Source organism: Notolepis coatsorum (genome assembly GCF_963971535.1).
Source record: "Notolepis coatsorum genome assembly, chromosome: 11".
Classification (NCBI taxonomy): Eukaryota; Metazoa; Chordata; class Actinopteri; order Aulopiformes; family Paralepididae; genus Notolepis; species Notolepis coatsorum.
This window is the reverse complement of record NC_140175.1, coordinates 51,646,191-51,718,279: the sequence shown is the minus strand read 5'-3', so window position 1 is coordinate 51,718,279 and position 72,089 is coordinate 51,646,191. Positions and strand designations below refer to the sequence as shown.

General features: G+C 44.3%; 2 protein-coding genes across 2 annotated transcripts in view; one reads left to right on the top strand and one right to left on the bottom strand.

Moving 5' to 3' along the window:
• The window catches only part of LOC311237120 (AP2-associated protein kinase 1-like), a gene marked incomplete at its 3' end in the record, with an annotated part of 173,044 nt that extends 166,431 nt beyond the window's left edge, over positions 1–6,613 (bottom strand). Inside the window, exon 1 of the mRNA XM_084324926.1 lies at positions 5,659–6,613. Coding sequence (XP_084181052.1) covers positions 5,659–5,824 — 166 coding nt within the window. The 5' untranslated portion in view covers positions 5,825–6,613. The remainder of the gene's footprint in view (positions 1–5,658) is intronic.
• A 7,823-nt stretch (positions 6,614–14,436) lies between these two features.
• anxa4 (annexin A4) lies at positions 14,437–48,725 on the top strand. The gene is made up of 13 exons (XM_084324309.1): positions 14,437–14,561; positions 21,837–21,884; positions 22,175–22,262; positions 30,499–30,593; positions 35,788–35,901; positions 36,279–36,369; positions 38,289–38,368; positions 40,450–40,506; positions 40,806–40,899; positions 42,889–42,984; positions 44,236–44,294; positions 47,118–47,240; positions 47,581–48,725. Exons 2-13 carry the CDS (start codon positions 21,876–21,878, stop codon positions 47,638–47,640), a joined length of 966 nt encoding a protein of 321 aa, XP_084180435.1. The 5' UTR covers positions 14,437–14,561; positions 21,837–21,875; the 3' UTR covers positions 47,641–48,725.
• Positions 48,726–72,089: the final 23,364 nt, after the last annotated feature.

The window sequence follows — 72,089 nt, the reverse complement described above, 5'->3', positions numbered from 1 at the left end:
CTGATGAACCATTTCCAGCTTGTATAATATTATATACGTCCAAATCATGTTGTTTATCGAGTTATTGGCAATGGATCGCTATATATTGTGACGAGCCAGAGTGCCGGCAGCCAAACCGAGTGCCCGGAAGTAATATGGCCGACCAGCACAACCTCCACAGCACTTCCTGTTTGGCGATTGTGCCGATCGGCCACCAGATGGCGCTCCTGAACCGCCAGAGAGCTCAGTGGGTCCTCCTGGTGGATCTCAGGCCAGCGGAGGGGAAATATGAATCCGATCACAGATTTTTGAAATATTGATATTAAAGACGCTGTAAAGCGTCCTTCGGCAACTTGAGCATGGCCGGGAATGACGCTGTAAAGCGTTTTCCGGCACACAAAGTGTTAATTTGAGTTGATTTTGTGGGGATTAAAGGGGATCTATTTTACTATTTGGACACTTTTACACAATTCCTGTGAGTCTTAAGGTTCTTTTAAAAAAAAATGCATTGTTTTGTATTTCTAATCAAGTACTCAAAAACAGCATTTTTCTACCTCAAGATCTTAAGGCGTTTTGAGGCTGGGCTCCAACCACTGTGGCCTGGTGCCAACTGCCACATCAACTGCCACATATTATGCAGCTGAGAAACCTCTGACATCACAGATATGCACATTTTCAGATGACTCAGTTCAGTGAGGGTGAATAAATATTGTGAGAGGAGAATTGGAAGAATGCGCCAATATGAGAATTAGAGACATAGATCCTATTAATATAAGTCCACATAGCTAGGAAACAATGCTAAAGACTGAAAAAGGCCATTTATAAGATAGTTCCCCTTTAACATTAGTTTGCTCTCCAGTTCCAATAGTGAGGAATGGGAGGGGCTGAGCCTGAAACACTCCTCTCCCTCTGTCTCTCTCGCCCCCTCTCTCTCTGTACATTCAATGGTTTTACGTAGCCAAAGGTAACACTATAGAAACGAACTGGATAGTTGATGATAATAAATATTTCACTCCATTGGCTGAAATATTCTAAAATCATTAAGTCTGCTATAAGCCATTCTTCTTGTGTGTGTGTGTGTGTGTGTGTGTGTGTGTGTGTGTGTGTGTGTGTGTGCGTGTGTGTGTGTGTGTGTGTGTGTGTGTGTATGTGTGTGTGTGTGTGAGATCAGGAAATAAGAGATTTGATTTTTCAGCTCGCTTCTATAGCGTGCATAAGTACACATGTACTATTGATAATCTAGCGTTTATTTGAAAACGATTCATAAATAATATGAGAGCGCTATCATTGAAGTGGGTGGTGGCACGCAACAAGGTTTTGAGACGGGGAGGCGTGGCATCCAAAGTGTTAATAAACTACCCTTCCACTCAGGGCATTTTGTGGTAGAACACATCCTAGCCTACTACAAAAACCTAGGGGTCCGCAAAGATGACTTCAAACTTGAAATGGTAACAACAGTTGAGGTACTCAAAAAACTGAGCACCCTCCAACCTAACAAGGCCACTGGCCATGACAATGTCCACTCCAAATTCCTCAGAGACTCAGCAGCCGCCATCACCCCAGTCATCACACACATAATAAACCTCTCCATAAAACAGAGACACGTCCCCAAAGACTTCAAAATTGCGAGTGACCCCCCCTGCACAAAAAAGGCAGCAAATTAAACCCAGGCAACTACTGCCCTGTTTCTATTCTTACCTCCATCTCGAACGTCATGGAAAAAATAGTCTACGAACAGGTCAAAAAGTACCTCGCGGAAAAAAAGAGAATCTACGAATTCCAATCTGGCTTCAGAACGATTCCCAATCCACTGACACATGCCTTCTCTATTTGAACGACCACATGGTCATGCTGGACCTCCAAAAGGCTTTCGACACTGTAAATCACTCCATTCTGATTGACAAGCTAAAAGCAATTGGTTTAAACTTTTGATAGTTAATCAGTGAGCTGGATGCAATCCTACCTGGAGGGGAGAGAACAGATGGTGGAGGTAAATGGTACAATACCCCCCCCCCTCCCAGTGAGCTGTGGGGTTCCACAAGGGAGCATACTAGGACCGTTACTGTTCCTAATTTATGCAAATTACATGTCATCAGCTTGTGACTGCAATGTGTTCCTGTTTGCGGACGACTCAGCCCTGCTGGTCTCTGACAGGGACAAGTTGCAGGTTGAAAAATCCCTCAGCTCTGAACTCGGCAGAATCTGCACCTGGCTCGCTGATAACAAACTATCATCATTACACCTGGGTAAAACAGAGTCCATTCTCTTCGGTTCAAATAACAAACTCAGCAAGGCCGATGGCTTCTCAGTTACAGTGGGTGACAAATAATATTGTATTATTGTCACAAGGAAAGATGGAACCCATGTAATTTCATCTTTCCTTGTGACAGTAATACAATATTATTTGTAGAGGCAAATCTTTCCTGTGACAAAATGGCAACCAATGTAATAAAAAAAATCTTGTACCGGATCTCCTCTCTGGTAAACAAGAATACACTGAAGACTCTGGCAGGAGTACTCATTGGGTACTACGACTATGCTTGCACCTCATGGTACCAAAGCACCTCAAAGCACGCTAAAAACAAGATTACAAACATCACAAAACAAACTGGTCAGCCTACTGCTTGACCTTACTCCTAGAGCCCACCTCACCCCTGCCCATTTTGACAACGTAGGATGGCTTAGAGTAGACGACAGAGTACAGCAACTTGCAATGGGCCTGGTCTAAAAGATACACTACACCACTAAGGTACCCATGTACATAGTACATAAAGTACATAAGTACATAAATACTTCCCAAAGGTCAGTGAATACCACGACCACAACACCAGAGGGAGTTCCACAAATCATGTGCAACCCAGATTCGGCACAAACAAGGGACTAAACACATTTCGCAATTATGCCACAACAATGTGGAATGCCCCGCCCACAGCCGTAAAAATATGTAAATCCCTACCCACATTCAAAACCGCTCTCAAAGAGCCTACGGGAGGCTACAATTTGAAACTGGCCACCGTAAAGGTCCCCCCCCCCCCCCCCCCAAATTATAGACAGTCTCCTCCCCACCGTATGTATATATTTTCTCCCCACCGTGTATATTTTTTCTCCCTCCCACCCACCCCTCCTAATGTAGTCTCCTCCCCATAATATATAAGCTCTGTTAGGATCTATAGGTAACAGTACTGTATATTTGCATATCGTATATGTCACAAATGTAACAGTACTATATACCTGTATGTCATGTATGTCCCTATGCCATAAATGTCATGATGTCATGTATGTCATAAATGTCACTATGAATTGAAAATGGGGGAGCCTGATGTAAACAAGATAAACATCTTTCTTTGGTCTGCATCCCCTTAACAATTGTGTGTATTGAGGCGTACTGTATTGTACCCATTCTGCAATCTGTTAAATAAAGTTTTCATTCATTCACATATTATGAAAAACTCACTTTTTTTGTGCTTGTGCACATACATTTGGGTCACTGATGAGCCGACTAACACACAAAGTGTGAAATGAGACAACCCAGTCAGATTCAGTTCTATGGATTTTGAACACAGCCTGTATTCAGAAATGGTGCTTTTAAAAAAGGTTCAGCCACTAGATGTCACTAGAGCACCAGCATTTCAGACCAAAACATGCTTTGATCACCCCCCCCCCCCCCCCCTCCCTTTGCATTCAAAGCAATAATTATTTCTTGAATATTTCAAGGAAGTATTCCTAAGAAAGAATTTATTGCATACAATTTTGTCAGAAACATACTGAACCATTTAGGTGGGAAAAGAGAGACTTCTGAGCGAGCCATCATGTATTCCTGCTTCCCACAACCAAGCATCAGGGCTTAACGCCAACATTAAGGTGCTTAACGCTGTCATCATGGCTGTATCATCCACAGACGAAGGAAGTGGGGCAAGTAGCAAACAGTCCGGTCGACAAACATACCCTGTATTACCACTTTTCTGAAATTACAAAACAACTCTGAAAGGCATTTATTTTTTATTTTGAATAGAATCGTGACTCCTGCCTGAGTCCCAAGTATCCAAATTAAATCATGAGATTTCCCGAATCGTGCACCCCTATTGCATAAAATTTTGTCAAAAAGGAGGTAGGGACCGCACTCAGAATATCGTTGTTTTTATTTTCTAGTTGTTATAGCGCACAAAACGTTTTCAGCCATCCGGCCTTCATCAGTGTGCCTGATGAAGGCCGGATGGCTGAAAACGTTTTGTGCGCTATAACAAATCATAAAATGTTGTCAGAAACATATTTTACTGAACCATTTAGGTGGAAAAAGAGACTTCTGAGCGAGCCATCATGTATTCCTGCTTCCCACAACCAAGCATCAGGGCTTAACGCCAACATTAAGGTGCTTAACGATGTCATCATGGCTATCATCCACAGACGAAGGAAGTGGGGCAAGTAGCAAACAGTCCGGTCGACAAACATGTATTACCACTTTTTTTTTTTTTTTTTCACTTTTTCTCCGATCCCAATTTCGCCTCGCCAATTCTCCCTTCAATTCTCCCCTCCCCTGTCTCGAACGTTGCTAGACTATGCCTCCCACTGGTCGGCTGCAGTGAGGACCAAGCCTTGCATCACGTGTCCCCTCCGGTACACAAGGAGGCAGCTGTCGCATCTTTTCACCTGAACAGCACGATCTCTCAGTGGCGAAGAGTAACGCGTGGGAGGCTCACGCTGCCCCCGATACTTCCTGATTCTGCTGCACAGGCGCACCAACCGACCTGTAGGAGTCGCTGTCCACAACGTCCAATCCCCACCCACCGGCTTTCCCACCCTCTAATACTGCCAATTGTATTAGTATGAACGACCGGCCAAGCCGGTAGCAACGCAGAGAGCTGGGCTCGATACCAGCATCTCCTGTGGCGCCTTGCCCACTGCGCCACTCAGCCGCCGTATTACCACTTTTCTGAACTTCCAAAACAACTCTGAACGGCATTTATTTGTATAGAATCGTGACGCCAGTCCCAAAATTAAATCATGAGATTTCCCGAATCGTGCACCCCTATTGACCACTAGGAGCTGTGCATTACAACCACAGTCTGACACTGTTGACCACTAGGAGCTGCCCATTTGATCAAGCCCTTTGATCACTATACCGTCCACAGCAACTGTGATAATGATAATGTATTTATCACTTGCTAACACAGTCAGCCAATGTTAATCTCCCATCAATCGATCACACTGGTCCCATGAATTTGTTTACATTTGAAAGCTTAGTGTATTATGATACTAACTTGACAGCTCCTTTCAATTAGCAGAGGGCCACACCCCCTCATCATACTGAGAGTTGGCTGTGCTCAGAGGATGCACTACAGGTATAATAAGGTTGAACAAATGACACTCGTGACATTAACATTCCACAATAAGCTTTTTCTGACCAAGTGGTACTGAGTCTTTAAATTCACCCCTATGCCATTCAAGACATTTGCCCAATTAAGAATGGCTGCTCTGTTGTTCTGTTCGTGGCTTTAATTATCTCCACTGTTATCTCTCAAACCACAGGTGTAGACCGTTATGGAATAGGCTAATAATGAACACCATTCTTCTCATATAAGGGGTTTCTGGGCCAAGGGCTAATGAAATGGGACCAGTGGCCTAAAGCTTGAGCCTTTAATTGGGGATGGTTTGACATTAAAAGGTTTAGGCAACCCTCACCTTCGGCAACCGTCTCTTCGACAGTGACTTGGTACCGCCCGATGGTGAATGCCCGTCCGATGAAGTTTCCACCTGAATGGCTGCTGGACCCACTGCTCCCAGCGGCTCCTCCAGAGCCAGGCCCGGAGTTCACCAGCTCCCGACGGGAATCGAAGAACTTCCTCATGTTGAGTCAAAAATGATAATGAGGATAATGTGGCTTCACTTCCACACAGATGAGGAATGATACAAAAAAATTGTTCTCGTTTTTCCAGCTCAGGGAAATGCACTAATGGGCTTTACTCCAGGAGGACAGTATGTTGTCACCCAGCGGGCCTGACACTGCAAGTATGTCTGAAGATTCAAAACATCCAGTGTTATCTTTGTTGTCACTTAGGATGCTGCTGAGACAAGACAGAATAGGTGGTGAATTTCCCATTTGCCTTGACAGACACGGCTAGTTAGTGGTAGAACAAAGGCGATAACATTGTAATAGAAGTGATTTAATTCGACTACTAGCGAGTTAACATATCTGGGGGGGGAGACTGTCTTCATCAATCCAGCTGTTTTAGTGTCTGGTTGCTACAGCTGAGACCGTTAGCTCCTTCTCCATCTCTCACACCACAGCCAGCTAGCGAGGCTAACTGCGAGCCAGATGAGCGCTATGACATTTCGTGTAGGTTATCCAGGTTATCCTCAGAAGATAACGTCGTTGGTCGCAGTGTATCCGTTGTGCAACGCGTCAAATGCCAGATAAAACTCTTCCATTCTTCTCAGAAGAAAACATTTGCTAGCCCTCCTAGCTAGCTGATTTGTTTGAATTTATAAAGCGGTCATTTAAACTCTCTAACGTTAGCAAGTAACGGCATTAGCTCAAGCTACCTGCTCGTAACAGGAGAAGCCTACCTAATCGACGGGACACGGTAGCCTGATTCTGTTGCAATTAAGGCTGCAAATATGAAGGTATATAAGTTGACAGCTACCAACATACATTACTAGCTATCAGCTAACATAATCTGTGCAACCACGGCGATGTTTGGCTGCCAGAAGTATCGCAGCATCCTAGATGCTGCTGCTGTTGCTGCTAACGTTCCTGTGGAATCATGGGTGTTGTAGTTCACTCACGCAGAGCTGCCTCTCTACGCCTGTACGCCACACAAGCCTGCAAAACATTTGAAATATAATAATGTAATGCTATATTTGAGTCAGATACGATTTAAAATAACATGCTGTATATCATACAACAATTATTGTTTTGGGAAAATTCCAAATGCATAAGAAAAAGGGTCAGGAGGAACCAAGCAGACTTTCCTGCACGTTATTAATTAATTTAAACAACATAGCACCATTGTAACTAATGTATTAATACCTTTCAATTATTAAGCGAAAAATAAAATGCTGCATATGAGAGATATGGCATACAGATATCATCTGCACCTTTGTTTATACTGTTTAATTTTCTCATATTTTATATTCATATTTTATTGTATTGCCTTATGACTTTCTTCTACTACCCTGCCCCCTAATAATTTATTATTATTATTTTATTTCATTGTTTTTTTTTAGCCTAGTTGCACTTTTGTTGCAACCCCAGTTATCCCATTAGTTCCCCCAAACTTAGGTATGTTATGTTAAGCTAAGAAATCTGCTAAGAAGCATATTATTTATTATTATTTTATTTCATTGGGTTTTTAGCCCTAGTTGCACTTTTGTTGCAACTCCATGGCAGTTATCCCATCAGTTCCCCAAAACGTAGACCTGTTATATTATCATACTGTCATCGCGTCTCGCTCTTGCCATTATGAGATAACTCTTATCTTCTAGTACCTACTGTGCTCATGAACAAACAATTTGCACCCATGCACGTGACCAGGCCACGCCCCGGCTTCCTCCTATAAGACGCCGGACATGGTCATACTCTACCTTCCTCTTTTTTTGTTTCCAACATGGACGCTGCAGTGCACTCCATGAACTAGTTGTTATGAAATGCAGAGAGAAATTACACAATGTTGGGTTTTCGCCGGAGATTCGCCAGCCCCTGGAATCTTCTCGGCACATCCGGGCCTGGCCTGGGGTTTCCTCGTCTCGTGACAGCGGATCGAGGGACGTCACGCCGCGGCTAGCTGTCGGGCTAGGCCGCGCACAGGTAGGGCCTGCGCTGCCAGGCATCAATGCTAGCGTTTGTGATACTGCTCGTTGTCCCATGAGACAACCGAGTTGTGTATTGGCGCAAGGGGCAGGATATCTGGGTAAACATGGTCGTCATGACTCTGAGTTGGATGTTTTCCCGGTTATCCTGGAGTGCGCGGCTAATGCTAATGCTACGATGCTGGGTCACTGTTCCTTTGTTCCCCGCCGTGGGCTGTCACCTCTCTTCCCTCCTCTTAACCGGTTCATTGCTGAAGGTCAATCGGTATCTAATGTGGGGGGTTTTGCTGAGGCTTATTTACCCCTTTTATGGGTGAATGGGCTGACAACAGGGCGCAAGGCAGGTGTGCCCTGGCTTGAGAGCCAGGTAGCATCGATCCTTTGCCCTGGCATGGTTGAACGGTGTCCCACCCGAAAGCCGACGCCTGAGGGCGAGTCGGCCCGGCAGGTGGCTGTATGGGCTGATGAAGTTTATACCGCCACAGGATGGAATTTAGCGGTGACCAGTGTCATTGCTCAGTTGACTGTTTTTCTGTCCACATTGATGTCGGGTAGTGGGGCTGTAGGACCAGCCGACGCCGAAAACATTGCGCATGTTTTTGGGGTTATAGAACTTTTAACTCAGTCGCAGGCTATAACCGCAGGGAGGATCAGGATGCTGTCAACTCTTATTCACAGGCATCTCTGGTTGGAGCAGTCTTCCCTTGAGGAGGAGAAAAGGTTTCTTCTCCTTAGGGCTCCCCTCTCCGCAGAGGGACTCTTTGGTCTTTCCGCAGGAGCGTGGGCGGTATTTGACCTGGGCCCCACACCACCTCGCACCACGCAGCCAGAGGTGAGAGCGCGGCCTCGTCAACGACTGTGGCGAGGCCCTCAACCAGCGGCCATGTTTCCCCCGCCTGAGGTACCCTGGACACAATGAAAACACGTGATCGCAAGGCCGACAGCCTTGGCGGCCGAGGGATCGGCTACATTAGATGAGCATGCCCTAAAAAAACTTCGCCGTCTAGCTGTGTCTAGCTCGCTCTCCGCCGGTCACTCCCCCCCCCCCCCCCCCCCCCAACACCAGCGGGATAAGGGCTCTGATTTGTTTCCTTTGGTTGCGGGCCGCGTGCCTTCAATGAAGCGCAAGCGGCCCCACGTTTCGCTTCTCATGGGGACAGGGGCTGACACCCAGTTGATGGCTATGCCTGGGTCTGTCCGTGAGAATGTTGTGCTGTCAAGCGGCTCCCACGCCACACGTTCTGCGTCTGTGTTTGGTGAGCCTGGTGTTATGTCTGTCAACAACAAAGGTTGTCAGCGGGGGAGCTCGAGGCCTTTTGGGGCGCAGCGCGGGTTCCCCCAACCCCGCCCTTGCCAGGCCGGGTATCACGTTAGTGCCTCCCACGGCCGGAAGACCGGCAGTGGTCAGGCAGGCGCGCGTGATTTGGGTGGTAGTGATATCACTCCAGGGCTACGGTGTGTAGGAACCCACCCTATCGGGCAGTGTGGGGACCTCGCACCTTGCATATCCAGCTGTAGAACAGTTCCTCAGCAATCCATGCTGGGGAGGTGTTCAGTGGGGGAGCTTTTGTCACCCAGTGTGACGTCAGCTTCCCCCGTATCAAACCGGCCCTTTCTGTCGGGGTCCCCCCTTGGGTGCGATTGCCTCGTGGGTAGTGTCAGGGTCTGATATCCCGACTCCACGAGACACCCTGCTCTCGCGGTTGGCGGGTCCAGGGTTGGCAACGCACAGCTGGTGGGACCGGGCCTCCTATCTACGGTTCCTGGCGGACCAGCGCCAAGTGGCGGCGGGTGCGCTTTGGGATTATCATCACATATAGCTACAGCAGTGCCATATGTCGAGGTGGATGGAGAGAACGCTGAGGCGGGGGCTTGTGTTGCAGTTTGCGCTACCCCACCCTCCGTTTTCAGGTTTCGTGCAGACCTTGTTGTCAGGGTCAGCAGCAGTGACAGCTCTGGCCGACGAGATCCAATCTCTGTTAGCGAAGCAAGCCATTGTCGTGGTCCCAAGGGAGGACACGATGTGTGGCGTTTACTCCCGGTATTTTCTGGTGCCCAAGAAATCGGGGGGTGTCAGATCTATTCTGGATCTGTCTGCGTTCAATCGGCTGATTGTGACGTGGCGGTTCAGGATGTTGACGTCAAACACCTGATAAGCTCCGTACTTTCACATCCCGATCTTCCCTCCTCACAGGAAATTCCTTCGCTTCCTTTTTCAGGGTGTAGCGTACGAATACCAGAGGCTGCCGTTCGGCTATTCTCTGGCCCCCCGCACATTCACCAAGTGCGTAGAGACCGTGCTGGAGCCTCTACGTCGTCAGGGGATACGAGTTATTTTCTATCTCGACGACATTCTGCTCCTCAGCCGGTCGGAGGAGGTCGCCAGGTCTCATACCAGGCTGGTGGTGGGATTCCTCACCAGTCTGGGTTTTGCTGTGAACTGGAAGAAGAATACTCCTCTTCCCAGTCAACAGGTGGAGTATTTGGGCTTGGTTCTAAGCTCAAGGCCCATTAGGGCAACCCTCTCTGGCAGGACGGTTACGGCGCTATCCGTGATGCGCCTACTCGGTATGATGGCATCTGCTCACTCTGTGGTCCCTCTTGGCCTCCTCTTTATGAGGAGGATACAGAGGTGGTTTTCCAGTATGAAAATAGACCTGGTGAGAGGCAAGTGGAAACGACTGAAGGTTCCCATGTCAATACTGGGGGATCTCGACCACTGGGGGAGGACTGGTACCCTCACCAGCGGGATCTCCATGGGCAGCAGGCTATCACACGTCACGGTCTTCACCAACGCCTCCCTCACGGGATGGGGGGGACGTGTCGGACCAACGCAGTAGGGGGCAGCTGGACGTGCCATGCTACCTGGTCTGCACTGCATATCAATGTGTAGGAATTGAAGGCGGTCCTTCTGGTCCTCAAGCGGCTCGGCCACCTGGTGGTGGGTGAGCACGTGTTGGTCAGGACGGACAACACAACGACAGCGTCGTATATCAACAGACAGGGTGGAGTACGCTCCATCCGTCTGCACTGGGCGGCGGTCGAGCTCTGGCTATGGGCGTCTCTCAATCTGCGCAGCCTGAGGGCGCTCCACATCCCTGGCAAGGAGAATGTGGGCGCGGATGTGATGTCGCGGGGCGGTCCTCATTCCGACGAATGGGGACTACGTCCAGACATAGTCAGGCAAGTCTGGGACCGGTTCGGGGAAGCCACTGTGGATCTGTTTGCGAGCAGACAGTCTCACCAGTGCCCCTTATGGTTCAGGGGGGAAAATCCTCCCTTGGGGGTGGATGCCTTCTCGATGTATCCATGGCCGCCCGGGATTCTGTACGCGTTCCCCCCCATACACCTGATAGCTCAGCTGTTGGAGCGGATACGTCGGGAGCACATGACTTTGATCCTGATCGCGCCGGACCGGGGCACGGCTGTGTGGTTCCCGGTCCTGATCCAGCTCTTGATAGCCCAGCTGTGGCCTGTTCCTTGGTCATCGCGGGCCCTCTCTCAGGCACACGGATCTCTGTGGCTGTTCCCTGTTCTGGGACAGCCACTGATGGTTTGGCTGCTGAGGGGGTGAGTCTGGAGGGGATGGGTCTTGACCAGGGCCGCGGGAAGTCCGCGGGAAGTGGGGGTGCTGAGATATTGATCGTTTTTGATTACATTTTTTCTTTTTTTATATAATTCTTTTTTAATAAAATATATATATTATATAATTATACTTGTAGTTGTATTGTCTGCGAGACATCGCCACCACGCACCAAGTCAAAATGCTCGCTATCTGCAAACAGCTCCACTGTCTGTGTGTATACTCTGCTTTGGTCAAATCAGATTCACATTCAGCGTGCGTGGGGCCTGAGAGTGCTGGGGCTGACGTTCTGCAGATGGATACTGAGTCAGAGGCTAGAGCGATAGTTCAACAGGGTCTGAAATGTGAAACGTGTTATGACTTATGAGGGGGTGCTGAGATAAGTGATATAATAATAACGTCATAGGTTTACCACTCTGGTAAACCAACACTCTCGTTCACTAGAGACCGCGCTCTCACGCTCAGCTCTGCGGAGCGTGCGAGACAAACATGTAATCGTTTTGATGCACACATCACAGCCCAGCTTACCCCACCTGTTGCGCGGCACCCTCCCTCTGCAATTCGTTCCCCGCATACATGATCGCCGACATGCAAAAGGTCTTCGACCACCCTCCCGGGGGCTCGGATAGTTCTGCTGGCTTGTTCACGCCAGGGAAACCGCAGATATATTCCTTTACTGTGAATTCAGCGTCCCAAAACGTCCAGGCTGAGTATATTTTTTTTACCAATGGATGTCCAGTTCCGCGTTGACGCTTCCAGGCCGCGTCTATTTGAATCCCAACCGGTTCATGCGTCGGCTACACGCTGTTAACAACACTGCATTATCGAGACAGCGCCCCTATGACGATCTGGCAATGCATTCCAAGAGTAGGGTAAATCTGCAGTGCCGCTCCGCTCTGTGACATTGAGTAGCCTCGGTTACAATGGAATAAATAAAGCCAAAACAACCTTGCAGTTGCAGTTACACTCCCCGCCAGCAGGGGGTGCTGCAGCCCCTGCCGCACCCCTAGTTCCCGCATCCTTGGTCTTGACCCTTCTGTGGTCGACACCATCCGAAACGCGTGTCCTCCCTCCACTATCGTGGTTTACGCGGGTAAGTGGCGTACTTTTCAAGAGTGGTGTAAGGTGGGGGGGCTGGGACCCGGTGTCCTGCCCCCTGGACGCTGTCCTTTCCTTCCTTCAGTCTATTTTGGGTAGACTGTCGGCCTCGACGGTGGGGGTATACGCCGCAGCTATATCCTCTTGTCATGTGGGGTTTGAGGGCGTTACATTGTTCAGCCACCCTCTTCTCTGTCTCCGAGTTGGGACCTCCAACTGGTCCTTGGCCGGTTGTCGGAGGCCCCGTTTGAGCCTCTTGAGCAGGCGCCGTTGGAGCAGCTGTCTTTCAAGACTGCGTTCCTGCTGGCCATCAGCTCCACTAAGCGCGTGGGTGAGCTGTGTGCTCTCTCGTGCGGCCTGAGTGCCTGTCTATTCGTGCCAATAGCGGTACGACTCTGAGGCCTAATCCAGTCTTCGTGCCAAAGAATATCCGGAGCTCTTTTTGCCCAGGGATATTGTGATTCAGGCGTTTCATCCGCCTCCTCACGCTAGTGGGTTAGAGGCGAGCCTTCATCTGTCGTGTCCTGTCCGTGCTTTGGGGGTTTACCTTAGTCGGACACAGGATCTCAGGGCTGCCGATCAACTATTTGTTTGTTACGGTGGCCCTCGCGCTGGTAAGACACTGTCCAAGCAGCGCCTGTCACATTGGTTGTGCGAGGGCATTGCCCTTTGCTACACGTTGGCTGGACAGGTCCCCCCTGGGGGTGTCAGGGCGCACTCCACTCGTGGAGTGGCGGCCTCTGCTGCCTTGTTAGGGGGGGCCTCGGTGGAGGACATCTGTGCTGCGGCCTCCTGGTCCTCCCCGGGTCCCTTCGTTAAGTTTTACCTCATGGACATGACTGGGGGTTCTGTCTCCCAGGCGGTTCTGAGGTCTGGGACCTCCCCTGCATCCCGCCAGTCGGTGGGTTAGCAGGGGTGTGTGGGTGTGTGCCACGCCGCCACGGGGTGATGTGTCACACATGGTCCCGCCTGTACTGTGCGCTTTTAGGGGTTTCTGGTTCCCTTTTTTTCACACTTTGGTTGAGTTGACTGCCTCCCCCCCTTCGCTAGGACGGGCGGGTGGACGGGACTCTCCTCCCACCTGGTAGTAGGGCTTATGGGCCCTCAGGGGGTACACTTGTCGAGTCACGCGTCTGCTCTGCCCCATATCTCATAATGGCAAGAGCGAGACGCGATGACAGTATGATAATGTAACGAAAGGTTATCCTATAACCTAGTTATATGAATACTGGCAGAGCGTCTCACTCTAAACGCCCTGAGGTCCCTTGGTTGGGTTTTCAATTAGGGAAACTTTTTTCCAGAGGAAGGTAGAGTATGACCATGTCCGGCGTCTTATAGGAGGACGCCGGGGCGTGGCCTGGTCACATGCATGGGTGCAAATTGTTTGTTCATGAGCACAGTAGGTGCTAGGAGATAAGTTATCTCATAATGGCAAGAGCGAGACGCTCTGCCAGTATTCATTTAACTAGGTTATAGGATAACCTTTCGTTATGTTAAGCTGGACTCTTTTTGTATCACAAACAGTACTGTATTTGCAAATCTGGTATGTCATAAATGTATAGATGTAGCAGTACTGTCTATCTGTATGTCGTGTATGTCATATATGTTATGATGAATTGAAAATGGGGGACCCTGATGTAAACAAGACGAAAGTCTTTCTCTGGTCTGCATCCCCTTAACAATTATATGTATTGAGCTGTACTGTACTGTACCCATTCTGCAATCTGTTAATAAACTTTTCAATCAATCAATCAATTAGACCCGGAAATGGGCAAAGACACAGCCCATAGGCGTATATATAGAACACAGCTCGTCACGCGATTGGGCGCACATGTCAGGGGCCAATCAGAGAGCGTCAGTAATTGGCCAATCAGAGAGCGTCTCCGCAAAATGCGGCTACGGAAAAAAATACCGCAGCAGCGCGAGCCTCTTAGCTCGCTCCCGCTAGTTACGCGCGCGTGAGAGGCTGGACCACCGACAGTACATTTGCAAAGGGGTGGGACGTCTGTCTGTCGTTATAACCTCAGTTTCCTGGTCTTCTCGCCACTTGCTTTACACCGTGAGGTTCCTCCACACCCGTCTGTCACATAGGAAGGTAAGATCGAACTATTTGTTCTTTTAAGAGCCGTTATCGTTAACGTTATAGATGTGTTATTGGTTGGAAAGATTTTATCAACCTGATGGCGCTATTGCTCCACGTCTTGAAGGGTGTTGCCCTCTGACACACGTTGCATGCCAGTTTAGTACTGACAATACTCCCGAATGGCTTTTTATCACTTTGTACATGTTTTCCCGTTTTCATAGGCTCCTAAACGCATCTTGAAATATGAGGCGATAACTTATAGACCTAATTGTCACAGTCACAGCTTGTAAACTTATGACTTGTTTTCAATAGGCTACATTTATGACCACTGTTTGAAACAATACAGCCGTTTTTAACCAGACTGGCAATGTCACTAACTCACTCACTCGCCCGTTCATTCATTCACTCACACTTCCACTTATGTCCCTAGTCACGTGCATTGTTTCAACTCTTGTAATGAAACAAATGCTGTACTTTTAGTTTTATGCCGATTCTGTACGAATAGCCATTGGAAATTTGCAATGTTCCTTTGGCGTTCTGCAAGGTGCATTTATTTGCCATAATGTATCTTAAACACAAATAAAATAAAGTTAATGTCCTTGACTCCTATAGAGCCATTAATTAAGAGTCATAGAATATTATGTCTAGAGACGTTTATTTTAATAGTCTTAAATAATATATGCATTGACAGGGTCTGGTTTGATGAAAAATTTACTTTTCATTTTCATGTAGATAATCTTGTTAGTAAACCGAGGCAGAACATTGGCATCTTGTACAGAAACAGAAACATAGTCCTATGCATAGCAGGAGGAGAGGGACTGTTGATGTGATTTTCCTGTCCGTTTTGGGTTATGGTGATGTTCTGTATAATTATCATTCCGCCCTCAGATGTATCACTGTATCCTGTACAACAAGGTTACTGTAGGTGGTCCTCTCTGGGCTGGCAGAGATACGTGATACATACTGGCATCTGAGATCCTCCACCATACTCCTTCCGACTCATGGCTTACACTTCACATCCCAAGAGTTTGCACTGAACTTGGGAAATCAGCTTTTAACTTCTGTGCCCCAGACACACGTCTAAGCATTAATGAAGATGAAATAAAGGTTGAATGAATTACTTGATTCCTTACACCTGAGGGCACATTCTCCTCTCAGTTAGCCTACATTTCAATGGAAATACTATTTCCATATTAACACTTTAACTGCCGAAAACGCCGGAACTCGTCATTCCCCGCCATGCTCAAGTTGCCGCGGACGCCGGAACTCGTCTTTGATATCAATATTTCAAAAATCTGTGATCGGAATCATATTTTCCATCCGGAGCCCTTGACACACAGTTCTGATCTCCTCTCAATCCTCTAGCGGTTCAAGAGCGCCATCTGGTGGCCGATCGGCAGATCGAAACCGGATGTCAACCTTTAACCCGGTAGGACTCACTCCATATGGGCTCCGGGCACCCGCTAATGCTAGAGAGACTCCGTCTTCACACAGTGAACATCGATCGGTGGAAATAACTCGAAAAAACAACATGATTTGGACGTATATACTATTATACAACCTGGAAATAGATCGGGTATTTCTACATCCCATAATAGAAAAAAAATCTGTTCCACGCTCATCTGCCAGCGGCGCGAGGAAGCCACGGTAAGATTCAGCGTTATATTCTAACGTGTTCTTTACTAACTGCTCTGATGAACATATGACCCACTCTGGATGAATCATCTAACGCTGCCCACGGAATTATAAACGATCCCCCGCCCATCCGGTCATCATCAGATGATACGTAGAAACTTCTAGAAGTACGTCCAATTGAAATTTTTTATCTCGCACAGATTCCTACCAAACAATATAATGCATTTGGGGCTATAAATCACGTTCTGGAGAAAGCTGCAGAAAGAGATGAAAACATACTTATACTTTAGACCATATTTTAGTATGAATATGTGAATGAAAAAGTTTAATGTTGCTACACCATGAACAATACATATAGGACCTTGAATGGGCCCTAATAATGGCAATCTAGCAATATAATTTAAAAAGTTATAGCCCTGCAAAGAAGGGGAACTTCTCCATGTTAAATAGAGCTGGCAACGGATGGTATATCATGAATTTAACCTTAGGCAATCAAAGTGTTAAATATATATAATAATATTTCAATGGATTTCCATAAAGCTGCCGTGATGTCGGTGGGTCATGTGAGGAGTCCACAATGCAACGTAGCCAGCTGTAATGTGGATGCTTTCTAGCTATTTACAGTCCTGTCTTGGGCAACACTAACGCCAGTAACGTACCTGCAACCAACTAACGTCAGCTAGCTAGCGACATCCCAGCGATATGGCAGCCCTTACTGTACATCAGCATTTTCCTTGTTGGCGGCTTTTAGCCACTTGATGTGCAATTTATATGCCCCCCTTGATATGCTGCTTGATATGTGTGGTCCAGCTAGGGCTGGGCAATTAATCAAGTTTCAATTTAAATTATGGCTTTTGGCTTCCCACATTCATGAAAACAAGATAATCGAGATAAAACGATTATTGTGCCATGTTGCTCTTATTTTGTCTTCTGTTGTAAGTGCACCACACCCGTCCTTCACAATCACAATGTTAACAAAGTTTCCTGTTGGGGACATTGTAAAAAAAAAGAAGAAAAAAAAGGAATACACCGCAATACATATGGTGATAGTATCGTATTGTGGGGCCTCTGATCCCCCCCCCACCAGCAACTCCTTTTAGAATAGCTTTGAGAGGTTAATGTATTGAGGATGTATTGCCTCCGAGCACTGGAATAGAGAAATGCCAGAAGCGCACTGTCACTTTTGAGACGATTTTGTTTCCCAGCAAATACATTGAATGGTATTTCTGTTTTACTAAAAATAATCTGTGTTCATCCAGTAGTGATCCGTTTGAACAGAAACCCCTGTCGCAGTCTGTGGGGAGCTCCGTCCTCTTATTTACATGTACCTACTTAAAACTACTTTGGCTGTTAATAAATGTAAAAGTGACATGAAATTATATTCTGAAGCCACCTACCACTGTGGCTGGTTGACAAACATTTAGTTTAATGTCCTGCCTATGACCCCAAAAAACACGATTGGAGATAATTTTGATAATTCACATGTCGCATAACAAAGCTAGATGATGTATATATCTTGTACATACTCCCTTTTACAACTTGTGTCACTTCCATGGCCGCAGGTTGCCACATGCACCTTGGTTGGTGACCACGGACCCCCACTCACGACCACGGGTTCAGACCCCCTTTTGGGGCGTGCCAGCACTACATGAGCTTCAACAGCCTCGGGCTGGCGCTACCCTCAGGGTGCGGCAGCCAACATGGGCCGCGACGGCCTCGGGCTGCTGGATCAACCAACCAGATCTCAGGCCGGTGCCTCCCGCAGGGTGAATCGGCCAACTTGATCTTGGGCTGATGCCACCCTGTCATACACATGCCAATATCAGCCTTCATTAAATAAACTAAACTAAACTAAACATCATTTCATAAACCGATCATCATCCTGTTTGCTGTCAGTTGATAACTAAAAGCTGAAACTCGTGAATTAAAAGTGAAGGCCTTCAGCATTTGTTTCCTAACTGAATTTAGATGATGTATTGAGATTATTTCTGGGAGGAAGTTATGTAAGAGCCAACATAAAAACCGATTGCCGGGAGCTCCCGTAGCTCACTGCATATCTCGGCGCTATTTCTGCGTCTGGGAAAACCGTGCTCGTCACGGATCTGGGGGACGTGAGTTCGATTCCCGGACCCGCCGTCATTTCTCAGAATGTTTTCCCCTGCTCTACATCCCATTTCAACCTGTTTCTGTCGGTCATGCTTGACCAGAAAAGCGATAAATGCTAAAAAAAATAAAGCTAAAAAAAAAACGATTGCCCCAACTCATTTTATTTATTCCTCTCCTCTTATCTCCTCTCCTCACCCCTCTCCTCTATCCATACTTACTTTCCTCTCCACACACCCCTCCTGTACTCTCCACACCTCCCTTCTGCTCCTCTGTTCCTCTCCTCTACTAATCCTCTCTCACCCCTCCTGTTCTCTCCATACCTCCTCTCTGTTCCTCTCCTCCACTCATCCTCTCTCACCCCTCCTGTTCTCTCCACACCTCCTCTGTTCCTCTCCTCCACTCATCCTCCCCCCGCCCCTCCTGTTCTCTCCACACCTCCTCTCTGTTCCTCTCCTCCACTCATCCTCTCCCCGCCCCTCCTGTTCTCTCCACACCTCTCTGTTCCTCTCCTCCACTCATCCTCCCCCCCGCCCCTCCTGTTCTCTCCATACCTCCTCTCCTCCACTCATCCTCCCCCCGCCCCTCCTGTACTCTCCATACCTCCTCTCTGTTCCTCTCCTCCACTCATCCTCCCCCCGCCCCTCCTGTACTCTCCATACCTCCCCTCTGCTCCTCTCTGTTCCTCTCCTCCACTCATCCTCCCCCCGCCCCTCCTGTTCTCTCCACACCTCCTCTGTTCCTCTCCTCCACTCATCCTCCCCCCACCCCTCCTGTTCTCTCCATACCTCCTCTCTGTTCCTCTCCTCCACCCATCGTCCCCCCGCCCCTCCTGTTCTCTCCACACCTCCTCTCTGTTCCTCTCCTCCACTCATCCTCCCCCCGCCCCTCCTATACTCTCCTCTGCTCCTCTCTGTTCCTCTCCTCCACCCATCCTCCCCCCGCCCCCCCTGTACTCTCCACACCTCCTCTCTGCTCCTCTCTGTTCCTCTCCTCCACTCATCCTCCCCCCGCCCCTCCTATACTCTCCTCTGCTCCTCTCTGTTCCTCTCCTCCACCCATCCTCCCCCCGCCCCCCCTGTACTCTCCACACCTCCTCTCTGCTCCTCTCTGTTCCTCTCCTCCACTCATCCTCCCCCCGCCCCCCCTGTACTCTCCACACCTCCTCTCTGTTCCTCTCCTCCACTCATCCTCCCCCCACCCCTCCTGTTCTCTCCACACCTCCTCTCTGTTCCTCTCCTCCACTCATCCTCCCCCCGCCCCTCCTGTTCTCTCCATACCTCCTCTCTGCTCCTCTCTGTTCCTCTCCTCCACTCATCCTCCCCCTGCCCCTCCTATACTCTCCACACCTCCTCTCTGCTCCTCTCTGTTCCTCTCCTCCACTCATCCTCCCCCTGCCCCTCCTGTACTCTCCACACCTCCTCTCTGTTCCTCTCCTCCACTCATCCTCCCCCCGCCCCTCCTGTACTCGCCATACCTCCCCTCTGCTCCTCTCTGTTCCTCTCTACTCATCCTCCCCCCACCCCTCCTGTACTCTCCATACCTCCCCTCTGCTCCTCTCTGTTCCTCTCCTCCAGTCATCCTCCCCCCGCCCCTCCTGTACTCTCCATACCTCCCCTCTGTTCCTCTCTGTTCCTCTCCTCCACTCATCCTCCCCCCACCCCTCCTGTACTCTCCATACCTCCCCTCTGCTCCTCTCTGTTCCTCTCCTCCACCCATCCTCCCCCCGCCCCTCTTGTACTCTCTCCACACCTCTCCTGTCCTCTTTGCTCCTCTCCTCTCAGTGGATTTAATTACAGGTGTGTGTTGCATGGTGCAGCTTAATGAGATTCGCTCTGAGTTGACCTCGCCCATTAGGGGGAGCACCAGAGAGGCTATGATGTCAGGGAAACCCTCTTTGAGAGAATAACCTCCACTTCAATATTAATGAGAGGATAATCAGAGTCACGTTTTTACCTGTCAGCATGTTTCCTTCTCCTCAACCTGATGCTTTATGCAGTCCAATCCTCCTGGGGTTTTGGAGTGTGAGGCATGGGTGTCTAATGGATGAATGCTCCTGAATAGCTACTTGTCATAATACCAGTTTTGAAATACAATACCGGTCATTACCATGCCATAGTAGGGATGGAAAGATATGCTTATCTCACGACGATATGATTAAATACTAGGGGTGTAATTGTAACGATAAAAAAAAATTATCCCCAAAAAAATTTGAATACACAAATGTGGCTGGGGGAACTGATTCACTCAGCATGAATGGACTATAGGTCAATAAAAACAATACACACCAAATAATTTTCTATTTTCTTTTTTCAATTAATTTCGATTATAATCGATTCTAACATATTAAAATCGATGCATCGAATCGAACACATCCTATTCACCACCGTTGAACGGAGCGCTTCCATTGTGTGAAAAGTTTGTTTGTGTTAGTGCATCATGTTAAGTCAAGCAATTACTTTCCAACACTGACGACCACTGAGCGTTCACGGCATTATGAAAAGTTTGGTTTGATCCATTTTCATCAGCTGCAGCTGCAGGATACCTGGACATTTAATATTACGCTTATGAATCTCCAAGTGACCTAAAATGAAGAGGTAATGATTTATATCCCCTGTGTTCTGTCCTAAAGTTGTAGTTTATGAACACAAACACAGTCTAATCCCCGTTTATCCCTGAGGTGTTTTCCCCCTCAAAACGTGCGTGAGGCGTGGCGATCAAAACTCAGTGATGGATGATGTATCGCCGGTCTGACGAATACGGGGGTTCATGATTTGATACAACTGCTATACTTTCACGGGAAAGCTAAAGTGCTGCCCCACTGTTCATTTCTGTGTGGATGCAGCACTCACCGTCTCAGGTTCGTCAGGCGTTACAATAGGGCCTGCTGCCATTCTTGAAGGAGTTGACGTTGTAACCTGACCAGAGACCAGTATAATTGCATACAGAATGGGGATTGCACCCCCAGCTGTGCAAACCGGAATAGGCAATGGAGAACTTAAAAAAAGAAAGTGGAAGTCATCTTAATTTGGGATCACTACTATGGCAGAATAAAATCATATCGCCTATACGTTTTTCTACCCCACGATACGTATTATCAGGTTTTTGTATCACGGTATATTGAATTTCAATATATTGTCCCTTCCCTTACCAACTAGTATCATAATAACTCTTACTTGTTTTTGAACGTTTAGACTGTTCAAGTGTGAGAGTCACTGGGTAGCCAACAGGAAACATTTTATGGAGTAAACAAGCTACATTTAACAAAATTATTTTGTCTTTGTCTATTTTATCAAGGCAAGCTGCTTTCACAATAACCTAGAGACCGTAATTACATTGCCATACTTCTTGGCCTACATACATCTTTGGCCTCACAGTTGTATCACAGTTATGTTATGGCTTAACTAGTATCATGAACTACTTACAACAGTATATATGCACAGTGCATTATACACATTATACTACTTAGGTATATTACAGATTGTAATTTAGCAGTTGGGCTTCTGACAGAAAATTGTGTGACTTACTGTAGTTGTCATTTTCTCTTAGATTCCTCCTCCCGAGCTTGAACACGTACTTCTCATCACCATGGCAGCGGTAAGTCTCCAACAAGTATTCTGCATTTCAGGAAGGAAACGTAAGCAATCTTTCAAAACATCTAATGAAAGTACATCACATACAGGCAGATACATGCACAGTTTGACTGCCTAGCTCCTAGTTAATCTCTACTGCCTAGCTCCTAGTTTGTTTCTCTACTGTGATCAGGAATGGTATAATGTTGTGATGCTAAGTTATCTTTCTGTGATCAGGAATGGTATAATGTTGTGATGCTAAGTGATGTTTCTGTGATCAGGAATAGTATAATGTTGTGATGTTTCTGTGATCAGACTGGTAAACGTGGCACTGTGACCGAGGCAGCAGGGTTCGACGCCGACAAGGATGCGACAAAGCTGAGAGAAGCCATGAAGGGAGCAGGTGAGTGGAGATAGTATAGTTAGTGACCAGACACAAACTGGATGGGACCGCCTAAAACTTGGTATATAAACCCATATCTGCATTCACACTTTCAGAGCCGGCTGTGTTTTCCTTTCTACCCCCTTGAATGCCCAGCAACCACTTCAATGTTAACGTTAATATCGCCTAATCTATGTTTTAAATTATGGCTATGTGTCTAATCTGCCCGTCGTATTATCAATGACCCATTTCCAGTCAACATTGTCGAAGCGGATTGTTTTTTTATCGGTTCATTTCCGTTTTATAGCATTTTGAAAAGCCCTCGTTTTCAAGAAGAAGAAAAAAGAATCCCTGATAAACGCTGATGTACTGTAATATTCTAGAACGTTGTCATTGTTCGGCCTATTTATGAATCGTTTTCAAATAAACGCTCGATTATCGATAGTATATGTGTACGTATGCACGCTGGTGCCGCAAGCTGTAAATCGATTCTCTTATTTCCTGATCACTCGCACAGTCAAAACAGCCATATCACATATAGGGGGAAAGCTTATATCTCCGTGAAAAAATTTCTGATTATCCTAAGACTGGTAAAATAGATTCCTTACCTGAGATCAGATGGTATCCAAATGGATTATTCCAATTCCTGATCGACCATTCCAAAAATCGATCCTTTTATTGATCCCACGCGTATACTGTAAAACAGCGTATACACGCTGTGCTGAGGGTCCAGCATGAAGCTGATCGGGTTTTTTTCCCCCATGCATTTTCATTGAGTCCAATCCAAAAGGGTGAATTACCATCTGGGAGACGATAGGGGGCGCTTTTTTCACACCTGAGCGCCTGGGGTGGCTGATTTACCAACGGTAGACTTGGTTGATGAAATATGAATTCAGATCGCTAATAAAAAAAAAAGAGAAAAAACAAATATTCTCGTTATGGGCATTCAATCCGCGGGGGGGTAAACCCGAGAATATTCGTTATGGGCATTCAAAGTGTTAAAGGTGCTATAGATATACAAATACAAATATAATGGATATAATGGACTGCGGTCTATCTCAGAGAAAACAGTCTTATTATTTTATGCTATTGTATTATCATATTATATGGCTAAGGCAGCACACATCGTTGCATTGTTAATTGTAGTTTAGCTAATACTTTATATTGATCTGGCTGGATTGTCATAACTTTCAAACTGCAAGAGAGACTTGGGCTGGAGGAAGTGACTGGCAGAGAGATATAGAGATATAGAGAGAGAGATGTGGTTGAGAGATATTCTCTTTATAGTGATATGAAACTGAGCACTGTTAATTCCGTTGCTAAAAGAAATTATACATTTTTTTTTAAAGATTCCACACGCAAACACCTCCGACTGAATACTATAACGTTACTTGCACATGACCACAGTGGTTATCGGCTCAAAGAAAATAAAACGTAGAGATCACCCCAATAAAAGCCCTGTCTGGATCAATGTGCAGCTTGTTGTTTGGTTGCTTGCACCTTCATTGCTAACTAGCATTAACATTAGCATCCGTAGGTCAGTTCGTTGACTTGACTTCTGTACTAATGTACTGTACGGATGGCCGAAAACCTTTTGTGACGGATGAACAATTAAATCCAGTGAATAATATATTTCTGAGTGCGACCATCTCTTCATAAAATGTTGATGTCTTTTGTACTACTCACTGCTGGCGAGCGCCTTGGTGGCTACTAGTCTTCTGTACTACTCACTGCTGGCGAGCGCCTTGGTGGCTACTAGTCTTCTGTACTACTCACTGCTAGCGAGCGCCTTGGTGGCTACTAGTCTTCTGTACGACTCACTGCTAGCGAGCGCCTTGGTGGCTACTAGTCTTCTGTACTACTCACTGCTAGCGAGTGCCTTGGTGGCTACTAGTCTTCTGTACTACTCACTGCTAGCGAGCGCCTTGGTGGCTACTAGTCTTCTGTACTACTCACTGCTAGCAAGCGCCTTGGTGGCTACTAGTCTTCTGTACTACTCACTGCTAGCGAGCGCCTTGGTGGCTACTAGTCTTCTGTACTACTCACTGCTAGCGAGCGCCTTAGTGGCTACTAGTCTTCTGTACTACTCACTGCTAGCGAGCGCCTTAGTGGCTACTAGTCTTCTGTACTACTCACTGCTAGCGAGCGTCTTAGTGGCTACTAGTCTTCTGTACTACTCACTGCTAGCGAGCGCCTTAGTGGCTACTAGTCTTCTGTACTACTCACTGCTAGCGAGCGCCTTGGTGGCTACTAGTCTTCTGTACTACTCACTGCTAGCAAGCGCCTTAGTGGCTACTAGTCTTCTGTACTACTCACTGCTAGCAAGCGCCTTAGTGGCTACTAGTCTTCTGTACTACTCACTGCTAGCAAGCGCCTTAGTGGCTACTAGCCAATGCTTCAAACATTTTAGTATTGCGATGTAACATGTTACAGATATTGCTACACCCCTAGTATAACCTAATCAAATTAGACTAGGTCTGCACTCACAAAACGTAATTATTTTATTAAAAAATAATTTGTGCAGCAACAGTCAATAAGAGGAATGCAGAGAAGACACTGAGGACAGCCCTTCATTGACTGCTGCTGAAAAAGTTTGTAAATTATTATTGTGAGTAAAACTAAACTAAAGGCTGCAATCTAAATTGTTCAGTACAATCAATGGATTGCATCAGTTCTCTGTATCTGCGATTTTGGTTTTCACAACCCTGCTAGAAAACACAGCATAGACCAGTATAGCTGGTCATCAGCATGACCAGCATAATGAATTCAAATGTAACTTTTTGTGAGTGCAGACATAACCTCTTTTCTTTCATTCTCGATGGGTGGAAAAAAATATTCTATATGCGTCTCTCTGCTGTCCAGGAAAGTTTTGGATCATAGTTTAGTGTTGTTTAGTGGTGTGGTTGCCATGACAACCATACACATGAGAAAGTCTCTGCGTAAGTCTCTGCCCTCCCCCTCCATTCCCTCAAGTCTCTGCCCTCCCCCTCCATTCCCTCAAGTCTCTGCCCTCCCCCTCCATTCACTCAAGTCTCTGCCCTCCCCCTCCATTCACTCAAGTCTCTGCCCTCCCCCTCCATTCACTCAAGTCTCTGCCCTCCCCCTCCATTCAACCAAGTCTCTGCCCTCCCCCTCCATTCAACCAAGTCTGCCCCCACCCACCCAACCCCCTCCAATGTACAGTTTCTTCCCCTTCGAAGATATCTTTCTCTTAAACAGTACTGTATATTGTGTATATGTCTTGTATGTCATAAATGTTCTTGATGAAACAGTACTGTATGTCATAAATGTCTTGATGAATTAAATGGGGGACCCTGATGTAAACAAGACAAAAGTATTTTTCTGGTCTGCATCCTATTAACAATTGTTTGTATTGAGCCGTACTGTATTATACCCATTATGCAATCTGTTAATAAAGTTTTCAATCAATCAATCAAACCACACACACACACACACACACACACACACACACACACACACTGTAGGAGGTCTATTCCTTTAACACCCAAGTAAACATTGGGCACATTCTGATGAACAGCTGATGCTGTTCTCCTGACACTGGTGTGAGATATTAAGAACAGATGGCTTTACATCAGGGCTAACTAACAGCTGTGTGCTGACATCAAGACATCTCCAGGGCCATACGATCACTGATGCTGCTAGCTTCTCTGTAGCTAACATCAATATCAATATCAACATCAATTCCTGATGAATTGAAAATGGGGGACCCTGATGTAAACAAGACGAAAGTCTTTCTCTGGTCTGCATCCCCTTAACAATTGTGTGTATTGAGCTGTACTGTATTGTACCCATTCTACAATCTGTTAATAAAGTTTTCAATCAATCAATCAATCAATCAATACATCTCCAGGGCCAGAAGGTCACTATGATGCTGCTAGCTTCTCTGTAGCTAACATCAAGACATCTCCAGGGCCATACGATCACTATGATGCTGCTAGCTTCTCTGTAGCTAACATCAAGACATCTCCAGGGCCATACGATCACTATGATGCTGCTAGCTTCTCTGTAGCTAACATCAATACATCTCCAGGGCCAGAAGGTCACTATGATGCTGCTAGCTTCTCTGTAGCTAACATTGATTGATTGATTGAAAACTTTATTAACAGATTGCAGAATGGGTACAGTACAGTACAGCTCAAAACATACAATTGTTAAGGGGATGCAGACCAGAGAAAGACTTTCGTCTTGTTTACATCAGGGTCCCCCATTTCCAATTCATCATAACATATTATGACATACATGACATACAGATAGACAGTACTGCTACATCTATACATTTATGACATACCAGATTTGCAAATACAGTACTGTTTGTGATACGAAAAGAGTCCAGAAAAGAGAGTATATACATTTGACGTAGAAACTGTACATTGGAGGAGGTTGGGTAGGTGGGGTGGGGTTGGGGGGGTGGGGGGGACTACATCGGAGGTGGTTGGGTGGGTGGGTGGGCGGTGGGGGACACTGTACAACTGTACAAGCAAAACTGTACATTGGAATATTGACAACCATACTTGGTCATTTACTGTACATTGGAGGGGGTTGTGTTAGGACATTTACAGGGGCCAGTTTCGAATTGCAGTCTCCCGTAGGTGTTCTTTGAGAGTATTTTTGGGTAGTGAATGTGATTCACATTCCTTTACAGCTTTGGGTAGGGCGTTCCACATTGATGTGGCATAATTGCTAAATGTGTTTAGTCCCTTGTTTGAGCCGAATCTGGGTTTAACATGATTTGTGGAGCTCCCTCTGGTGTTGTGATCGTGGTATTCACTGACCTTTGGGAAGTATTTTGACATGTACATGGGTACCTTGGTCGTGTAGTGTATCTTGTAGACCAGGCCCATTGCAAGTTGCTGTACTCTGTCGTCTACTCTAAGCCATCCTAGGTTGTCAAAGTGGGCAGGGGTGAGGTGGGTTCTAGGAGTAAGGTCAAGCAGTAGTCTGACCAGTTTGTTTTGAGATGTTTGTAATTTTGTTTTTAGCGCCTTTGAGGTGCTTTGGTACCATGAGGTGCAAGCATAGTCATAGTACCCTTGAATGAGTGCTCCTGCCAGAGTCTTCAGCGTATTCTTGTTTACCAGTGAGGAGATCCGGTACAAGAATCGAGTTTGTTGGTTGACTTTTTTTATTACATTGGATGCCATTTTGTCACAGGAAAAATTTGCCTCTAGGATGGAACCCAGGTAGGTAATTTCTTCTTTCCATCTCCAGGGCCAGAAGGTCACTATGATGCTGCTAGCTTGTATTACTGTATGTAGTGACAGTGGTGCCTATTCTAAGATGCTTGTCTAAATCCTTGTATGACTGACTTCTTCTTTTGGGAAGATTTTGTTGTTTTATTTAAAGAGGAGTTCACATTGAGATTAGTGCCATTCATACATCTTTAGGTGATGCAACGATGAGTGTCTCGTCTAAGCTGGAAAATGTTATTGTCTTCAATGAACCTACAATTGTGCAGGGAACTGGTGTGATATACAATACTGCAGCAGTGGTTTGTCAACCAGCAGAAGTGGCCCTGCCTGCTAGAGAAGTGTAGAGGCAATTAGGGTCAGGTTCCGCTAGCTTCTAAGTTAGCAAAACACCCAAATTCGTTAAAGGTAGAATCTGTAATGCCATCAAACAGTGATCTCTAGGCAAATGAGTTGTGGGAGGGGTTGTTCTTGTGGCCACCCCTCAAGCTCTGCCAAGAGAGGTCTGGAGAGATAGTTGTATATATTTCAGTCTATTAACACTTTGATTGCCTAAGGCTAAATTCATGATATACCATAGGTTGCCAGCTCTATTTGTCTATGGATAAGTACCCCTTCTTTGCAGGGCTATAACTTTTTAAATTCTATTGCTAAATTGCCATTATTATGGCACATTCAAAGTCCTATATGTATTGTTCATTGTGTAGCAACGTTAAACTTTTTCATTCACATATTCATAGTAAAATATGGTCTAATGTATAAGTATGTTTTCATCTCTTTCTGCAGCTTTCTCCAGAACGTGATCTATAGCCCCAAATGCATTATATTGATGATGAAATACAGTTTGATGGCAATCGGCGCGATATAAAAAATTTCAATTGGACGTACTTCTACAAGTTTCTACGTATCATCTGATGATGACCGGATGGGCGGGGGATCGTTTATAATTCCGTGGGCAGCGTTATATCATTCATCTAGTGTGGGTCATATGTTCATCAGAGCAGTTTATATCGAACACGTTCAAAAATAACGCTGAATCTTACCGTATCTTCCTCGCGCCGTTGGACGATCAGCGTGGTGTAGACCGTTTTCGATTATGGGATGTTTATCCGGATGAACCATTTCCAGGTTGTATAATACTATATACGTCCAAATACCGTTGTTTATTGAGTTAGGGCGAGCGATTGATCATCCAGTGTGTTGAGATGGAGTCCGGCTACCGATCGCGAGTGCCCGGAGCACATAGGATGAGCACTTCCTGTTTGGCGAGCCCCTCCCTCTTTGCCGATCTGCCGATCGGCCATCAGATGGCGCTCTCGAACCGTTAAACAGTTGATGGGAGCTCACCAGTACATCTCAGGGCTCCGGAAAGAAAATATGATTTCGATCACAGATTTTTGAAATATTGATATCAAAGACGAGTTACGGCGTCTTCGGCACCTTGAGCATGGCGGGGAAGGACGCCTAAAAATGTCTTCCGGCACCCAAAGTGTTAAATACATATATTATAGCTATATAGTAACTTACTTATTATTCTCCAGACCTCTCTTGGCAAATCCTGAGGTGTGGCCAGCAATAGCAATCCACCACACAAAACAAAAAGATTTAAACAAAGTGGAATGCCAAGAGGGGCATTTTTGCCCAGAGACTGCTGTTGGCAGTCTCAACTTCAACTTCAAATTACAAATGACAGGGCGGCTAGGTGGTGTAGTGGGCAAGGCGCTCGCCACCAATGCAGGATACGCTGGGTTCGAGCCCAGCTCTCCGCATTGCTATCAGCTTGGCTGGTCGTTCATACTAATACAATTGGCAGTATTAGGGGGTGGGAAGCTGATGGGTGGGGATCGGTCGTTGTGGACAGCGACTCCTACAGGTCAGTTGGTGCGCCTGCGCAGCAGAATCGGGAAGCGACGGGGGCGGCGTGTCCCTCCCACGCAGACCCCCGCCGCTGAGAGATCGCGCTGTGCAGGTGAAAAGATGCGACGGCTGCTTCCTCGAGTACCGGAGGGGACACGTGATGCAAGGCTTCGTCCACATTGCAGCCGGCTTGTGGGAGGCATGGCCTAACAGCGTTCGAGACAGGGGAGGGTAGAATTGGACGATACGAAATTGGGATGGGAGGAAAATAGAAAAAATGGGAGAAAAAGTAGATAAAAAAAATATTACAAATTACAGATTCAACTTCAACTTCAACTTCAAATAACTTTATTTTCCTTTCGGAACTTCATTTGTGCAGTGGTTAAAAGACAAACATACAGTCACAATACACTCACCACTATAAAAAAAAACACCAGCTTCGTTAAAACTACAGTACTTAAAGCATGATATATTAAAATCCACAGTCCGGCCTCCGCCAGACCTAGGTGTTCAGCAGTCTGATGGAGGTTGGCACGAAGCTACCTAAGCCCCTTTTGTTCCCTACCTTTGGTTCTACCTTTAGAAGAGAAATGTTCCCCTTACCCGGAGTGCTATCTATCCATCCAGATAGTTTTGGTTTGGGAGAGATCTGCGGTAGAGATATTTGCCGTCTCTCCAATACAACAGAGCTGAATGGCACTCTGTTTGTGGCGCTCAAATCACCAAAAATACACTTGAAAAAACTGAAATCATGACACACCCATCTACCCGTGCACACCCTCCATAATAATGTATATGGCAGGTGCACGTAGGTAGAAAATAGTTCCTCCATGAAACTGCTCACAACAACCTCCATGTTCCTCCACAGTTCCTCCATGAAACTGGTCATAACTATCTGGGTGGATAGATGGCACTCGGGTGACTCTCTTTGGGTGAACGGCCCCGTTAAGCTCTTGAGTCTCAGAGCTCACGTTACATTGATCACGTATCATCTCTTTTTCAGTTTACGCAAAAATATTTCATAATGGATTTGGATTTGCTACTGGGAATAGGTCTGGCAATGACAGTACATCATCCACAAAGTGTTGGGCATTGACTAATGTAACTTAGTTAGTTGGCTTTATTTCCAAGTTATACATACACATGTGTGCAATGCAATGATGTTGTATAATTCTGCTGTGATATTCTTGCAGGCACTGATGAGGCAGCTCTCGCTGAGGTCCTGGCCCACCGCACCATTGCCCAGAGGCAGCGCATCAAAGAGGCCTTTAAACAGATGGTGGGGAAGGTGAGAACTGTTCTCTAGGATCTATATTCATACACTGTGAAATGCTGAATCAGTTACGGTATATAACATAATATCTGTGTAGACAGTCACTTGTTTCATATTGTTGCAATTGGTTGATATTAGATGAGAACCTCTGTCTTCAAAAGGTAAAGATAAACACGTTTTTAGAAAATGTATATGGAAAAACTGCTTAATCTTATTGATAATCACAAATCTGTTGAAACTACACAGTGTTTTTGATATTATACTGATTTTGTTAGCGATACCAGTGATACAATCTTAAACTTTAATATCCACTAATAATAGGAATACTTCAATCTATTACTTTTACTGAACAGTATGTAGGTTTTGAATGTGGGTAGGGATTCACATTCCTCTACAGCTTTGAGTAGGGCGTTCCACATTGATGTGGCATAATTGCGAAACGTGTTTAGTCCCTTTTTTGAGCCGAATCTGGGTTTAACATGATTTGTGGAGCTTCCTCTGGTGTTGTGGTCGTGGTATTCACTGACCTTTGGGAAGTATTTTGACATGTACATTAGTCGTATAGTGTATCTTGTAGACCAGGCCCATTGCAAGTTGCTGTACTCTGTCGTCTACTCTAAGCCATCCTAGGTTGTCAAAGTGGGCAGGGGTGAGGTGGGTTCTAGGGGTAAGGTCAAGTAGAAGTCTGACCAGTTTGTTTTGTGATGTTTGTAATCTTGTTTTTAGCGCCTTTTGAGGTGCTTTGGTACCATGAGGTGCAAGCATAGTCGTAGTACCCTTGAATGAGTGCTCCTGCCAGAGTCTTCAGGGTATTCTTGTTTACCAGAGAGGAGATCCGGTACAAGAATCTAGTTCGTTGGTTGACTTTTTTTTCAACATCAAAAGATGTTGTCAATGTGGTCCTGAGTTGCACGTCTGAGTACCACTGGTCTAGAGTATTTCAACTTGATGCATTAAACAGCAGCGATGTGGTGAGTGGTGCTGAAATCTCATAATTTTACATATGGTCATTTTTATGAAATACAATTTGACATGGACCAACCCAATCACCTTTCCAAAACATTTCAGTTAAAAAAAAGTTTGCTTTAATCGCTGAATACAATACCAATACAGTCCACACAAGGGTCCATCCAATAAACAGATAAATGACGGTTATATACAGTAGTACATTTGTAAAGAGCTAGATTTAAAAAAGGGTTTGTGAAATGACTCAAAAAGCCACAGATGTTACAACAGTTCAGACGGACACAACACTTTCTCTTTTCCTGTGTGAACTTATATAAATGGTAAATGGCTGCATTTATATAGCGCTTTTATCCAAAGCGCTTTACAATTTGTTCCTCACATTTTACCCATTCACTCACACATTCACACACCGATGGCAGAGGCAACCATGCAAGGTGCCAGCCTGCACATCGGTAGTAATTAGGGGTTAAGTGTCTTGCTCAAGGACACTTCGACACACTGCCCGGGAGGGGTGGGAATCGAACCGGGAACCTCCGGATTACCAGACGACTGCTCTTGATTTGATCTTTATTTATCTCGAACAACCATAGGCATAAACACACAAACTTGAAATAACAAAAAATAAAATAAAATACAAATACAAATAAAATAAAATATATCTTCCTAGACATGGAAGCAATTGTCGACATAGCTCAAGACAAATGGTTTTGTTCGAGAAGGGAAAGAAAGAACCAAAGCTTATCTGGTCCTGCCCCTTCCTTACAATATCATATTAATATGTACTAATAAGTTATCTATCAATATCTTATCAATAATATACCTATCCACTACAGCAAAATATAAATAAATAATTACAAAAATACTAGTTCACATTATTTTCAAGCTCCTCTAACTTATACATGTCTAAGAATTCCTGTTTATATCTGCATTTAAACATTTCAATAGTACTTGTTTTTATTGCTACATCAAGGCCATTCCAAATGGATAACCCACAAACTGAGATGCACTTGCTTTTGAGAGTAGTACAGACAATAGGTTGTTTTAAATTCAATTCCCCTCTTAGATTATAACCCCCATCTCTGCCCATGACAATTTTCTTGTATGTTGCCCGGGACTATATTTTGTGTTACTTTAAGCATGAATTGTGCAGTTTTGAATTTAACCAATTCTTTAAATTTCAGAGTTTGACTTTTAACAAATAAACAATTGGTATGATCTCTATAACCAGCATGATGTACAATCCTTGTAGCTCTTTTTTGCAGTGTGCATATCTTTTGTAGGTTGGTTTTATATGTATTTCCCCAATCTTCAACACAAAAAGACAGGTAGGGTACAATGAGTGTGCAATACAGAGTGTACAGTGATTTCTGATTTAAGATGTATTTCGTTTTACCCAGAATCATTTTATCAATAAAACACACAGACAGAGAGAGAGCATTGTAATCGTAGGCAAACTTCTATACAAAGTTTGTGGTCACACAGAGCTGGTTGGTGACAGTTACAGATTACTGATTACTGGAGTACAATAGAAATTACTGTTAGGTTTTTATACTGAGTTACCCAAACACAGTAACATTATCTAATCACTGTTGGACTTTGAATCTAAAATATTCAAAATATGAAATGTATTCCAATTGACAGATATTTTATGAATGCTGTTATTATTGTTATCTACAGCCAGTATAAATCATTATTTTAAGAGTAATCTGTTTACTCAGTATTCTGAAGCAGTGGTAATGGGTTACAGTTATCGGTTTTTAGGTTTATTACATGTAATCCATTATTTACATCCTAACCCTGATAAAGAGGCATGTCGTTAGAATGATAGCTTCCCTTGTTCCACCATCATCTAGTTCAATATATTAACAGAAAGTGGAAGTCTGTCATGTTTACTCTGTGACACAGTGAGATGGCTACCAGGTTGACATACCACTGCATAATAGATGGTCAATAAAGTTATCTGAAAGGTGCAATGAGGGAATGAGGAAGTGATGGAAAGGGAAAAGGTCACCGTTTTCACTCTGGGACTGAGGATTCCTTGTCTGGAACCTCACACTGCTGATTATTTAGTAGGCATTTCAGTGTATTAGTTGAAATAGTACAGTACATCATACTACTTGAATAGAGATGTTCCTGTTACTTGGTGTTCTCCAAATTATATTAAATCTATCTAACGATATTTGTACTTTTAAACAGCTATATCCTTCATGAAAGGTTATGCTGAATGCTGTCAGTGATTCTGTTGCAGTTTCCTAGGGCAGCTAATGCTCAAATTGACTGCTCATGACTTCCCCTAAGAGGTGAAAATGTTATAGCAAAAGTGAAATGTCACTTTAAGACCTAGTCAGAAACAGTGAGTCATAGTCCCGATGGGGAGGGCCAGCTGTTATGTGAGGCTAGTTCATCCAGAACAGCTCCCCTGTATTCAGACAGACTCTCCATGGAAACACACCTGGCATGACACCAAACAGAAAGACATTATTAAAGGGATATTTCACCCATCTTTTGTTATTTTTCAACAGTTCCCTTATCTTCATAAATGCTAGTTTAGCAATAGAGTTATATTATCTGATTGTTGTGTTGCCTCACTCATATATTGAAATTCTTTATTAGGAATAACCCCTTGAGATTAACCATCTCGTTTTCAAGGAGATTACAAAATAATCATACATTTACGACAAGATATTTTACAGACAGTTCAGACAACATCAATCAGACGAACAAAACAAAGAACTAAACAAAACAAACAAAGAAAACACAGCAGTAACAACTACAATAACTACAACAGTACACATAACACATACCGGTAATTATTTATCATTGCGTCAATGAACTGTGATAATGATGAATGGTCAAAACATGATGATTACGGTAGTCAAAACATGAACAGGTAATTTCAAAGTGAGAGGAAAGGGCAGTTTTAAATAAGTGAAAAGATGTTATTGAACGGATATGAACAGGTAGATTGTTCCAGTCAGAAGGAGCCTTAAACTTAAATGATTTTTTGCCAACACAGTTGGAACGTCAAAATAAACCTGGGAGCAATGTTGTAGTTAAAGAAAGTATAAAGAAGTATCACGGTGGAGGGGCGGCTACGTGGCGTAGTGGGCAAGGCGCTCGCCACGAAATGCTGGAGACGCTGGGCTCGTCAGTTCGAGCCCAGCGCTCCACATTTGCTTTCAGTTTAGCTGGTCGTCCGTACTAATACACATTGGCCGTATTAGGGGGTGGGAAACTGATGGGTGGGGATCGGGCGTTGTGGACAGCGACTCCTACAGGTCGGTTGGTGCGCCTGCGCAGTAGAATCAGGAAGTGTCGGGGCAGCGTGAGCCTCCCACGCGTTACTCCTCGCCACTGAGAGATCGAGCTGCGCAGGTGAAAATATGCGACTGCTGTTACCTCAAGTACCGGAGGGGACTTGTGCTATGTATGACTTAGTCCACATTGCAGCCGGCTTGTGGGAGGCAAGAAACAGCGTCCGTGACAGGGGAGGGTTGAATTGGATGATACGAAATTGGGATGGGAGAAAAATATAGAAAATGGGAGAAAAAGTGGATAAAAAAAAGAAAAAAGTATCACGGTGGTATTTCCAAAAAAGTATTATGGTATTCCCAGCATTTTGGGTCACTACTCACTACCATGATGGTAATGAGTACTACTAAATACACTGCTCTTTTAGTTAGTAGTATTACTAAATGCACTGCCCTTTTTGTTAGTAGTACCTCTAAATACACTGCTTACACTGCCCTTTTAGTTAGTAGTACCTCTAAATACACTGCTTACACTGCCCTTTTAGTTAGTAGTACCTCTAAATACACTGCTATTTTTGTTAGTAGTACGACTAAATACACTGCCCTTTTAGTTAGTAGTACTACTAAATGCAGTACACTGCCCCTTTAGTTAGTAGTACTACTAAATACACTGCCCTTCTAGTTAGTAGTACGACTAAATACACTGCCCTTCTAGTTAGTAGTACGACTAAATACACTGCCCTTCTAGTTAGTAGTACTACTAAATACACTGCCCTTCTAGTTAGTAGTACGACTAAATACAGTACACTGGCCTTTTAGTTAGTAGTACTACTAAATACACTGCCCTTTGTTGGTAGTACTACTAAATACACTGCCCTTTTAGTTAGTGGTATTAGTAAATATATTGCTCTTTTGGTCACAAATTAATTTAGTACATGTACTGACTATTTATCTGCATGTCTGTCTGTCTGTCCGTCTGTCCCCTTGTGTAGGACCTGGCTGCGGAACTGGACTCTGAGATTAGTGGGAACTTCCAGAAGGTGATCCTGGGGCTGTTGATGTTGGCACCTGTCTACGATGCCTACGAGCTGAAGAGCGCCATGAAGGTCTGTCTAATACACAAGGCTGAATGACCGACTATTTATTTGTGTCTGTTTGTTTCAGGACGTTAGACTTTTTGGACAAACCACTCACTTTGTTATGCAAAACGTACAAACCTTTAAATCTTTCCAATGTATATTTTTGGAATGTTTCAACATAATTCCATCTTAATTATATCTTTCAATGACTGGTAGTCATTGTTGCATCATATTTTAGAACATTCAATTAAAATAAAATTCGAATCTAGATAGTAACGTCCTACAGTATAGCTGAAAGGGTTAAATATACTATATATATCAAGGCCGCTCTCTTAGACATTGAGGTATGAGGTTTATGCATGACCCAGATGATGACATCACACACTCCTATCATGTGATCTCAGGGCGCTGGGACAGAAGACGCCGCTCTCATCGACATCCTGGCCTCGCGGTCAAGCGCTGAAATAAAAACCATCACTGCATTCTATAAGAACGGTACCGTAGCTCTCTCATTTTTATTACAGATGAGTACCTCAGACGAAGAACCACAGAACAATTTTTTTTTCCTCAGAGGAAGTTTTCAAACTGTGTTGTGTTCATTCATAGTTAAATACTGTAAAGGTTGAGTACTTTATTATATAAAGATGGTAAGTTAGACTGTTGTGTTCATTCATAGAGTAGTTTAAGACATTAGAGGTTGAGTACTTTATTGTCTAAAGATGGTAAGTTAATGTTCATTCATAGTTAAAGACTGTAGAGGTTGAGTACTTTATTATCTAAAGATGGTAAGTTAATGTTGTGTTCATTCATAGTTAAAGACAGTAGAGGTTGAGTACTTTATTATCTAAAGATGGTAAGTTAATGTTGTGTTCATTCATAGTTAAAGACAGTAGAGGTTGAGTACTTTATTATCTAAAGATGGTAAGTTAGAGTGTTGTGTTCATTCATAGTTAATGACAGTAGAGGTTGAGTACTTTATTATCTAAAGATGGTAAGTTAGAGTGTTGTGTTCATTCATAGTTAAAGACAGTAACTAAGAAGATATCTGACCATCACCCCCAGCAGGGGGCCTTTCTGTGTGGAGTTTGCATGTTCTCCCTGTGTTCGCGTGGGTTTCCTCCAGGTACTCTGGTTTCCTCCCACACCATAAAGACATGGATGGTAGGCAGGCAGGGACTACAGATGAAAACTAGCTCATTAGCTAATTCTGGCACATTTACATTGACGTGGAAACTGAAGATGTTGATTCATGTGCACTGTTGGAGCCATATTGACCCAATTTGAGTTTGATGGGAAACATGTAACAAAAATATATATTTTGATTTATGGATTATATTAATAATTGATATGAAATTGTACTTACCTGTATGATTTAAATTAATCTTGAAATAGATATTACCTGGACACTTATCTGTTGATGACTGTGGGGGCGTGGCATAGATTCACTCATAGATGCACCCCCCCCCTTTGGGAGTCTTCAAATCAGTGAATGAACTGTTTGACAGCTGAGTTAGACAGCAGCGTTTGGTGTGCAATAGTTTTTCGACCACATCAAGCCAGACCAATTATATCGTTTACTTTGTCAAGATCCTGTTCAATATTATTTTATTTAGTATAGAAAAGTCAACCCTGTCCCTGGGTAAAAAATAAATAAATAACTTAACTTAACATATGATGTCATGGAATGTGTCAATATTGATACTATGTAAGAGGTCGTAGGTGCAGAGGAACTGCCTTTGTAAAGCAGAAGTTGACCATATGATAATCCAAATATAGGACGACCCATGAAGGTCAATCATTACCCGCTGTTACCCTTGTGTATGATATCTGATACAATGTATCCTCTCAACTCTGCATAGAGATCAAATTAAACTCTCCATCTGCAAACAAAGCACGTATCAATTATTCATAACAGGCCAAGCTGCCGTCTGTGAATCAGGACGTTCTTGTGTTCTGCCTCCTCTGTACTGGCAGGACTCAGAATGGCCTCACCTGCATGACGTAGAATCTCCTTGTTCACTTCTTTGTAATATTGCTTGAATCAACAGTTATTTAGTTGCCGTCTTGTCTTGTATGTAGGGTTTGGGACTGGGGAAGGATGGCATTTTAGTCTTAAAGGGGCACTTCACCAAAAAACGGATTTATCTTGCACATACAGTAATCTCTTCATTTGGTTTGAGTTATTGAGAGTTAATGCGTTTGTTTATGTCCTCCAGTGATGTCATCAAAGGACACAGAACCCTTGTGTTAATTACAACTCAATAAAATGATGTAGATAAAGAAATAACAATCCCTATTGCTCATAACTTGTTGAAATAATTTAGGAAGCTGCTTAATTGTAACCAGATATTCATTATGTCCTATCCTTTATCATTATAGTTTTTCATTTATTTCTTTAATTTGATTTGTGACAGAATATGGGAAGGACCTGGAGGACGATGTGTGTGACGACACGTCAGGGATGTTCCAGAGGGTTTTGGTGTCTCTACTGACGGTGAGTCAGTATAGTCGGTGCTTTATAACAGGAGCCCAGGACCTTTCTTACTGCCAGTTACACAGAGGAAAGCAAACATGTACACAGAATGTATTTATCCCTATGGCTGGGCGATATGGTGAAAATATGATATCACAATACAGTTTGACTGTATTTGGTTTTTCCAATGCAAATAACAGTGATTGACATCTTTTAGATTTTTATTTTTTTATTTTATTTTGTAAACCATTGTGATGGTGTTTTTTTCATTCAAAAGGATATTCCAATCCAATTTCTATCATACTGCTGCAGGGAACAAGTTTTAGATTTGATTTGTTTTATTATTCTTATTCGTGACCTGTTCTGTCTAAATGTTTAAATGTTGAGTGATTTGCAGTGTAAAAATGTCCCACGGGATAATAAAAGTATTTCTATTCTATTCTATTCTATTAACTTAAAAAAAAATACATAATTTTACGATTTGTAAATATAATATACATTTTGTAAAAATCCATAGCTTTGCATGGATCCATGACGGTATACCTTATTACATTGTATATTGTTATGCACTTTACAGTTACCTTGCACTCTGGTTAGATGTTAACTTATTTTTGTTGTACTGTACTTGTGCTGTACAATGATAATACATTTGAGTCTAATATTAGATATACCCCCAGCCTTATTCACCTCCCACCTCTTGATTATATTATTTTAAATTATGTTTAAATGCATTTATTTTATATGTTTTCATCTGAGAGCTACACATAGTACTATAGTCTATTAATATAGTCTATGAACAAGAAATTCATGATGTTCGTGTGAAGATATTCTGTAAAAGGAAAGAGCCGTTTGTAAAAGTATTTGCTGTTTAATTTGAGCTAGATTGCTTCACTGGCAGAAATGTGTTGGCCATCATGCCACATATATTTCTAGAATCTCCTCTTCACTTTGACAAAATATACAACTGTAGTTATTAGATGAAACAAAAAAGAAAATCTAAATGAAGAATTAAAAGATTAAAAGATCATTTAAATAAATGACAAATGTGTACAGGTCAATGGATGTAAACACAGTTTTGGGGCAAATGCACAATCATTCTTAGCTGAGATACTTAGCTAAGCTGCTGTGTTGTTGTGTGTTGTACCATGTTCTTGTGTGTTGTACCATGCTGTTGTGTGTTGTACCATGTTCTTGTGTGTTGTACCATGCTGTTGTGTGTTGTACCATGTTCTTGTGTGTTGTACCATGCTGTTGTGTGTTGTACCATGTTATTTTGTGTTGTACCATGCTGTTGTGTGTTGTACCATGTTCTTGTGTGTTGTACCATGTTCTTGTGTGTTGTACCATGCTGTTGTGTGTTGTACCATGTTCTTGTGTGTTGTACCATGTTCTTGTGTGTTGTACCATGCTGTTGTGTGTTGTACCATGTTCTTTTGTGTTGTACCATGCTGTTGTGTGTTGTACCATGTTCTTGTGTGTTGTACCATGTTCTTGTGTGTTGTACCATGCTGTTGTGTGTTGTACCATGTTCTTGTGTGTTGTACCATGTTCTTGTGTGTTGTACTATGCTGTTGTGTGTTGTACCATGTTCTTGTGTGTTGTATCATGCTGTTGTGTGTTGTACCATGCTGTTGTGTGTTGTACCATGTTCTTGTGTTGTACCATGTTGTTGTGTGTTGTACCATGTTCTTGTGTGTTGTACCATGTTCTTGTGTGTTGTACCATGCTGTTGTGTGATGTACCATGTTGTTGTGTGTTGTACCATGTTCTTGTGTGTTGTACCATGTTCTTGTGTGTTGTACCATGTTGTTGTGTGTTGCACTATGTTGTCTTGTGTGGTACCATGCTGTTGTGTGTTGCACCATGTTGTCTTGTGTGGTACCATGTTCTTGTCTGTTGTACCATGTTGTTGTGTGTTGTACCATGTTGTTGTGTGTTGTACCATGTTGTTGTGTGTTGCACCATGTTGTCTTGTGTGGTACCATGTTGTTGTGTGTTGCACCATGTTGTCTTGTGTGGTACCATGTTGTTGTGTGTTGCACCATGTTGTCTTGTGTGGTACCAAGCTGTTTGACTAATCTGTAGTGTATTGTGTCTGTCAGGCTGGAAGGGATGATGGCAACGCAGTGGATGAATCCCAGGCTGTCCAGGACGCCAAGGTGAGGGTCCACATATCCAGATGACATCACATAGATAGCATCATATAGATGATATCACATAGATAACATCACATAGATAACATCATGATTTAGACATATAATCGCAATATACCAGTGTTTATAGTACCACAATATATTGAATTATGTATCCTTGTATCATGTACCATGCTGTGTATCATTTCACCAGATTATCTTCAAGACTCTAAGTCTGAACTGTGAAATTGTTCTTTCTTTCCTTGTCCTCTTCCTTGTCCTCTTTCTTGTCCTCTTCCTTGTCCTCTTCTCTCTCCTGGTATCAGGACATCTTTGAAGCTGGGGAGGCTCGCTGGGGAACCGATGAAGTCAAGTTCCTCACCGTCCTCTGTGCGAGAAACCGAAACCACCTACTCAGAGGTACCACACACTAATGCACACATATTATATATATACACATACATGCATACACACATGCATATGTTTATATTAGGGCTGTCAAAATGAATGCTTTAACTTTGGAGATTAATTTAAATTATTTAAAGCATTAAAACCAATTAATATTCTAGATTAATCTATGGAGTGAAAAATCTTCAATTTTAGCGCCGCGGATATAAGAAAGAGGTTTAGCTGAGTCAATGTTGATGGTTTTGTTGAACATTTGTATTTCACAGGAGAGAAACTGTATTCAAAGAAAGCTATTAAAATAGTATTTGAATCTAAATATACTTTCTTTGTGTTGATTTTACATAAATTCCATGATTTTACTTAAGTAAATGTTTGTTACAAGCTTCGGTTTTAAGTAGAAAAATGCTAATTTTAATCTAGATTAATTACAGAAAATTGTGAGATTAATTAGTTAATCTTTTTTTTATCTATTGACAGCACTAATATATATATATATATACACACACACACACACACACACACACACACACACACACACACACACACACACACATGTATATAATATGTTATATACATAGATACATCTGAAAGTGTGTCCAAGTCAGTGCTGTAGCTCAGTGGGCCATGGTGCTCATGATGTTGTGGGCTAGAATCCCCACACACACCTCATCTGAAAGCATTAGGACTGTGAATCCCTACACACACCTCATCTGAAAGCATTAGGACTGTGAATCCCTACACACACCTCATCTGAAAGCATTAGGACTGTGAATGGTTGGAATTCTCTGTTAGGACAGTGGTCCTCGAACGTTTTCATGTCAAGGACCCCAAACTGCTATGTAAATTAGGCCATGGACCCATGGTCTTGTCCCAGGGACGCCCCATCTCAGAAGATATCTGTTGCTTTTAGATATGATTTAGTTGAGAATCCATGACTGTCTGTAGGTGTGGAGATAACAGAGGTGATAGTGGCACCCATTGATTGATATTTAACCAGTTAAGCAGTGGTGCAGTGGCAAATTGACAGTAGGTCAAACGCTCCACGCGCGTGCGCGTGCGCGCGCATGCACAGTTTTTTTTTTGCTGCTCTCGTCCTGCAGCTGGATACTATTGCCTCACAGCGCGGCCGTCAGTGCGCGGCCCAGAGAGCGCCGCTGGCTCTGCGGCTCTGCAGCTGCATGCTTCTCCGGGAGTCCGGTTGGATAATGCCATGTAAAAAGCGATTGCGCGTACTTCAGCCTCAGTGACCGAGGTATAACGCCGTTATACCGAGTTATACCAGCACTGCACCACTGCAGTTAAGCTTCTTCAGCCAATCACTCAGTGGTAGAAAGGTTATGGGTTATGGGTTTGCTGCCCCCCTGTGGTGATCTGAGGAACTAACACACTCGTCAGTCGATCTTGAATTGGTATCAACTTTTATTTAACTACAAAATATATTTACATATGTACACATATGAAAGGAATATTACGGGCCTTCCTGAATGCTTATAACATTTTACAACCACAGCAGTCAGGGTTTAGACCAGTACATGGTACATTTACCACAGCAACACTTTTGTAACGGTCAGCACTGTGCTGCACTTTTTATTGATTAATCAAAAGCGTTTAACACTGCTGGCCATAATATTTATCTTCCATAGGTTTGGATGAGTTTACTGTTGACTGCTTTTATGATTATCTAGAACAGAGCTGTATCAAATCAAGCTATCTTGAAATGAGTAAAGGTCTTCCACAAGGGTCTATTTTATTTACATTATGAATAAATAATATGGTAAATGGACTGCATTTGTATAGCGCTTTTAGCCAAAGTGCTTTACAACTTGTGGCTCACATTCACCCATTCACTCACACATTGACACCATAGATGGCAGAGGAGGAGTTAAGGGGTTAAGTGTCTTGCTTGACACTTGACACTTCAACAAGCTGCTGAGAGGAACCTTCCTACCATTACGAGGATAATTAACTGACTGATTGTATATTCTCTCTCTCCCTCCTCAGTGTTTGATGAGTACAAGAAGGTCTCAGGCAGGGACATTGAGGACAGCATTAAGAGAGAGATGTCTGGCAGTCTGGAAGATGTCTTCCTGGCTATAGGTCTCTGTCTGCCTGTCTCTATTTGTCTCTCCATCTGTCTGACTGTTTGTCTGTCTTCCTGCCTGTCTGTCTGTTTTCCTGTCTCTCTGTCTGATTGTCTCCGTTTGTCATAGATGGGTAAACACAGCGGTTCCCATTAATAATGGGAAATGCCAGTTAAGTAATGTTAGGTAGTTTGGATCTCAATCATCAACAAATCTCCACCAGGCGGCAGGCACCCATTTATTTTGTAGTAGCCTACACATTGGGTGGGGCTTAAGCATAGGGGGCGGGGCAAACATAGACCAATGAAAGCAGATCTCCAAACAGTGTTCCTATTCCTAACACACTATTACACTATGATACTATTACAGTATTGCACACTATTACAGTATTACACTAGCATACCAGTACACTATTACACTAGCACACTATTGCACTATTACACTGAGACACTATTACATAATATATTACATGATTACACTGTTAAATACTATTATGCTATTACACCATTACAAACTATTACAATATTACACTATTGGGTGGAATAAACCATTAAAACTACTTGGGTGGAATAAACCTTTAAAACTTGAAATTCATTGACACCTCCCGACCATAAGTCTCTATGACAAACGTTCATGAGATATGAAAGAGGGTGGGGCTTTTTTCAATGGATAATGATGGAAATTAGTTAATAATTTTGAATGCATAGGTACAGTATAGCAAGGCCAGAGAGCTGATTATCTGGGGCTCTGAGCAGAAAACCTGTGTAGTATCGCCTTCTTGTGTTCAAAAGTGTAACTTTTCCTGAATATGTATTTCAATGAACAATGATGGAAATATTAATTAAAATAAAATACTGGTTGTTGACCAATATTCCAGCATTCCAGCTAGTGCCTGGTAGAGATAATTATTGTCTTCTCAGTGCATGTGGTGGCCTGTTTTAATCTGACTGATGTGTCCTCAGTGGTCTTGCTGATGGTTCAGGGAGGTACAATGCATTTGATATGGAATGGAATAGGCCGGGCCAAACCCGCCTTGAGCAGGCCAGGTTTTTTAGCAAACACAAACTGGGATGGTTAAGGGCCTCCACGGCTGATTTTAACTGAAATATTATTCCAAGCCACAACTTTCAAAAAACAAAAGCTCAAGGCAGACTTTTGAGAAACCATGGAAGATCTCATTTGACTATTATGAAAGAATTGTGACTCAGTTGGATGTGATGTGAAAGTGTGACTTTTCTGAAAGCATTGTGTTGTTTTTGTTTTTCAGTGAAATGCCTGAGGAACAGGCATGCATTCTTTGCAGAGAGGTTATACAAATCAATGAAGGTAAATCTGTTTTCTGTGCTTGTAATACAACACATCGAGAGAGTACACATCAAATACTAACGGGGGCAGCGTGAGCCTCCCACACGTTACTCCTCGCCGCTGAGAGATCGCGCTGTGCAGGTGAAAAGATGCGACAGCTGCCTCCTCGTGTACCGGAGGGGACACGTGATGCAAGGCTTGGTCCAAATTGCAGCCGACCAGTGGGAGGCATGGTCTAACAACGTTCGAGACAGGGGAGGGTAGAATTGGACAATACGAAAATTGGGATGGGAGAAAAATAGAAAATGGGGAGAAAAAGTAGATAAAAAAATACATAAAACATACAATAAATATACAAAGAAAATGCTAAACAAAACTGTATAAAGTATATACAATCAATTAAAACAACTGCAGGTTATGGTGGTATGATAAAGGATATGGAAACCGGCTGGGTCTCTATTGAGCAAAACTCCATACCAGGAATATCAATATCCACCCTCCCATTTATGAGTAAAAAATCGCAGGGAAAAATTAGAATAACTAATATTTTTTTTTTGATCCACTTTTTCTCCCATTTTCTATATTTTCTCCCATCCCAATTTCGTATCATCCAATTCAACCCTCCCCTGTCACGAACGCTGTTTCTTGCCTCCCACAAGCCGGCTGCAGTGAGGACTAAGTCATACATAGCACAAGTCCCCTCCGGTACTTGAGGTAACAGCAGTCGCATCTTTTCACCTGCGCAGCTCGATCTCTTAGTGTCGAGGAGTAACGCGTGGGAGGCTCACGCTGCCCCCGACACTTCCTGATTCTACTGCGCAGGCGCACCAACCGACTTGTAGGAGTCGCTTGTTCACAACGTTCGATCCCCACCCTTCAGTTTTTCCCTCCCCGTAATACGGCCAATGTGTATTACTGCGGACGACCAGCCAAACTGAAAAACAATGTGGAGAGCTGGATTCGAACACGCGAATCCTAGCGTCTCCACACTGGTGGCGAGTGCCTTAGACCACTACACCACCTAGCCGCCCTAGAATAACTAATATATGGATCAAACATACACTGAAAATCTGGAACACACATAAAAGGTACCGTAGCTTTGTCAAGGGCTATGCCCATAGTAGGAAACATAGAGTTTCTCCCATCCATGTGGGATAACACATACAAAAGGTGGGCTGATAAGGGATTAATTACAATTGACCGACTATTTGATGGGAATACATTTAAATCTACAAAACAGATTTTATCTACCATCAAGTGACTTATACAGATATTTACAAATTAGAAATTATGTCACTAAACACACAGATTGGGATACTATTAAGAAAGAACCAACCAATATAGAATTCCATTTTATACGACTGTGTGAACGCCCGATATTGACAAGAAAACAAATATCCCTTATGTACCAAAATCTAAGGCTAGACATGTTTGATGACACTCTACATATTAAAGAAAAATGGGAACTAGAGATGAATACAATAGTGGAGGATGAGGATTGGGAGGCCATGTGTTCTAACTGTCACAGGGGGATTGGAAGCCAGCCAAATGAGATTCTTCAGAACTCCATTGACAGCATGTGTCTTCAAAAAGGACTCTACCAACAAATGCTGGAGGGAATGTGGTATGGTTGGGGATCATACGCACATATTCTGGGACTGCCCAAAAATACAGACGTTTTGGAAGGATATAAAAGAAGAAATAGAGAAAATATTGGAAACGGACATCCCCATGGACCCAATGTTGTTTCTGTTAGAAATACAGAGTGAACGAGGGTTGGACACGGATCAGTACTATGTACTACACATCTTATTGATGATTGCAAAAAAAACTATTACTATTAACTAGGGCTGTCCCCGACTAAGGATTTGGATGGTCGACTATGATTGGCCAAAACTTGCCGTCAAGTTGCCGTTATTGGTCGACTAAAAAAATAAAACAAAATAAAAAGTATAATAGTATTAATTCTCTTTTTTTTTTTTTTTATCATTCCATTTGGGCTGTGGGGGGTGCTTAATGTCTGAAGGAGTCGACTGAAGGCTTCTTGTCCTCTGCAAAAGCATGCAATTGGTCCACTGATGGATACATCTTGATATTTGTCTAGTCTAGTGTGTTCATTAGATGGGTGAAATCCTCTTTCAGTGCCTCTGTGCCTGTTTTCGTAGGCAGTTAGCCTCTGGTATGCGTGCCATTAGCGTTAGCCACGCTTCTAGGCCTCTTTTCTTTTGGAAAGAATGATACAAAAAACGTAAAATTTTTAAATATATATATACCGTATATATCTTTTTTTGTATTCGACTAAGATGTTGGCTAGTCGACTACGGCTCCTTTCGACCGATTAGTCGACTAATAGACTAATAGGGGTCAGCCCTACTATTAACTGGATGAAACCTGAGCCCCCTACGACTGCTCAATGGAAACAGAAAGTTAAACATGTACATATGATGGAACACATGACAGCCCAGCTACAGCTGAAGATGCCTCTCTTTGAGAGGAGATGGAGGTCAATTACTAGCTATCTTGGGTAGGCTTGGGACACACTGCTTTGAGACGGGATGGAGGGAAATGTACATGTGTGTATTATGGGTATGTATATACAGAGAGGGAAATGTGTAGGTATATTTGTGTAGGCGGGAATGTTTTGGAGGAGGGACCCAATCTCAAGGTTAGTTATTTGTAAATGTTTACTTTATTTTATTTTTGTCTGTACTGTCATTTGTACTGTACTGTACTGTACTGTCATTGTATTGCTGTTGGCAATAAAGTAAAAAGAAAAAAAAAGTGGAATGGTGTTCTTAGAGACAGCCCTAATCTGAGACCTCTCTCTCTCCCCCTGCCGTCCAGGGTATGGGCACCACAGACAGTGTGTTGATCAGAATCATGGTTGGCAGGGCTGAGATCGACATGCTGGACATCAAAGCGGAGTTCCTGAAGATGTATGGGAAGACGCTGTACTCTTTCATCAAGGTGAGACTGACTTACGCTTGAGACGCTGTACTCTTTCATTTTTCATTCTTTCATTTGTCTGAACACGTAGTTTTCAGTCAAAAGAATGGTCTGAGCCTATACTGTTCGGTCAAACGAATGGTCTATATACTGTTCGGTCAAACGAATGGTCTTACTGTTCGGTCAAACTAATGGTCTTCGTCTATACTGTTCAGTCAAACTAATGGTCTGAGCCTATACTGTTCAGTCAAAGTAAGAGCAATAGTAATGAATTGGATTGCTACTCTCTATTAGACGGCCCTGCTGCACAGAGCACTGTGTGTACTGTGAGGTTTTACTGACTGCCGTGTCCTTGTTGCAGGGAGACACGTCCGGTGACTATCGTAAGCTCCTGCTGGAGCTGTGCGGTGGAGACCAGTAGTGACATCGCCGTGGTGATGATGTCATCCAGCTACGCGCCTGATGTCACTCTGCAACGACAAGGCCGCTTTCCTCTCTGGTGCTTTCTCTCCTCCTCTCAGCGTTCTATCTCAGGGTCTATACATTATTCAGGTCTAGGTAATCCATCATGAGACAATCAATTTGTGTTGGTGCGTGTTGGTATTCTGGCTGCTATAGCTAACATCCCGGTTGAGGTCATAGACCGGATAAGGCGTTTACCTGCATTTTGATATCCCCGTTACCGATATGCCTGTATGCATACAGTAACTGGAACTGGAGTAACTGGAATATTGAGAGTATTACCATAGAAATGGAACAGACTCACAAAACCCAACAGTATACAGTATGAAGTGTTTACTGTTTACCTGCTTCATTATCTCTGCAAATATTGGCATATCCCAGAAATCATTTAAGTATCGCAAATAATATCATAATATTAACATGTATGTAAATGTGGCCAATATGTAAGTTTGGGACCAGAATAGTTTTGCGGACCAACCAGGTAGTCTAGTTCCTATAGACGGCCCAGGAGTACTGACCTAACTTTGTGACCTAACCTTGTGATTATAGACCTTGCTTTGTCTTATCTTGTGTTCTTTCTATTTAGGAAAATATCTCCCTCATCATCAGCTACTTTGATCTTGTATTGAGTCTTAACAACAGATCTTTCTTCAAAATAAAAATAAAACGTTCACGGAGATCATTTCACGTTTCGATACACACGCAATGTACTGAAGGTTTATCGTACTGTAAAATACTAACATGCGATATAATCTGGAAAACGAGAGGAGTGAGACGTTTTTATTGTAAGATACTAAAAGACTGAATTCTTGAAACCTGTCCAGCTGTGTGGAAACAAGTGGAATGATCTCGGATCTTTTTTTCATAAAAAAAAGAAGAAATGCAGATGATTCAGTGCAAGATTAAAATACTTGTTAAGATGGAGAGTATTTCCAGTGTGCCTTCTCTTCCTCTATGGCCTCAGCATTTCATTGACAAACCACGATGCCTTATTTTGACTGTATCCATATCCAATACTAATTAAACTGTATCATGCTAATTAAACCCTTGTCTCCGTGATGCCTTATTTCACTGTTTTAATGCTAATTAAACAAAAGTGCAGTGACCTTTTACACCCGTCTGTGTTTCTCCTATCGATCCTGTGTTGGGCTTTGAACGAGCGGCGTTGGATAGAGACAGAGCCGCTCCCACGGGTCTCTAAACAGGAAGACGGATGGAGAGTAGTGACCTCCGCCTCCTGCTGATGTCAACACTGGACGTTTTCATGGCCGTCCGGTGATTGAAGTGCATTAATTTAATTAGTTGGAATTTCTTATGCTGTCGAGTCAGCTCTGAGTCATTTGGTTCAATTACTCTAACAGGACGCTAAGCTTGATTTGGAAGGCTGTAAAATGGATTGTGTGTGAGGAGGAGGATGTCTCGTAGCTCGGATCAAATTCCTGCCTCATCTCAGGCCTAGTCCATACGTACACGGGTATTTTTTAAACCGGGATGTTTTAGAAAATCTCTCTGTCCACACGACAATACACATACAAAGACCTGGATTGGAGGCTGCAGGGATCTCCTGATTGCAGAGAAAATACTCTGTATACATGTTGACGGGGCAATTAGTCATGATGTCGGTGTTTTTCACAAGCTCTGGTTTCACCCGGCCAATGCGAGTACACTGTATTTAGTTTCTAGATTTAATCTAGATCTAATTACCTAGAGCGCAGTTTAAAAAAATACACATGTATGTGTGGACAAGGCCTCAGAGTAACAGGCCTGTGGAATAGATGATAAACTGGTTGTTTTCTAATGGAGAAAATTGGAAGGAGCGAAGTGAAGAACAGTTTCCTCTTTCTCTACAACTACTACTAAGAGGCTATTGAGCAAGGCACTCAACCCAGAACTGTGGGAGCGGACCCGGGCTGAATGAAGCCTTGTGTGCTCCATAATGTCTCCATAATTTCCAATGAAAGGCTGCAGTACCGGGTATGACCACAGAGGGGAACCACTGCACTGTCAGCTTTCCAATCAAATCATATTTCAGATTTATTATTTCGATTTTACATAGAGGTTTCACAACAGCTTTTGCACAAATAACATGTAAAACAAGCAATGAGTCTCAGCACACATTGAACCATGCTGAACTAGTGGTCTATGTCTTATTATTAAAGAACAAAACACATGGTCTGGGGATTGTGGTGCAGAATGTCAACAATCCTATTCCCTACTGGAGTGTGAGTATCTCACACAGTAAGGACTGTGGACTCTTGAAGAGTGTGTATGTCAGGTGTGCTTTGAGCAGAAGAGTTGATTGATTGATTGATTGATTGATTGAACACTTTAATTAACAGATTGCAGAATGGGTACATTACAGTACAACTCAATACACACAATTGTTAAGGGGATGCAGACCAGAGAAATACTTCCGTCTTGTTTACATCAGGGTCCCCCATTTTCAATTTATAATGACATTTATGACATACACAACATACAGATATAAAAATCTTATCTAGTCATCTAATCTAACCATGACATTTATGACATACATGACATACAGATATACAGTACTGTTACATTTGTGACATACAAGATATGCAAATATACAGTACTGTTAACAGAGATCCTAACAGTAAATATATACGGTACATACGAGGGGGAGGGAAATGTACATTAGGAGGGGGTGGGTGGGAGTGGAGTGGAGAAGATGGCTCAATATGTGGTAAAAAGTCAAAGACAACTTTAGAATCAAGACATCAGCATCCAGAGTGCAAACATTGAAGTTTTGTCCAATTGCAGACCAAAAGCACCAACATTTGAAGTATGAAGCAGATGGCTACTACATGATCGTTTCAATCCCACAATTTAATTTAATTTCAAACCTTTATTTCAACTCGTAAGACACCGGTTTCCCTCATTTGCAGTGACAACAAGCTTACAAAACTAGACATAGTTCAGCATAATATCAGCAATTTCATACATATATAGGCACAATAAATGAGAATAAACTATTTAAAAAAGAATCAATCATACTTTTAAATGCAGCAAAAGAAGGAAGAACCTTCAGAGTCAGGACCAGAGTCTCTGGTCTGTATCCCCTTAACAATTGTATGTATTGAGCTGTACTGTACTGTACCCATTCTGCAATCTGTTAATACACTTTTCAATCAATCAACAGTTGCATGCCTATAAATCACATCACCATAATACAAAATTGATGAGCAAACAGCTTCAACGATTCTCTTTTTACTAATCACAGGAAAGTTGGATCTATGTCTGTACAGGAAGCCAATTTTCTGTCACAGCTTGGAAGCAAGAATATCCACATTCTCATTGAGCAACAAGATATTTATTGAATTGATTAGACTCTCTGTATCAGTAGATATATATGTAGATATATGTACTTCATCATAATCAACATTTGGAGAACAGCATACATTTAGATTTAGACAATTCTTCAGGTAATTTCTGTGGCCATTTTTTGTTTCAAGTCAGTGAAAACATGACAAATCTGTTGCTCAATCAAATATGCCTCCTCTACTTGTACTGGTATAACATTTTACATCTCACTCCATTCATTTCGTAGAGTCTGGTGACTGAAGTCGCTAGGGAGAGTGACGTCTCCACTTCACTTAATAACACACTTCCCTCCACATACAGTTCCACTTAATAAACCCTGGACTGGCAGAGCCCGCCCTACAACCACAAAGGTATGTTGCTGACTGATGAAGTTACACACGATTGGGCCTGCTGGATCACGTGACCGATCAACAACTATCACTGGTAAACACAGAAGTGGAATTGGCCACATTTCTGAACGTTGACCATACCCACCCCCTCCTAATAAACAGTCTCCTCCCCACCACATGTATATATTCTCTCCCCGCCGTATGTATATTTCTCTCCCACCCCCTCCAAATGTACAGTCTCCTCCCCCACCCACCCACCCCCTCCAAATGTACAGTCTCCTCCCCACCGTATGTATATTTCTCTCCCACCCACCCCCTCCTGATGTACAGTCCCCTCCCCATCATATGTATATACTCTGTCAGGATCTATGAGTAACAGTACTGTATAGAATACCGTTTAGAATAGAATAGAATAGAATAGAAATACTTTTATTATCCCGTGGGAAATTAGACACTGCAAATCGCTCAACATTTAAACATTTAGACAGGACCGGTCACAAATTAGAATAATAACACAAATCAATCAAGTTGCCTAGGATAAGAGTAGAGTAAAATAAAATAGGATAAAATGAAATGAAATAAAATATACAGAAATAAATACAGTAAGAATATACTGAGCATACTGAGCATGGGGTAAACAATTTGGTCAATATAATTATAATTTAAATCTAACTAAATGAAATATGAAATATATATTCCAGTATTCAGTGTAACTAGGTGCAGTATGCTTTAGGTAGTGTATTGTCCTCCTTGGGTTCCAATAAGACTTAGATCAATGTCTGGCAGCCGTCGCTGCCCCCTGTTGTGGAGCCTGGAGGCCGCTAGTCGCGTCCTCCTGCCACTATTGAGCTGCCGCTCTGTGCTCAGTGATGCAGTGAGGCACAGTGATGCATTATATAGTCTGATGGCTGTTGGAATGAAGGACTTCCTGTGCCGTTCAGTGCTGCATTTGGGTAGTGTGAGCCTAGCACTGAACATGCTCCTCCTGTCAGCCAAGTCTGTGTATAGTGGATGGGTGGGGTTTTCCCTGATGGCCTGGAGCTTAGCGAGGCTCCTCCTCTCCGCCACCCTCGCTAGAGAGTCCAGCTCAACCCCAACCACGCTGCTGGCCTTCTTGACCAGCTTATCCAGCCTGGTTGTGTCCACTGCTCTCAGTCCGCTGCCCCAGCAGGTCACAGCGTACAAGAAGGCGCCCGCCACCACCGACTCATAGAACATCCTCAACATCCTTGTACAGACATTGAAGGATCTCAGCCTTCTGAGGAAGTAGAGTCGGCTCTGGCCCTTCCTGTATAGTGCTTCTGCATGTTTTGACCCGTTCAGTTTGTTGTCGATGTGCACACCGAGGTTTATGTCACAAATGTATCAGTACTAAATACCTGTATGTCCCTATGCCATACATGTCATGTATGTTGTGTATGTCATAAATGTCAATATGAAAGACCCTGATGTAAACAAGACAAACGTCTTTCTCTGGTCACATCAATTGTGTGTATTGAGCCGTACTGTATTGTACCCATTCTGCAATCTGTTAAATAAAGTTTTCATTCATTCATTCATTCATTCACAGTAGTCCACTAGGTTTTGACCCTAGTCTTGTTTTCTGACAACAATGAGTGATACAGTAGGCCTCTCACCCCAGTGAGGGATGAACCGATCACACGTTTTCAGTGCCAATTTCAGAGTACCAATCCAATCCATTACTTTTAATGAACAGTAAAGACTTGTACCATTTTTGATTGGACAACAATAATTGAGATATAATACAGCCCATTAGAGAGAGTTAATGCATGTACTGTGTGTTACTGTGTGTTAATGTGTGAAAATGCAGCAAATCAAGTCACTTTGCTTTGATTTCAGGCATTTTACGTGTTTCTTGATATCAGATTTAATATTGCGTAAATTCTCTGAAACCGATATTCTATTGTAGCCTGGTATCGGACCGATATCCAACACCTGTTATGGTTTGACACCGACCCCAAACGCAACGACACAAGAGAGTAGGATTCAGAGTTGCCAAAAACAAGGGCTTGTTTATTTACACTAAATAAACAGCATAGACTTGGTAGAGTTCAAACAAAGACTGGAATACAAGCAAGGATGAATGTCGCTGCTCTGCAGCTTCTCCCGGGATGGTAGTCTGGGGAAGCAGACGATGACGTCAGAGCCGCTCTGCAGACTTCTCTCGGCAGAATCTCCGAGGTGGTTGCGGGACCGAGAGGGAGAGAGGGAGCGAGTTAGCTCAGAGTGCAGTTGGAACAGAGCAGGTGACAGGAGAGATGACTTGTACCCAAAAACAGAGTTATCCAAGTGACTGAATCTTCGGTGTATATACACACTGTGAGTAACGTTCCAAACACAATCCCACGTGATAGAAATCTTCGGTGCAAAATAAACACTGTGAGCGAAGTCCCAAAATACAAATCCAAGTGATAATATCTTCGGTGTGTAAACACACAGTGGGCGATGTTAGGCCAAAATATTATCCCAATGAAACAATCCAAAAAGGGCTAAACGCTGGGTGAGTGACTGTCTGATAAAAAGCAGGAAATCTTCAGTGTTATATAAACACACGAAAAACGGAATAGGATCAAAGACAGTCATAAAAACTCACCCAGGCGCTGTGCGTAAAGAGCGTTGGAACAGAACGGAGCGAGCGCGTCGCCACGGGAAAAGGGTGTCCAAGAGGAATGCTTCTTGAATATCCTGGAGGCAAAGCACAGGGAAAAAACAGCAGGCAAGGCAGGTACGGCGAATGCAACTGAAATATCAAAACGATCCAACAAAACTTGAATGGGGAAACGGGGTATAAATAATCAGGGAATGCTTAATTGACAAGCAGTGACAGCTGAGGGATGTGATTGACAAGCGTGTGGTTGGGGGAGCACCAATCAACGACGTCTATGGGAAGAAGCGTGTGAATTGGGGAATGCAATGATTAACAGAAAACAAAAGGAAAAACAGAGCGAGTAGGCTTAAAGGAACAGAGCGAGTAAGTGAGCAATGGACAAAAACCTCACAGTACCCCCCCCTCCACGGGAGCCACCCGGCGACCAGGCCGACCCGGCTCGTCAGGATGGGCACGATGGAAGTCAGTGATCAAGCTGGGATCCACGATGAGCTGCCGGGAGACCCAGCTCCGCTCCTCAGGGCCGTAACTTTGATTTTTCCAGCGCCTTCAACACCATCCAGCCGTCACTGCTAGCGGAGAAGCTCTCTGCGATGCAGCTGGAGCACGGCTTGGTGGCCTGGATCAAGGACTACCTCACTGAGAGGCCACAGTACGTCAGACTAAAGGACAGTCAGTCTGACGTACTGGTGAGCAACACCGGCGCCCCCCAGGGAACTGTGCTGTCACCCTTCCTCTTCACCCTCTACACCTCAGACTTCTGCCGCAACTCCAGCGGGTGCCACCTGCAGAAGTTCTCAGACGACTCCTCCATCGTAAGCTACATCACCGACGATGATGAGGAGGAGTACAGAGCCCTGGTGGAGAGCTTCGTGGGGTGGAGCGACAGCAACCACCTCCAACTCAACACCAGTAAGACCAAGGAGCTGGTGGTGGACTTCCGGAGGGGCAAGAAGAGGCCCCCCCCGATTCCCATCTCCATCCGAGGGGTGGATGTGGAGATGGTGGACTCATACAAGTTCCTTGGGGTACACCTGAACAATAAACTGGACTGGTCGGACAACACAGAGGCCCTCTACAGGAAGGGACAGAGCAGGCTGTTCTTCCTGAGGAGACTCAGGTCCTTCAATGTGTGCAACAAACTGCTGCAGTCTTTTTACCAGTCTGTTGTGGCCAGCATCCTCTTCTATGCTGTGGCATGCTGGGGAGGCTACATCAACTCAAGGGACACCAACAAGCTCAACAAGCTGGTGAGGAAGGCTAGCTCTGTGGTGGGAGTCGAGCTACCTAGACTTGAGGTGATGGTAGAGAGGGGGATGATAAGGAAGCTGGATGCCATCATGGAGAACCCCTACCACCCCCTCTACGACGAGCTAGTCAAGATGAGAAGCTCGTTCAGCCACAGACTCATCCCCCCCCGACACTCAACTAACCGCCTCGGACAGTCCTTCATACCAGCGGCCATCAGGCTCCACAACAGTGGGCAGCGACTAGCAGCCTCCAGGCCCCACAACAGGGGGCAGCGACAGCGACTGCTACCAGACATTGACCTGGGACTTATAGGAACCCAAGGGGGACAAAGTAGACTACCCTGGTACTTTGATTAATGTATACTCAGTAGATAGTAAATTATTATAACACTACCTCTTGCATACTGCACCTCATGTGACACTGTGAATAATGTGAATATTCCCCAGCTAGTCAGATAGTAAATTATATTGACCATATTGATCAAATTGTTTACACTGCCTGTGTTGTCTTTTACTACCTGTATACTGTGTTGTTTTACTACCTGTACCCCTCCCCCCTCCCCCCCATGCTGCTATGATGCCTGAATTTCCCCAAGGGGATCAATAAAGGAATATCTTATCTTATCTTATCTTAACCCTCCCAGTCCACCAGGTATTGGAACCCCCGACCCCGCCGACGAACGCCCATCAACCGGCGGACCTGCCACTGGGGGTGACCATCCACCAACACGGGAGGCGGAGGATCAGGAGCTGGAGGCATCAGGGGACTGAGGGAGACGGGCTTAACCCGGGAGACATGGAACACGGGGTGAATGTGCATGGACGCAGGAAGTTTCAGGCGTAGGGCCGCCGGACTGAGTACCTTCAGGACCTCGAAAGGTCCGACGAAACGGGGGTTGAGCTTCTTGGCCGAGGACCGAAGCGGGAGGTCTTTTGCGGAGAGCCACACCCTCTGCCCAGGGCGGTAAGTCGGCGCAGGAACCCGGCGCCGGTCGGCCCCACGACAGGCGCGCTCAGATGTCCGGAGCAGCGCGGTCCTGGTGATCTCCCAAACTCGTCGGCAGCGGTCGAGGTGGTCCTGCACGGAGGGAACTGCCACTTCCGCCTCCTGTGCGGGGAAAAGAGGGGGCTGGTAGCCCAGGGAAACCTCAAATGGTGAGAGGCCGGTGGCGGAACTGACCATTGAATTGATGGAGTACTCAACCCAGGGAAGGAAACGGCTCCAGGATGCCGGTCTCTCGGCTGCCACACACCGAAGAGCAGACTCCACGCTCTGGTTCATCCTCTCCGTCTGTCCGTTAGTCTGGGGATGATAACCAGAGGAAAGACTGACCGTCGCCCCCAATCCCTTGCAAAAGGCCCGCCATACCTGGGAGGTGAACTGGGGCCCCCGGTCAGAGACGATGTCCTGGGGAAACCCATGAAGGCGGAACACGTGGTGAGTCAGGAGGTCCGCCGTCTCGGCCGCCGAGGGAAGCTTGGAAAGGGCCACGAGGTGAACCCCCTTGCTGAATCGATCCACCACGGTCAGAAGGCAAGTGTTCCCCTGAGAGGAGGGAAGACCGGTGACGAAGTCTAGCGCCACATGTGACCAAGGACGGCTTGGAACGGGAAGTGGCTGTAAGAGCCCGGAGGGTGCCTGGTGCGAGGCCTTGCTGCGGGCACAGACCGCGCAGGCCAATACGAACTCCTTGACGTCGTTCCGCATGGTGGGCCACCAGAAACGACGAGCCAGGAAGGAGAACGTGCGATGGACGCCCGGGTGGCAGGCGAACCGGCTGGTATGGCCCCAAAGCAGCACCCGGGACCGGACAGAGTCGGGGACGAAGAGACGATGAATCGGAACGTTGCTTGGAGCACGCTGGAAGCGTAGGGCACGTCTAACCACACCCTCGATGCCCAAGGTGATGGCTCCAACCACTCGGGCCTCCGGGAGGATGGGAGTCGGGTCCTCAGAGGGTGGAGCCCCCTTGGAGTGTAACCGGGACAGGGAGTCGGCCTTCGTGTTGCGGGAACCGGGGCGGAAGGTCAGCGAGAAGTCGAACCGACTGAGGAAGCTGGCCCATCTCGCCTGCCGACCGTTGAGGCGCCTGGAAGCACGGATGAATGTCAGGTTCTTGTGGTCCGTCCAGATGGTAAAAGGCTCCTCGGTCCCCTCTAGCCAATGACGCCACTCCTCCAACGCAGCCACGACCGCCAGCAGCTCCCGATTGCCGGTGTCGTAGTTCCTCTCGGCAGGGAGGAACCGACGCGAGTAGAAGGCGCAAGGATGTACCTTCTGGTCCGAAAGCGAACGTTGGGATAAGACAGCGCCCAGTCCAGTATCCGAGGCGTCCACCTCTACAATGAACTGTCTCTTGGGGTCAGGGTGGAGCAGGATAGGGGCGGAAGTGAACCTCTTCTTGAGGGAGCGGAACGCAGCACATGCCGCTGGGGACCAGTTGAACGGCAGAGCGGGAGGCGTGTAGCTTTATGCCAAGCAAGCAGTGCAAAAATTTACCGTAGTGGCATGCAGTAATGCGCCTTTCATTTTCCGCCGCCCAGCGCCCAGGTCGCGCGGAAATAGGCTGTCTATTGCCATTCTCTTTGACAAACTCTAACCTTAACCAGCTCCTTAACAACGCCTAAACTTAACCGTTCTAACCTTAACCAACTCCGAAACAATGCCTAACCTTAACCTTAACCTTAGAAATTATATTGCCATTCTCTTTGACAAACTCTAACCTTAACCAGCTCCTTAACAGCGCCTAAACTTAACCGTTCTAACCTTAACCAACTCCGAAACAATGCCTAACCTTAATCGGCGAAAGAATACACGTTAAAAAAAAATCACGTTAAAAAATATTTTCGATGGGATTCGAACTCGCCAGCAAACAAGCCATAGGATCCACAGCCATGTGTCCTTGCCAATTGAGCTATTTGCTAGATACTGAATAAGGGGCGGTGACTTATATATATTGAGCTCCGCTCGTGTCGCATGCGCGGGCACCTCGCGCGAGCACGCCGGCGCACGCACGCACCTGAGCGAGCACGCCGCCGCCGGTGCACGCACGGTAGCATTTGTCTGAAAAGAAGGGCGCTTTACCGCACTAGCGTGCGGCGACGAATGCGGAAGCATTTTTGCACTGCTTGCTTGGCATTAACGTACAGGCGAGCGGGAGAGGTCAGTCTGGTAAGTGGCTCCGCCACTTGACTGTAGTTCCGGATGAACCTTCGGTAGAAGTTGGCGAACCCGAGGAAACTCTGTAACTCCTTCCGAGTGGTGGGTTCAGGCCAATCCTCCACAGCTTGGATCTTGCGAGGATCCGCTCGGGTCAAGCCCTTCTCAACGATGAAGCCCAGGTAGTCGACGGAGTCGGAGTGGAAACGGCACTTCTCCGCCTTGACGAAGAGCCGATTGTGGAGGAGGCGCTCCAGCACACGGCGGACATGCTGGATGTGTTCCTCGAGGGTCCTGGAGAAGATGAGGATGTCGTCCAGGTACACCACCACGAACACCTCCAGCATGTCACGAAGGACGTCGTTCATGAGTGCCTGGAATACCGCCGGGGCGTTGGTGAGGCCGAACGGCATCACTAGGTACTCGTAGTGGCCCCTGGGGGTCTTGAAGGCGGTCTTCCATTCATCGCCCTCACGGATACGGACAAGATGGTAGGCACTCCGGAGGTCCAGCTTGGTGAAGACGGTAGCCTGGGTCAGTGGCTCGAAGGTGGAGTTCATGAGAGGTAGAGGGTACTTGTTCTTGATGGTGATCTCGTTGAGCTGGCGATAGTCGATGCAGGGTCGCAGGTCCCCATCCTTCTTCCCAACAAAGAAGAAACCGGCCGCCACCGGGGAGGAGGAAGGCCGAATGAGTCCTGCTTCCAATGACTCAGAGATGTACAGATCCTTCGCCTTCTTCTCCGGAACGGTCAGACTGTAAAGGCGGCTGCCGGGAAGGGGAGCCCCTTGGCGGAGGTCGATGGCGCAGTCGTAGGGGCGGTGAGGTGGAAGGGCCTGAGCCCTGGATTTACTAAAAACCTCCAAGAGGTCGTGGTACTCGGGAGGTATGGAAGAGAGGTCCGGAGGCGACTCACCAGCGGACCTCCGGGGCGGGGGACAGGACGCCGCCTGCAGACACAGGGCGTGACAGGAGGAGCTCCAGCCCTTGATGGTACCAGAGGACCAGGCGATGTGGGGCTCGTGCAGCGCGAGCCAGGGCCTACCCAGGACCACCGGGACAAGGGGGGATCGGGTGATGAGGAACTGGATTCTCTCGACGTGGTTCCCAGCGATGGTCAGCACGACTGGGCCGGTGCGTTGAGAGATGTCGGCCAGGCGGTGTTGGTCCAACGCAAAGATCTCCAAGGGCCTCACAAGGTCCTCAAGTGGAATGTTGGCTCGGGTAGCAAACTCGAAGTCGAGGAAATTCTCGTCTGCCCCAGAGTCGATGAGGGCCTCCACCGTGGCTCGTTGGTCCCCCCAGGCCAGGGTGACGCTCATCAGATGACCAGGTGGTGCGCGGCTCTGGGAATGGGAAAAACGGCTCACCAGGATTTCCCGGGGTCTCGGCGAGCCTGATCTTTTGGCCGGGTGGGGCAGTTGGCGATTCGGTGTCCCTCCCTTCCGCAGTAGAGGCAGAGACCGGACCTGAGCCTTGCCTCACGTTCAGCCTGGCTCAGATGAGAGCGTCCCAGCTGCATGGGTTCCTCCTCGCGAACCGAACGGGAGGATCCGCTACCACCAGTCGTGTTGAGGGCAGGGCGTCCAGGAGTGACGTCATGCGTCCGGGGAATCCGGGGTACCTCAGGAGGTAACAGTCGGGTCCTCTCGCGCCTTCTCTCCTGGAGGCGTCCGTCGATGCGGATGACGAGGCTAAACAGGTCCTCGAGGGAGTCGGGCACCTCCCGGGTAGCGAGCTGGTCCCTGACCGCGTCACTGAGTGCAGGGTCGTTCCATCCACTCTCCACCGCCGCCAGTCGAAACTCCAGGACGTAGTCAGTCACCCCGCCGCTCCCCTGTCGGAAGGTCCCCAACCGGGCTCCAGGGTCCAGACCACGGGCTGGATGGTGGAACACTCTGCGGAGCTCCGCCACGAAGTCTGGATAGGAGAAAACAAAATCTGCATCCATTGCCCAGGAGGAAGTGACCCACTGGGCAGCCCGGCCTGAAAGCAAGTTTGTCATATAGGCCACTTGGGACCCTCTAGAAGTAAATCGGCTTGGTTGATGACGGAAAACCAACTCACATTGCATGATGAATGTGGCACACTCCTCGGGATTGCCGTCGAACAGCCGTGGGACGGAGAGACGGGGTTCCCGAGGTGCGGGATCGGGGTACGTGGGAACTGCTGGGGCTGCGGGGAATGCTCCTGAAGGAAGTGAGGGGAGTAAAGCGTTAACGGTGTCGCTCAGCGAGTGAAGCTGAACGAGAATACCAGATTGTTGTCCTGCCAGAGCGGCCAGTGACCCTTGAATAGGCTGGACTTGTTCCCTGAGATCCTGCACCGCAGCCGCAGCCCTCTCTAGTTGGTGACTGTGATCCTTGGTCAACTCGATCTGATTAGCTAGTGCGGTTCTGACCCTCTCTGTGTCGGCTGGGGTCGTCATTTTGGTTGGATCGTAATGTTATGGTTTGACACCGACCCCAAACGCAACGACACAAGAGAGTAGGATTCAGAGTTGCCAAAAACAAGGGCTTGTTTATTTACACTAAATAAACAGCATAGACTTGGTAGAGTTCAAACAAAGACTGGAATACAAGCAAGGATGAATGTCGCTGCTCTGCAGCTTCTCCCGGGATGGTAGTCTGGGGAAGCAGACGATGACGTCAGAGCCGCTCTGCAGACTTCTCTCGGCAGAATCTCCGAGGTGGTTGCGGGACCGAGAGGGAGAGAGGGAGCGAGTTAGCTCAGAGTGCAGTTGGAACAGAGCAGGTGACAGGAGAGATGACTTGTACCCAAAAACAGAGTTATCCAAGTGACTGAATCTTCGGTGTATATACACACTGTGAGTAACGTTCCAAACACAATCCCACGTGATAGAAATCTTCGGTGCAAAATAAACACTGTGAGCGAAGTCCCAAAATACAAATCCAAGTGATAATATCTTCGGTGTGTAAACACACAGTGGGCGATGTTAGGCCAAAATATTATCCCAATGAAACAATCCAAAAAGGGCTAAACGCTGGGTGAGTGAGCAGGAAAAAAAAAAGCAGGAAATCTTCAGTGTTATATAAACACACGAAAAACGGAATAGGATCAAAGACAGTCATAAAAACTCACCCAGGCGCTGTGCGTAAAGAGCGTTGGAACAGAACGGAGCGAGCGCGTCGCCACGGGAAAAGGGTGTCCAAGAGGAATGCTTCTTGAATATCCTGGAGGCAAAGCACAGGGAAAAAACAGCAGGCAAGGCAGGAACGGCGAATGCAACTGAAATATCAAAACGATCCAACAAAACTTGAATGGGGAAACGGGGTATAAATAATCAGGGAATGCTTAATTGACAAGCAGTGACAGCTGAGGGATGTGATTGACAAGCGTGTGGTTGGGGGAGCACCAATCAACGACGTCTATGGGAAGAAGCGTGTGAATCGGGGAATGCAATGATTAACAGAAAACAAAAGGAAAAACAGAGCGAGTAGGCTTAAAGGAACAGAGCGAGTAAGTGAGCAATGGACAAAAACCTCACAACACCAGTATCTGTATTGGTGCATCCCTAACCCGCATACACATAAACACACACATAATGCGTACACACTACACGCACACAGGCATAGGCAAATTTGCGCATGCACGAGCATACACACACTATGGATGGTTGATACCTCAAAGGTAATTTATGCCATCTTATTTTTCTCGCTCCCTCCGACTCTCGACCCTCCAGATTGTGCGGTCGAGCCGCTAACGGTGCCGTGCTGAAGATGTGTTATGCCCCGGCTCGGCTGCCAGCTTACCCTCACTGATCCCAGCCAGAAGGCAGACTGCTGAGGAATACCGATCACGTACGCAGAACCAATCCTTTGAGCTTCTCTCTATCTTCCTACCCCTCTTCTGCCTGTTTCCTCTGCTGCTCTCTTCCCCTCTTCTGAAGTTGACAACAAAGTCAAGTCAAGTTTATTAGCATGTCCCAAACTGGGCAATTCATGTTACAGCTGATAATATGAACAAAAAAAACACAGTAAACATACATAAACAAGAAGAACATACTGTAGACAGACATGTACATGGTCACAAGATCAGATAATCTATAACAGTTAAGTAAGCAACTACAACCATCCCCCCACCCACCCACCCCAAAGCTACCTCCTCCTGCTTCCTTTATTGATGGCACGAATGGAGGTAGGTATAAATGAGAATTTATACCTATTGTTTTTAGCTGCAGACATCCACACAGGCTCCTCCGTGATGTGAGACCCACTCAAAACTCACGTTTTGTTTTCCTCACCACACCAGAAGACAAAGAAGTGGGGGTCTTTTCATGTAGGGGCCCCCGCCGACATTAATCACCCGAGGGCCTCGCAGTGGACCCTGGGTTGCGTCGGTCAGGCTCAGGCAAAGGCAGGAGGTTTGTGGGACGTCTCCTCAACTCTTTTGCCATAGTCTGCTGTCATTGTGAAGGACACACTGCATCAGAGATGGATGAATGGAAGGATGTCTGTCTGTCTGACTACACCATCACCCCCCTAATACTACACCATCACCCCCATAGCACTACACCATCACCCCCCTAATACTACACCATCACCCCCCTAGTACTACACCATCACCCCCCTAATACTACACCATCACCCCCATAGTACTACACCATCACCCCCCTAATACTACACCATCACCCCCCTAGTACTACACCATCACCCCCCTTATACTACACCATCACCCCCCTAATACTACACCATCACCCCCCTAATACTACACCATCACCACCCTAATACTACACCATCACCTTCACCACCCTAATACTACACCATCACCCCCCTAATACTACACCATCACCCCCCTAATACTACACCATCACCACCCTAATACTACACCATCACCCCCCTAATACTACACCATCACCACCCTAATACTACACCATCACCACCCTAATACTACACCATCACCCCCCTAATACTACACCATCACCCCCCTAATACTACACCATCACCACCCTAATACTACACCATCACCACCCTAGTACTACACCATCACCCCCCTAATACTACACCATCACCACCCTAATACTACACCATCACCACCCTAGTACTACACCATCACCCCCCTAATACTACACCATCACCCCCCTAATACTACACCATCACCACCCTAATACTACACCATCACTGCTACCATGACCTCCTCTCCCTTCCCCAACATTCTTCCTCCTCAGCCCCTTGCAACTCACCACCCCCACCTCCTCAACCCCTCTCCCCACTTCCACGAGGAGACATCTCTGAAGAGTGCAGGTGAGTGAGTGGAACGGAGTTCAGGAACAGCCAGCGGAGCAGAAGAAGGGGAGATTGGCGCTGGTGCTCTGCCTCGTCGGTCAGGGCCTGACAGACGGGTGACAGTGATTTGGGTGCTAACCACCGGGTCACAGGAGACGGAGATAATGAAGTGAGCCTCCGAGCGAGAGGGAGAGTGACAGGCAGGCAGGCAGGCTATAGGCAAAAAGCTGGCTTCTATGGGTCTGTGTGGCAGTGAAATGGTTACTCTTCTGTATTGTCGCAGTGAAAAGGGTTAACCATTTGGTAGTGTGTCAGTGAAAGGGTTAAGGCCGACACAGAGTCCGGCGTGAGCGGACCAGACTCCAAAGAGGCGTCGCGCACCGGTGTCACGCAAAAGGCTGCTCGGCGTGTTCGTTGACATCGACCTGCATCAAATGTAGTAAACTGGCATGAGAAATGTAGGGAAATGGTAAGCAGTGGTAAGCTCGACTGAAACCTTGTTGGAGCCGAAATAATTGATTGGATTTATTATGATTTATGTTATGGTTGATGGTTATATCTATGGAGTCAAATTTGTTACTTTGAAAGAAATGGTTTATTGTTTTATATAAGTTATGCAAAGCAGACAATATTATGCTATGGATAAATATGAGTTATGATTGCTGAGGGTTGATCTGGGTCTGGCTCCCTCTTTGGGTCAGCTCTGCTATTACAGAGCCATGCAGTAGGATCTTTCAATTAGGGGGACTGCTTTCACCTGGGGAAAAATGCCTGAAATGAAAATTAAATACCTGGTTGGGAGACTCGGGAGCGGACACAGTTTTTCTACCGCAAATATAGATTTGAATCATTGTTTACTTTAATAGTTTTTAAGGCAAAGTGGGCCAATTCCTTCTTTAAATCTTTTGTTAATAAATTCCTTTGTTAAATGGTAACATTGGACTTTTGGTTCTTGGATTGTGTGTCGTCAACCCCACTCAAACAGTGGCTGATTTGTTAAAGCCACTAGTACAAACCTCAAACGATTGCAGACATGCCGTGCAGAGTCCGGTCCGCTCACAGTACGCCCGACTCTGTGGTGGCCTTAAGATGTCATGCTAAGATATACTGTACTTACTGTACGTGATTGATTGATTGAAAACTTTAACAGATTGCAGAATGGGTACAGTACAGTACAGCTCAATACACACAATTGTTAAGAGGATGCAGACCAGAGAAAGACTTTCGTCTTGTTTACATCAGGGTCCCCCATTTTCAATTCATAATGTACGTACTACTATAGGGCAGCACATACAGTATCTACTCTACTATCTCCTAATGAAACAAGTAATTTGAATAATATAAGCCTATTGGTCATTCATTACACACGTATACTATACAGTACGTGTGTGTGTGTGTCTGTGCGTGTGCGCTGCGGCAGGTGGCCAGGAGCATGCAACAAGATGGTATAAATATGGAATATTAATACAGTCTATTCCACTATAGATATATCCATGCGATTAGCTTTAGTTCTTATTTATTTATCCACTGTAATTTGCAGTGTTGGTGTAGTGTTTTTATTTATTTTCGGACATCACAATGCCTCTTGAGGCATGACTGTAAATGGAAAACGAAATTTTGTATCATACAAATATTGTCATATTTATTATTATTATGATAAATTAATTCCAAGGATGCCTGTAGAGTTGACATGAACGAAATCACCATGATTCCTCCCAAATAAAGCCCAACCTCTTTTTAGGACGATTTACCCACCATCACTTTGGCGACCACTAGTGGCTCGGGTGTGCATATTTTGTAATACAATATATATATATATCGAATTGAAGGCTTATTTGTTGCCTGTCGATAGCCCTTTCACGTGACAAAATCCGTTCAGCGGTTCTCGAGTTACATACCGGTATTTGAGGCTTGTGCAAAGTACACGGTATTGCGCAAAATACCACTCCCGACTCTTGGGGCTCTAGTTCCGTCAATCAATTGGCGATCTCGAAAATGATTGTGGAGGGTTGTAGCCAATGAGTGTGGCTTTCCAATGATACCCCACGTGGGGATGTATGAATCAGGGATCTAGGTGAAAAACTAACGAGCGAAAACAGGAATAGAAAAACAGCAGAATAAATTGAAGTCTATGAGAAAACTGAGTTTTTCATTGTACACAGTTTACCAAAATCACTCCTAATCACTCTATTCTGAATGGAACTTTATGAAATTTGGACATGTACTACAGAAGACTTCAGGCTATGGATCTCGGGAGTTTTTTAAGCCATACCACCTTCTGGGGAAATACTACCTCTGGACTACTATACTACAGAAAAACTCGAGTAACACGTTTTTCTACAACTCAAGTTCAGACCTATGTTAACAGTTACTCTATTTCATTTGCACAAAAAATCTGATCTTTCTTTATTGTATCATAACCTTCAGAATGTTATTTTTCAAAAGAGACCAGGCTCATGCATGTGCACTATAAGTATAAAGTATAGTATTTTGGTTTGCAAAAAAAGTATGCAGTCCTTAAAAACGAAAACTAAAATGGCCACTTTTGGGGGCGCAGGTTAGAGGGAACATGGCGCACACCAGTCTGTCCGACTTACGACTGCTCTTCAGCCCTCGTAAATCCTGCTCTTAGTTAAGACCGAATCCAGGAGAAGGGACCGTTGGTGAATCCCAAAATCGGCCCGAAAATGTCTTTTATTATTATTGATAGAGTAACTATGTCTCACCTGTCATTGTGTTCTTATTATCAATGGAGTAACATTATGTTTCACCTGTCATTGTGTTGTTATTATTATTATTGATATAGATTACATTATGTCTCATCTGTTATTGTGTTGTTATTATTATTGATAGAGTAACATACAGTATGTTTCACCTGTCATTGTGTTGTAATTATTATTGTTAGAGTAACATATGTCTCTCACCTGTCATTGTGTTGTAATTATTATTATTATTATTATTATTGATAGAGATTACATTATGTCTCATCTGTTATTGTGTTGTTATTATTATTATTGATAGAATATACACCTGTGGGCACCTGTCCGGCTGACCAGACCCTCACCTTTATTTTCTACTCATAGTTTATCTTGTTCTTTACCTTTTCTCTATATTTTATTGTCATTTATATTACCCTGCCTGTACCTCCCCTCCTCCTCCCCTGTGCTGCAATGACCCCTGGATTTTGACCCACAACATCTTGTCTTATCTTACCTTATTTCTTGCCATTGAATTTTGGTTCAATCACAAAATTATTTAGTGTTCAAAATACCATGCAATTGAGGAAATTATACATCCAACTTTTTTATGCTCGCTTATGCCTGAATTTTTTACTGTTGTGAAGCACTTTGAACTGCAATTTCTGTATGAAAAGTGCTATACAAATGAAGTTATTATTATCCAAGCCTATATATTACCACAAAACAGAGGATATGGAGAGGGCTTCAGCGTTCTTGTTTTGTTTCAGGTAGGTGCTCTTTGGATTAAATCCGGGGTAGGATTAGTTTATAAAAGAAAGGTTGAGATCCAAGGCAGCTCTACAAATTTTTAAAAAGCCTTTATTTGTTGGCTTACATTATTTAGAAAAATATTTTAAAAACCGTGTTTCGGCCTACATGGCCTTCTTCAGGGTGTTGTAGCTGTGACAAGACAATACTGTGACTAAATAAAGAAAAAAGGAAAAAACAAAACCCAGGGAGTGACTAATTACAATGGGGGACAGCTGGTCCCAAATGAATGACGGCAAAGCACATTCTCAACTTGACATAGTTAGAAGACAATCCACTTATAAGTTATGTCTACGTTGAAGGAATATACAATAATACTAAATAGAAATAAACAAATTTGTATATTATATACCGGTATGTATATATACACACACACTCAAAATATTATAACAACATAAGGAAATGAGTCAAAACAAACATAGAATAGATCAATAATAATATAAAAAATTATCAAAAATTATCAAAAACAACAATGTAAGAGCATTGAGTAATGCAAGACAAAAAATACAGAAAATACTACTATATAATGTAATCTACTTAGCCTATAGAAGTGACAACATGTCCATAGAGTCATTTAAACCTGCAAAGAGGTGGCCTGTAGTCTATCAAAATACAATAAATAACAATGTATAAATACAATAAATAAATAAAGTGTTCTACTGGCCTATAAAAATGATACCATGTCTATGGAATCATTTAAACCTGGGAGTGAGGTGGCCTGTAGTCTATCGATCCAGCGACTTTCTTTCTGGTTTAGAATTCTTTGTCTATTTCCTCCTCTAGACGTGAGTGGATATATATGACCACTAATATTCACCACCACCAATCACAACCCAACAGGGTCTTGCCTGGTGAATACCCTGTTGGGTTGAAACGTTGCAGCAGCCATTCTGCTGTGCTAAATGCACTTTACCAAACAGACCCACCATTAAAGCATTAGTGCACATTATTATATGCAGTCAAAGGCTTTTCTATGTCTCTAACCTTACAAACAATCATAATTATCCATCATCTTTTAAATCAGAAATCAAATTCTACAGTTAAATCACGTGTGCAATACACTAGTCTATTAGCAACACCTGTAGATACAGTATTTACACTGACAGACTACAGACTATTATCATGACCTTCAGGCTCAGGAGAGGCTACTAGTAATGACTTGTTACAAGCTATGATCAGCTATAGGAAGCTGTTCAGGTATATTACAGCCAGACCAAATATCCAAGGCCACATATCATGAATGACTTAGTAAAATCCCCATTCTTATTAAATAATTTATTTATATTTCATGTAATTATCACTCTCTCGCTGAAGGACGGTCTCGCCCTGGGGTAGAGAACCATTTATGGCTCCTTCATAGATATTACATGGTTCACCAACTTTGAAAATCTGTCTGTGATGAAAAGAAGAAAACAAATGTCTCTTGACTCCTGATATTCCCAAACACACTCTGATGAAGCTCAGACACTATGAGATAGAACGATTTGCTGGTTGGAGCTGGTAAGATTCTTGATCTCCTCAAAAACAATCTCTTCTTAGAAGTCTTTAGTAAATATTTTGTAAATTGTCTCAAACTGTCAACTTTGTAATGAATTTCCAAGGATCCAGAAATTATTGTGAGATTAAGATATCGCCTCAAAAGCGTAACGCATTCAATTAATATTTCACACATTTTATATAGCTACTATGTTGAAACAGTCTCTGTCTCTGTCTGATACCCTCTCTCTTGACATCTCATAATTTGCTGTCGATCATTCCTTTGTTGAAAATTAAAACGGTGCAATACGTGTCATGCCCACTTTAAAAGGGATCTGGGCGTAATGAATGCTTGGACACGTCTGACTGACCGCTAGTATGTGGTAAAATATTGTATCCTTTCAAAATGCTAAATATTATTGCTACTCAGCCTCATAAGCAATTACGTGAAAATAAGCACATCATTTACGCAGCAGGGGCGTTTTTAGGGTTAGAAAACATTGGGGGCTTCAGCCCAGGGGGGTGGAGGGGGCCCCCCCCCCTTTTTTTTCTTCCCCACACAGAAATACGCAATTTTAGAGTAATTAGAGACGAATACTGAAGAACTAGATTCGAGTTTTTTAAAATGAGGTCCATGAGAGGGATATGGGCAGTACCCATAGAACATTCAAAGTTAACAGGACCAAATCATCAGTTTCTTATTTATTTATTTAACCTTTATTTAGCCAGATAAAACATTGATATGGTCCAAGAGGCCCCAATGAGGGTACAAATATACATACATACATACATACATACATACATACATACATACATACATACATACATACATACATACATACATACATACATACATACATACATACATACATATATACATATATATATTAAGGCTGTCAAATATATCGCGTTAATATCGCGTTAACTCCCGATTCTATTAATGCCACTAATTTTTTTAACTCAAGATTAACTAATTTTTTTTTTTTTTTTTTTTTTTTTTTTTTTACTAGACTTCACTCAGGTGTATTATTGATGCTCTCATTGATACTATGTTTGTTTCTGAAGTGTGTGTGTGTGTGTGTGTGTGTGTGTGTGTGTGTGTGTGTGTGTGTGTGTGTGTGTGTGTGTGTGTGTGTTGTGTGTGTGTGTGTGTGTGTGTGTGTGTGTGTGTGTGTGTGTGTGTGTGTGTGTGTGTGTGTGTGTGTGAGATATAGAGAGAGAGGGGGGTGAGAGAGATGAGGAAGGGGCAAAAGAGAAAAAGAGCTGGGAGAGTGTGTGTGTGAGGGAGAGAGGGGGGTGTGTGATTAATCAGCCCTTGTGTGTGTGAATGTAACAAGTTCCTAATGTTTTCTTTCCCCTATTATTTCATGCACACTTTATTCATTGTTTTAAATTATTATTTTCTTTTAAGTTATTTTGTGCATCACTGTTTTGAATTTGATGCAAATTTGCAATGCATGAGGGTCATCCTTTTGTGTTAAATGGCTGCACAAAGCAAGCATTTGTTGACTCGCATGTTGATAAGAGTATTAAAACTTGGAACTTGAAAAAGATCTGTTTAAGGTAAAAAAAAGAAGAAAAAAAATGCGATTAATTTGCGATTAATCGCGAGTTAACTATGGACAATCATGCGATTAATCGAGTTAAATATTTTAATCGTTTGACAGCACTAATATATATACATACATTACATACACACATATACACCAATAACAAAATAAAAACACAGTTAAGAATCATACACATACGCAAATAAACAAACAAACATTATGCACAGCCTATGTACAAAAGAAATAAACAGTTAATCTCTAGTCTTTACAGTTTTCTTCGATTGCATAAACACTCAAATCAAAAGTATTACACAATTATCAAAACCTTACACTCAAGGAGCAAAAAATAGGCCCAGATTTGCACCCCTATAAGCAAGCACAAAGTCAGCCTCACACTTTTTGCAAAACAATACACACAGTGATTTGCAAAACACTAAACACACTTGCATTACATTACACATAGAATGTCAAATTACCACACATATGAGCCAATTGGTTAAACACAGCAATCAGATGCACAAACACACCATTGCTTAATTGTAGATACACCAATCAGGTGTATAAGCACTATAAAAATGCAGCAGGTGAGTTCACCTGCCTTCAACCAAAACGGAAGGAGAGTGAAGTACTGTACACAGAGAACATGAAAATATACAATACATTCACCAAACACTACACAAGACAACCAATGATGCAGACTGATGAAAATATAAATGTTCTCTCCATATACCGAAATCAGTCAACATGTCAACATGGAGAATCGCAACAAAATAATCTCTTGCCAGATCCAGCTAGGCAAAGAGATCATGTCTAGTATTGTCTGTACTCTATTTAAATGTTTTCTATTTTTGTTTTTGTTTTACTGTAATTTTAACCTGTACTGGATACAGTATTTTATGTTTGTCTGATATTTGCTGAGCTTACTGTGTTATGCACACTGTAGTAGCATGAAAACTGGGACATGTTTTGTTGTGATTCTCCATGTTGAAATGTTGACTGATTTGGTTATATGGAGAGAAAATTTATATTTTTGTCAGTCTGCATCATTGATTTGGGTATATGGAGAGAATTTTTTTTCATCAGTCTGCATCATTGATTTGGGTATATGGAGATAAATAAATAATATTTTCATCAGTCTACAGCATTGGTCTTGTTACGACCCTGGCTCATGGGCACGCAACCTATGTGCAAACCAACACCAAAACCCCATGCTCTAACTCAAAATGCTACTATATCAAGGAACTATTAATGTAAATGTAAACTAATGTACTAATGTAAACCCAACGGACACGGACTGGAAGAATGTGACAGCTCTCCCTCTAAGCACCGACTCTGCATGTGTGTTACTAGGGCTGGCTTTAAAGCTCCCAGCAGGTAACCAATCAGCACTAATTGGCTAATTGGCAGCCCTCACCTGCATGCCCCGTGACACAGGAGTAATCAGGCCTGCCTGCACAGTGACACAGGAGTGATCAGCTCCTGGTACATAACAGTCTTGTGTAGTGTTTGGTGAATTTATTGTATATTTGCACATTCTCTGTGTACTTCACTTACAGTACTCTAATCACTGAGAAGTAGAATTGCTAAATGTGTTTTAGGTTAAGCACAGCAGTGTGTAACTGGTTCAAACAGAATTAAGTCATATGAAACACATTTCATATGGTAACAAAATGTAGTTTTTATAAATTAGTGTATAGTTTGTGTTTAATTTAGGATCTGAGGTGTTCTGATAATTGTGTGTGTGGTTGTGCTAATTGTGTGTAGTGTTTTGAAACACCGGGCCCTGTTTTCAAAATCGTGCTTAAGCAATCGAAGAAAATTATATACATAATGTTTCAGTCTTTAGTCGATTTTGGGGTCTTTTCCTGTCTTTAGTCCGCTTTGCATTCACATCTCAAATGAACCGCAGCAGGGTTC

Coding starts and splice junctions, on each gene's coding strand:
- anxa4 (XM_084324309.1), top strand. Junction 40,507..40,805: donor AGGCTGTCCAGGACGCCAAG/GTGAGGGTCCAC, acceptor TCCTGGTATCAG/GACATCTTTGAAGCTGGGGA. Junction 47,241..47,580: donor CGCTGTACTCTTTCATCAAG/GTGAGACTGACT, acceptor TCCTTGTTGCAG/GGAGACACGTCCGGTGACTA.